The sequence below is a fragment of the Enoplosus armatus genome, chromosome 12, assembly GCF_043641665.1.
Source record: "Enoplosus armatus isolate fEnoArm2 chromosome 12, fEnoArm2.hap1, whole genome shotgun sequence".
Lineage (NCBI taxonomy): Eukaryota > Metazoa > Chordata > Actinopteri > Centrarchiformes > Enoplosidae > Enoplosus > Enoplosus armatus.
Genome location: NC_092191.1, coordinates 13,373,992 through 13,442,932, shown reverse-complemented (window position 1 = coordinate 13,442,932; position 68,941 = coordinate 13,373,992). Strand labels below are relative to the sequence as shown.

Genomic DNA, 68,941 nt, shown 5'->3' with positions numbered 1-68,941 from the left:
TCTGATGCCAAGGCTCACGGAAGCAGAGCAAAAAACATGCACACGTTTTTGCAAGAAGCTAGGGACTGTTTCATCTCTCTTGAACATAAATTTTCCGTTTTGTCATAGAAATTGCATAAATCACTTGCAAACAGACAGAAAGTCACAGTGTGTAACACATCTGCATGCACACGCACACACCTAAACATACAGATACACAGCAGGGTGACATCGCTCACTTCTTCTGCAGATATTTATATAATGATGCAGCTGGATCAAAAACCACACACACACGCACACAAACACACTCGAGATGCAATTACAGTGAGATGATGACATCAGTCTCTTGCTGCTGCGCCGGTGAAAGTCGGCTAATAGACTTTCTGGCTCCAGAGACTGGAGGAGGCAGCCATCATGCAGCGCGTTCAAACAACACAGATTCACCTACAGAACACGGACATCCAACCAGTCTGCTTTTCACGTCAGATTTTACAGAACATTTTACAATTATAAACATTTATGCTCCTATTCTGGTCATACACTGTGGTAAGATATAGCAAGAAAACCGATTTGCATCAGAGTTATGCTGCGCTATTTCGTGCTACATCAATAATTAACGTCATTATCAGTGGTTGTGTTTCTATGAACCATAGAAACAAGAAATCTAGTCACCATCAGTGATTTCATTTGTGTGTAGCTAATGTTCAACACACAATAACTCTTACTTTGAAGGGACCAGTCAAGCTCAAGTTTTTAAGCATGAACTTGAACTAAACACCAGGAATCTGACTGCAACAAAGACACTGACAACATGCAGTGATAGTACTGAGAGAATGAGCTTTTTACACATATATAAGATGTATTTCATCATCATTCTACGCTTTCTAAATTAAAAGTGTACTCTGGGCATCCTGCTATAGTCACCTTGTCCATCTTTTTAAATGAATTTAGACATAATACTATATGTCTGGTAATGAATGTTCACAAACACAGCAAAATTGTCTTAAGGGTTACGATTAAAATACTGAGGGCTTGAATCTTAAATTTCCTTGTTTATAAAACGCAGGGAGATTCCCAACTCTAAAATGTGAGGAATGCAGCTCTACAAGTAGACCTGATGAAACCCTGACGAACGAACTGACCGAGTCACATCAGGTGACCAAAGAGCTGCGTGAGCTCCAGAGTTTCCTGTAAGCAGCAGCGCTTGGCATCGATTATTAATACATAATTAATGCACCGTTAAGTGGTTTTCTGGACATACTGACGGTGCAGTGTGTGAGTATGGTTGTACAGCACGAAAGGAGTGATTGTTTCAGCAGGAAACAGACAGCTGTCAATCAGAGGTGACACAATACAATTAGCCTGGTCTTATCACACATCCACAGGCATCAGCTCTGATGTGAGAACAGCTTTCATGCCCTCTTTTTATCAGCTCATTGTTTTGGGTTTCATATTACATGGGATCTAACAGTCCAGTCCAAACAAAGAATGATGGCAAAGCTCCTAAAAGTAATGATTAATAATTATTTAATTATAGCATATCTTGGTGCCTACAGTTCAGTGACAATAACCGCGTAAACACAATGTCTAAGGTTTACAGTCAGCTGGTGCATGCCGTCCCTCCTCTGTCTTGTCTCATTTCCTGTCCCCTCTCTACTGTCTATTGCTGTCAAATCAAGGAAGAAATACCCCCCTCAAAGCTACTTTAAAAATCATAATAATCCTGTGATGATTTTTAATACTAACCATTTATAACATGTATGTCAAGTATCAAAATTGCTTTTACCAGCAGCCAAAAAATGTAAGTATTCAGAATTCATAATGTTAAGAAAATTGAGAAATGCAAGCAAATCTGCATTTATGACTGTACTCAAAGCAAATGTTATCTTAACGGTATCTTAAAGTTGACATATTATGGTCTTGTAAAGTTGTAACCAACGTGTTAGCTAACAGTTTCCTATGCTGGGCTGAAAGATGCTAAAACCCTCTGTGAGGCTGAGAGGAACTGCAGAGTTGGGGGATGATACTCTGTTGGTTCATCACTAAAAGTGACACCTTTCACGTTACACATGTCATTTGATCCATTATTCATACAGACATTTGTAAATTACATGATTGATGAGCATGATGAAATTAATCAAAATTCTGTCAGTCAACCAACCAATTTGTCACCAATTCAGCACTTGCAAACACAATAAAAAGTTTTTAAAAATGATATAATTCTGCAATATACTATAAGCCAGGAGTAGATTTAAGGCAGACTGAGAAGCAGAGGGGATGTGTGGACACACAGCCGGAAACTAAGACTAATCATCCTGGGTCTGCCAACGAACAAGAAGAGATGGCTCATATTTACATGATGGAGCAGGCTGAGAACAGTTGGTGTGTGTGTGTGAGTGTGTAGGGGGGTGGAAGTGGGAGGGTGGACTATGAGGCTTGGCAGAGTCTGGTCAGAAGACGCCACGGACACTTTCCCTCCCTTGCAGGGTGCCGGCGTCCGACTGAGAGCGGCAATTTCTCCTCCTCTCCCCATCCCTCCTCTTTTTTCCTCATTCTGCATCACGCTGTACGACAGTTGTTTTAGTCGACAGTCTCACTCCTTGCATCCCTCCTCTCCCTCTCCCTCTCTTTCTCTGCTCTGTTCTGTCAGTGTGTGGTTACTTCACTCAACGGTAAATCTATTTATTCCTTCCTCCCCCTCCCCCAGACATACTCAGGATCTATGTTGACTCCTTCAGGAGCAGACACTTCACAAACACCACTGAGAGGCAGCTCTGTCATCAGCACAACTTCAACCAAATACACCAACAGCATCTTTCAGATCTTTACTCGAATCAGCGCCTACCCACGCACAACCTCTGACAGATTGAGACTGACACCATCTTGTGAGTGTGTGCATGTGTGTCTAAGTGTCTCAGTGACCTAGATTTGAAGTACCCCCCACAGCCAGCCCACCCTGGATGGGGTTAACAGTGTAATTGTATCAGTGTGCAGTGGGGCTCTTGTGGTGATGGTGGCATGTTGCTGTATACTGTGTTATATCTCAGCTCAAATGAATCAGCTTTCTAAAATAAAGTAGGTGTGTATTTGAGCTTTTGGTGTCCTTTACATCCAATTAAGTCTATCTACCCAGCAACCAACCGCTGCTGATTTTACAAGCGCTGTTGTCAAGCACCTTTTGTGCTCTCTTTCAGCACCTTCTTGTCACCCACTTAACTCTCGCTCCTCTATCAGTGAACTACACAACTACTCATCTTCAGCTGCAGATGTAGGCATTTAGCTGTGCTGTTATCCACTGAGTGTCGGAGAGTACAATAAGCCTCAAAGCTTACATCCCCAAAAATACAACAGTAAATGCTGGAAAAAGACAGCAGCTTTTTATTGCATCCTACTTTTCCTCGGTTCATTTTTCATGCCTCTGCCTTATACTGGAGTCCCTCCCATCCTAACAGCATTTCTTCTGTCCAACACCTTCCAGTGTCACTGTGTCCTCAGTCCTTATCTCTCCCTGTAGCCTCACATCTCCATCATCTGAGATCCAGCGACATGCCCCAGGCTGCCATTAGCCTCCTTCTGCTCACTGTCTGGATGGATCAGCTGAATGGATCAATGAGGACAAGCAGAGGAAGGAGGTGTGCCTGGTAGCTATGGGATATCAAGGACTCCGGACTACAGCTGGATTGAATCGTATAAAGGGCTTTTCTTTTTCATTAAAACACGCCATGGTGTGTGAGTTCAAACTGAGTGGCCCTTTTCATTATCAGTTAATGAGGTATTTATCAAAATGATCTTGTGTGTCCTTGCACAGGGACGCAGCAGAACCATTCAAAACTTTGGAAACGATTCGAAGAAAAAAAAACCCGATGCCTTATTCACTGTGAGCTATTTTAAAGGAAAAATCACTCAGCAAACACTATAAAACTTATTTTTTCCTCTTACAGAGTGCAGAGTTTCCATCCACATAGTTTCAATGTGACATCTGTAAATCACCCCAGAACTATCTGAATGGATAGATCACAGTAGGAGAAAAACTATGTTTGTGTGTTTGGATGAACTGTACCTTTAAAATTCATGACTAATAATTTAAATTTAGTGTGCAGTTTGTACTCAAATGTTTTGCAGAGTAACACTTAATATCATAGAAATGTAATAATTTTAAGTTAAATGGCTTGATTTAATCTGAAGTATAGCTTTACTTTTGGACTCACTCCTTTCCACAGAGGAACTCATACAACTCTACATCCCAGTATCATATCAAATAACAATCTCAAACTTCAAAATTTCACAAAGGGCAGCCCTGGTGAAAACAAGGACTTTGTTTAGTGCAGAGGAGCCATGGCCAGAAGAGCAGCACTAAGGTGTGCTTCAGCAACAAAAGGAAAATACAATACAATTTTGTGGCATCATGATCGAGTCTGCTACATCAAGTGTGGCCTCCCACACTCTGAGATACATTTAGGCTCAAATTAACATGGAACTATAGCTTCCTTTCTCCCTATCAGACTCAATAATTAAAGCGTAAGCAAGTGATGTTTGCTTCTGTCTGCTGAGTGAGTGAAGCCCGGTCGCCCCTGCATCAATAACAACGACCTTGGATCAGCATTAATGATGTGGCCCTTATTGATTTTTCCAGTCAGTGCATACAGAGGAGACACAAGTGTCTGAAACTTGCTTCTTTCTGTACAAGATGACCATTTAGACTCAAGATGACAGAGAAGAAATGAGGCAGAGGAGGTGAGATGGGATGGTTAAGTGTAGGGGTCATAGAAGCTGAGAAAGGAGAGAGCAGGGAGAAAAGAGTAGGAGTTACTAGATGAAGGGAAGAGGTGGGAGTCTGATAAATGAGTGTATCTATTCTCTATGGAAGGTATTACTATAAAAAAAAGCTTTGCTTCTTAAATCCATTGTTCTATAAACTGTAAATTCTGCAATAATCTAACTCCGTTTAATGAAGCTGAGAGCACAGAAACCTACAGTACACCTCAAGTGACATTTCCCTCTTAAAGCAGTGTGTGTGTGTGTGTGTGTGTGTGTGTGTGTGTGTGTGTGTGTGTGTGTGTGTGAGAAACATGCATCCTGTTAATTCAATCAGCACTCGTTTCTTCCGCCCCACAAACTCCATTAAGCTCAGCGGTCATCTGACAATCAATCGGGGGCAAAGTTTGACACGCTGTTGTGTTGCTGTGTTGTGTGCGCACTGACGCGCACTGACGCGCACAGACGCGCACATAAAACTACTGCAGGAGCTCGTGAAACACGCATGAGCGTCAGCTGGGTGTATGGCAGCTTTATATCATTTTAATGGCGAGCAAAGATCAAGACTGGGGTTGCCATAAATCTCTCTGGAAACCACATAGAAAATAAATTATAACTGCTCCATGTGCAGAGCAGGGCAGCCTGGCGACCTGCTGTTCTAATAAATTATGACATTGATTAAATAAAAGCAATACTGTCAGATCAGTCGTTGCACCAGTTTGTCTCCAGAGACGTCGGTTTCAGCGGGTTTTGGAAGTTTGGATGACAGATGCCTCTGGATGAAGACACTTGCTGGTGAGGTCTCAATGAATTGACGCCCTGGTTAGAACTCGGAACTCACCCGCACAAGGTTGCTGACTGCCGCCTGCACCGCCGCCACCGGCACCGTCAGATCTGGGATGGCTTTCCCGTCCACCTCCCCTTCCTCGTGCATGATGACCAGGTGGGAGATCTGCTGGGCCACCGGCTCCAGGATACTCTCGATGGTCTTGGTGTGAAACACCGGCATCGTGGACGACTTTTACCGCAGCCTCGACAGAAGAAAGGCGGCTGGTCGCTCCAGCACCGAAGATCCCCCCTCTCTCCTCTCCTTCCCTCTCCTCTCCTCACCGACACCGACAGGAGGATGAATCCCGAGTTGTCAGTTCAGCCCCTGAGACGAACCCCTCGTGCGTCTCTCCTCTCGGTGAGCACCGTCTCCTCTGGAGAGCTCCTCGGTAAAGGCAGAACTCAGACGGTCGGTGTCCTCCGGTGGGAGCGACCCAAATCGTGACAGAAGGAATCACCGCCCTCCGCCCAATCACAGCGAAGGAATACAGCTGCCAAGCCGGTTGGTGTTGGTGCGCACTGACGCTTTCCCTGCACGCACTCACAGACGCACACACACACACACACACACACACACACATATATACACTGCAAGTGAGAGCGCTTCCCAAATTACGTCATGCATGCCAGTAGCCCCAAAAAGGAAAGTGTTGGGGAAACTTAATGGGAAGAGATTGTGATCCCAAGACATGAGAGAAGAGGTGAGTGCAGAGGAGGGGCTCACATCTACAACGAGGAGATTGTAAACATAATTGTGTTTGGAATCTGCTCCATGCGGCCTGATAAAGGTCAGCTTCACATCTGTGAAATCATAGAGGACACTGGAGATGAGGAGCTGCACCAGTGACTGTAATGTTGAAGAAAACCGGTGGTGTGTTGTGTTTTTTTTTATGATGCTTCAAACCTGCATCTGACATATGATCTGTGTTCATTAAAAGGTGGGTCAGGAGTTCACGTCTCCAGGCCTAAATGTCCACGTCTAAATAAAGACCAAGGATTCAGCTTGCTGCTGGCTGCAGCTGAACGAAGGAGTCTCTCCTGCAGACGGAGACTTACAGATCCTGCAAACACTCCAACTTCTTTACTTTGACACAGAGGATCCTGGATGAACAGCTGTCCCACTGGTCTAACACCCACCTGACAGGTTACACTTGAAATTGTGTGTGCATTAAAGAGAAAGCAATACCTTAACTGTAGTAATTAATGCATTAAAGGCAAATAATCAGGCGTATCCCATACTGTTGTGTGTGTCTGAATCTGTTTTGGGGAAACCAGAGACCTCAGCAGCAAAAACAGCAGTATTTTTATCCCTGAGACCCGGTGTTGACCAAAGAGCCTACTGCCAAGAGACCCCCCCTGTGTGTATGTGTGTCCCTAATGTGGGAGTAGACAAGCAGCTGCGATCCAAACCAAACCAGAGAGACTGGACACTCTGGTCCACCTGGTTAGAACAGACCCTGTTCTTCTCCTCTCCTCTTCTCTTCCTCTTCCTCTTCCTTAGGAATTGTCCTTAAAGAGGAGTAAGACTCATACTCACAGCATCGCGAACCCATATATGGATTGAGGCAGAGTAGAGGAGCAGTAAAGTAAACTGGTCTCTGTGAATAATTGAGGGGGAATGGGACAGACTGGGATTGGCTCCAGTAGCCCTGCTGAGAACTATCTGTATATGTGGACTTGTCCAAACAGACTTTGATGGAAAACATTGCAGCAGGTTGCTTAGAGAGGTTCTGAAGTACGCTTTCAATAATGATGCGATGACCAGTTGGACTGTGGCTGTTCAATGTACTCAGATGATGACACCACACATTATCTGGGATCTCTCTGTGTTGCTGTTGTAAATATATTTGCGTTGATTGATTGTTTGTCATAATTGGAGTAGTGGTGCTTAGCGTTCCTTGCGACATGTTTCTTTTTTTGGGAGAGGAGTGGGTGCTGGAGGTGTGAGTCAGAGGACAACCGAACATATAAACACTCGCTGCTCCACACTGAGACTTTCCTGGGAATCGTAAGCTGTCTGACAATGTGACGCTCGGCCTCCACTCTGCAGCAGAACCATGTTTAGTAGAACTGCAATAAGTCATACAATAAATATTTTTTCTTAAAACTGCATGGAAGCAAAAGCATGCTTTGCTTTCATTACACATTACTTTCTGGGACACAAACTATGTGCTCACAGCTGGTGTTTGTAGCTACACCCAAAGTCAGTGGTAGGCATTGGTTGTACTTGGTTATATACTAATACAGTCACCCCTACAAAATGCTTCCTTTGTGCCAATACAATAAAACAGCAATTATTGATGACGATTCATGAACTGCCTTATGGATCTTTAGCCATGTAGCGGAGTGCCTCTATAGGCACTGCAATGTCGGTCTGTTGGTCAGTCTACCGCTGTGGTCCAGACTGAAATATCTTAACAACTATTTGATGGATTGATATGAAATTTAGTACAAACATTCATGGTCCCCAGAGGATGAATCCTAATGACTTTGGGGATCCCCTGACATTTCTTCTTTAGCACCATCATCAAGTAAAGTTGTCCAATACTTTATGTTTATGACTAAATACCGGCAAAACAAATGACATTCCCATCATCCTTAGGTGTACTTTGTCTTTAGGGCTAATTAGGAAATCTTAACATGCTAACACGCAAAACTAAGGACATGGCAAACGTTATACCTGCTTAACATCAGCATGTTAGCATTTAGCACAAAGAGCTGCTAACGTGGCTGTAGATTCCTACTCCTGTTTCCTGATCATGAACGATGTTAAACCTCATCTTTAATTTATCTTTCTTTTAACTCTGTTTTTGTCCCAATCTACTTTATTCTTAGTTTTTGCTTACTATGTTTTTTATGACATAAAAATTTTATGACCTGTTACTATCTTGGCACAAGAAACAGGAGATACAAATTACAAAATTCCTGAAGTTTGACTGCACCAACATTTCTTTTTCTTTGTAGAGGAGCTTCACTCTGTAGGTTTTAAACAATAGGGAGAATTATTTGCTGTGCCTATGAAATGCAAATATAGACTGGAAGGCAAGTTAGGCTCGAAAAAAAGCCAGATTGCTTATGTGTCATTTACAGCTGGAATCACCAGCCATCGTGCTCAACCATCATTAGTATCTTTAGAGAGTTACAAGAACAAATCCCCAAAGCAAAACAAAGCAGTTCGTAAGTAATCAAAATTAAATAGGAATTGCTACACATCTGAATGATTCACTGTCTCTAAAAGGTTTTACAAGTGTGGATTTAACCTACAACTGTCTAATATATATGTATAAATATAACTAATATATGTATGTATGTATGTACACTAAAATACTTTATATGATCTTCTCAGTATGTTTGAGAGTAGTGAGCTGCCTGTATGTAATGTTTACACAACAGTGCCCTCCAGTGTTTTGACTTAGGGACACCACACAAACTGTCTTTTCACTGTGTTTCTACAGTTAATTTCATAAAAAGTACATTTCACTTGTTCAGCAAACATTTATGTTCTCAAGCAGATGCTGGCTGCTGCTCTTCTGATAAACAGCATGAACACAGGAACAGAAATATGTGAGCCTACAGTAAGAAAGCAAGTGGGTGTGCACATTTTTACATCTTTTTGTGAGAGCTCGCAAGAGACAGATACACTTGGGGTTTAGAGCTTAATGAGCACAACGTATATGTAAAACAAATATTTTATTTATGGCAAAAAAACAGCAGGGCCAGCCTTCTAGAAGGGGAAATGCTTATTAAATTAAATTAAATTAAATTAGATAAATAGAAAGTATGAAAAGTTCATGCAAAAGCAATAAAAAAGTACAATAAAAAAATAAAATACATTTCAATAAACATTCACTTTGAACTGTTACATCTTGCATCTCTTCACTGTGCAAAACAATTTTCACTGCCTATCAGCTTCTCTTGAGAGTCCGCAAAACTGCTGCCAAATGTTCCTTTAAGAAATGAAATGCCCAACAGGTGACTTTCTGCCACAGCTTCATTTCTGGGGATACATTAATCCTTCGGTGTATTTGGAGAGGCCTGTTTTGGCTGTGATCCACTTGTTGTAGTTGGTGACCCGCGTGTAAACCCCTGGTTTGTTCTTCTGGGCACAACCGTCACCCCAGCTCACCACCCCGAACAGAAACATCCGACCTGACACTTCACACACCAGTGGACCACCAGAGTCATTCTGTGAGGAGAGGACACATCAGTCAGTCAACCAGTGCTCACAGCGTGAAGAAAGGCTCCAACATCTTCAGATTTGAACAATTTTATGAAACTAAATTTCTCCAGTTGAAGCCCAGAATAAGAATACTTATTGGTGGTTATTTCACAAAAATATATAAAATGCAACAAAAACTGAAACAGATTAGAAACTCCTCAATGCAAAGGCTGACAGATAAACACAGCTACTTGAGAGCAGAAGACAGATATAATCAATCTAACATCTAAATCTAAGGATATGCAACACTTCACAAACTCAGTGCTTCTCCTCAGGAAGAAAGAGTGCAGATAATTGAATGCTGCTGAAGCTTGAACCTTGTTGCATAACTAAATATTAGATTACAACTTCTTTATACACTTTGCTTTTGTACACACATTTAAAGCAAGACGAAATACATTCACTGTTTGCAAGAAGCCTTCAGGCCTTTCACATCCTCCACATACACACATATTCACACTCTTAGTTCTGCTCACCTTGCAGGCATCAGTGCTCCAGTCAGGGCTCCCAGCACAGAACATGTTCTGAGTGATGAGATCTCCGTAGTACGATTCGCTTTTACATTCAGTCTGGGAGATCAGTTTCACCTCGGCCTGTTTCAGGTACTGGGAGTTATACCACGCAGCTGCAGACAAAACAGCTGTAAGAATCACTGAAATGGCTGAGAGATCAGTCATGAATCTGTAGGTTAGAGGTTCTGCACTACATACCGTATTCCTCCCTCCCATATCCTGCGATGCTGCACTGAAATCCGACAGGAAGCTGAGTGAGAGGTGGAGGAAGACACACTGCCCGTGCAGCCGCTGACCTCACTGCACATCCTCCATTTCTGCTTTTGATCTTCAACAGTGCTGAAATGCAAAGACAAACACAGCCATGAGTCATGCAGCTCTTTATCTTTCTCACTCATATACATACACATGGTACAATTGTGCGCACCTATGTCATTGTTGAAGTTGGACTCATTGTAATTTTGGTGGATGATCAGTTTTTCCACAGTGAAGCTCTGTTCCCTGTCAGCATCTGTGTCGTTGATGGCAGTCTTCCCCAGGTACACAGACAGATGCTGGATTTTAGTGTTATCACTGAACACAAAGCAAACACAAGTGTGAAAACATATTACATACCCATATGAGTCACATTGCCATTATAGTATGAGAACTACAGTGGAGGAAATGATAGTGTGCGTGTGTTTTGCCTCACCCATCAGAGAAGCAGTGTGCAGCCGTGACAACCCAGCACGGTGCGATGAGAGAGCCACCACAGAGGAAACCGCTGCGTTGATGAAAGATAGCAGCGACCCATGGGTGCGACTCTATAGGTGTGAAAGAACCGCCCACAATCTTATGCATCCTCCGCTCAGACCTCTCCCCACACGTCAGCTCTGCAGGGACACACAGGACGAGTCAGTGAGCGCTGATGAAGAGAATCACAGGATGACATTGAGAAAGAAAATTTTTAAGATACAACAAACAACAACTACCTGTGTCCACAGCAGGTGGGGGCTGTACTGTTGGTGTAGAACCTGTATGAGAGCAGAAAACAGAGATCATTAGATAACTCCAAATCAAACATTTTAACAAGATTTTTTTAATTCCCACTCTCTGCCTTACATCTGGGAATATCGCAGAATTCCCTCGCAGTCCTCCTTCCTCTTCGGACACGGCACCACGGCATCAAGCTCTGGTTAGGATTCCTGGCATTCAAGTGGAATAATGTTAAACACATGATACCTCTCCCTATAACATATCTAGGTGCCAGAGTGGTGACTTAAGGCATACCTGCAGTAATTATGGTCCCCGAGTCCCTCTGAAGCTCCCCCAGGGTTTCTGAACATGTTCCAGTTGAGGCACCTTCTGCCGTATGCGGACTCGGAAACAGATCCCCTGTAACTGCCCCCATCCCCAGACCGACACATCACTGCAGATCACAATACAAAGGGAGACGAGAACATTTAATGTCTGTCACCGGATGCAACAAATGCAGAATATTAAGAATATGTGTTGCCTTGACAGATGACTTACCTTGGGGTTTAGGTAACCAACTCTTTTGAGGCCGTCTTCGTGAAAAAGCCTGAGAGGAGCACAGACAAACTCGGTTGATACAGATTTATAAATTCTTAGGAACCCCCTGGGTATGACAATTAAACCAAAAGTTACTTCCTCTTGTTGTTGCTTACCGCATCAACGCTGAATGCTGCAAGGATGGCGAGGATGACGAACAGGTTCATCTTCACTTCTGGTTTCACTTCTCCTTTTTGGGGATATTTTTGTGTGAAGACAGACTGAAAAAGAATAAATACAGAAATGGAACAAACAAAAACTGGACGACTGTATTTAAAGCCCCTGTGCCCTTACATGGAGTTTATCTTTAAGCACATGACAGGACAGAAACAAGTGTGACTATTGAACGGACATGTGGTCTCCTTGTCTGAGTTTAAGTGTGCCCATCTTCAGTTCACACAGTGTTATATTTCTGCTGATTGCATATCCACATTTATTGCAGAGGGACAACTGTGCTGTGGAGGTTTTAATGTGAGAGATAGAGCATGCTCACTGTGTGCGCTCTGTACTGTAAACATAATCTCTATCTGTACAGCGAGTGCAATATCAATTTAGGTTAGTTGATTACTAGCATGCACACACCATTGCATCACATTAGTTTTGCAGTGCGTACAGTACAAACATTGAATTTCTAGATATTTCTGGGACACAGTATCAACTCAATAATGAACATAAAGAAAATGGTTGCATGGTTAAACACGTTCTCAGCATTTAAATATTAGTCCCTCCTTGTGTTTGTGTCCTTTCTCCTATCTGTGTGAATGGTGTGTTTGAGGTTTGCCTCTGGTGTGTTTGTGTAGTCTGTCCTCTCTCCAGGTCTCCAATATCTACAATCTATCTATAATTTTGTCGTCATGATTGTCCATACTGTAATTCTACTATGTCGGTCTATTCTGTACACACGACATCTATTGCATGTCTGTCTGTCCTGGGAGAGGGACCCCTCCTCTGTTGCTCTTCCTGACATTTTTTCCACTTTTCCCCGTTTAAAAGGGGGTGAATCGAGGGTCTAAGGACAGAAGGTGTTGTACGCTGTACAGACTATAAAGTGATATTAGGCTATATGAATAAAATTGACTTGACTTAAACTAAAACAACTTCTTACATTTTGCTGAATGCCACAGACTAGGAAGCTTTGTTTCAAGATATGTTTACCTTTCTGTCCAAACTTGCAATCCCGATGAAGCTCTTTGTTATTCCTTCCAGCTGAGTGACTGTTGTCTCCACTCTGTATCCTCTGATATGTACCTGAGTTGTGGCAGGACTCAGACTCACGCTGTTGGTTGTTCTGGTGTTGCAGTGCTGATCCTCCCTGCCTTCCCTCCCATTTAAAAACACACAGGCTACAGGTGGGAGGGGTTTAGGAGGCCATATGAAAACATTATGGGCACTCAATTGCTGATCTTCAAGGAATTTGTCATGTCCTGTGACACATACACACTTAACACCCCCTACTTCCGCTTAAACCATAGTAACACAGTTCAATATCATATCCATAATTGGTCATATGTATAATAAACAGCTGCAGCTGTGGGTGCAGAGGAGCACAACCCATTCCAAGGTAAAAAAGGTTTGAGATTCATAAGTAATACCAATGAACTGGAATCAATGAATGGTCGTGGGGGCATCAGCTCAAACTGGTGTTTAATCCCTTGAAGCTGTGAAATTAGATAAATGGTCCTTATGTGCTATTTTGTATGGCTACATTATTTCCAGGTTATTCACACTAATTTATTTAGAATCTGCGATGGTGGATTCCAACAAATATTTGGTCATGGGTTGAGATATTTCCTCTATTACATTTGCAGTAAAAGTACCTCTGCATTTGGTCACATTTTTAAACATCATGATGACTCAATCCTGAAAACCTGAAATCGTCATCCATTAAGTAGTAGTAAATTCTTTATATTAGTCTTGTCAGTGCATTATATTCCAGTCTCAACCAAAATAGCATGCACCATTTAAAACCGATACAAAATCCAGCTACTCTGCTTTCAACCAGATCAAAACAAAATGAACACATTGCTCCTATTTAAGTTGCCCTTACTTAATTGGGTTTAAAACATTATTCTATATAAAGCTATTCATAGTCTTGCTCCATCTCACATTAGTGACCTCTTCTGAAAGCCTAAAATAGCTTTTATTGGGTGATCTTTTTCATGTGCTTAAGTGTATTTTTCCGGCAATTGTTTTATTTATTATTTTATTTATTATATATTTATCTTGTGTTATCTGTTGATTTTATGCATGCTTACTCTTTTATTTGGTTATTGTTTTTAATGTGTATTGCTGTCACTTGTGCAGCACCCTGTGAGCTTGTTAAGAAAGGTGCTACATGAAAATAAGTATCATAATTCTTAAACATATAACAAGCAAGACACTCATCACTCGAAGGTTGCTTAGAGACATTAAGACCACAAAACACAAATATAAGACCACTTGATGCACTTATTTGAAGCGTTACTAAGATAAAATGATCTCACTTCTTTCGTCAGTACACCTTGCACTGCATCTAAACCGACTTGTACATCCTGTTGAATCATCTGCCTGTTGCCTCATGCCAGCTGCACCACTTAAAAGCATGTATTCCTGAAACTTTAAAGAATTATACATTTTTACCAGATGAGTGACTTAGACCAACTTCTTTACTCCTAAATCTGGTTTTTATAACAGAGCAGTGATTTTTCAAGACAACATTTTTTGCACATCTTCTACTAGTCATGTAACACAACTTCCCTTTAAACAATAGGCATTGTTATGGACAGGGGATTTCTAGACTATGCTCTCTGAGGCCTGTGTTACTCACATTTCCCCCTCTTTGACGTGACAATAGCCAGCTATGACAACCTTGTGAACCAGGGGGCTTTAAGAGATGAGATAAACACATACACTTTGCCAAGTCAGGAAGCATGAAACAGCTGAACAGCACACATTAATTAATTCATTTATTGACTCCAGTAGCTGTCTGTCTTCTTGAAGCCCCACACAGGTGTTTTACCAAAGGAAGAACTATGTATTACACAGACATTAACCAACCCGGGGAAACAGAATATTTGGTGGTTGAAGCCAGCTGCAACCTGAAGTGTTAGATTTTGTCATTTTGACTCAAGAATTCTGCCTCCCCCAATCCACTCTGGACACCAGACACCCTCCATATACTGTCCTAAAGGCTCAAAACTCACCTCTTTGAGTTCCTGGTATCTTCCTCAACTTGCTCTAATGGCTCCTCTAGATTTTTAACTTTGTTTAATCTGTACAGTTGCACCAGAGGGGTTGGAAGTGATAGGGACCCACAGTTGGGAAGTGTTACAAGCCTTAAGCGTGAGTTACCAGTGAACAGATGATGTGTCCTGTTTTATACAGGAAAAAGATACAGGACACATTTATAGTCAGCTGGCTTTTCTCTGTCGTTGTTAAACAAAATCATCTTCCTTCTTCTTTTTGATCTGAACTATCTTTGCTTTTCCTTAAAAATAAGTCTCATTGAAATAAAGCTTAAAAACATAAAAGTACCATCACATATGGCCTTTTCAAATAAAACACATAAAACAGAAATTCCAACAAACCAAATATGACCATACATTTGCAGTTGTCACAAAAAGAAGATGCTCAGAGATGAGCTCAGAATACTTACACCTGTTTAACTGCTGTCTGGCCCTGCATGAAGTTGTGTGTTACCATGGTTTTTAAGTGTGCTATAAGTGTGTTATTCCCCTGTAATGTCAGGGTCACATCCAGTACTGTAATGTAAGAGCTTACACACACTGACATCAGTGCAGACAAAATGAGGAAGTAGTAAACAAGAAATACAAGCGAGTATGATTCACACCCTATTTCTTAGCCTAATCAGAAATTAAATTAGCATAGACGTCACAGAATTGATTGACTATCTTGATTAAAGTGTGGTTACCCAATTTTAGGCCAGAATGAACATTACATTTGTGTATGTCACACCTACAAAAATTACAGTTGCATAGTTTAACTCCAAGAAGGGAAATCAATTCTTATTATTTTCTATTTTCTTAATTCTGATCATTAGAACTTGTGGACAAAAATGCCAGCCATTTTAACTGTCCTCTTGCTCCTGTTTCTAACGGGAGAACACAAAACCTGAGGAACTGCAATAAAGGCCAACTTAAACCATTCTTGTCACACTCCAAACTACTCCGCTCACGTGTTTTCAGCTTCTCTATTCAATCATATGACACCTACCTGCTTCTGCTTTCCACTACGCTAAAATTCCTTAAAATGAAACAAATAATCGTGTACTGAGAAACAACTTAGGGTGGGTTTGCATGCATACATATCACTTGTTTAATTTTCACACTATTAATTGTAACCTATTTGTAAGCTACTTTCAGTCTAAATATGAATATAGATATCAAAATTATTCTCAGAATGCTTCTTTGCCTTCAGCAGCCTATTCAGATTCACCTGGACATCTTGATATTCTGCAGACAACAAACTGAATTTACTTTTTATTTTTGCAACTTGTGGGGAAGTGAAGTGCTATCAAATAAAATAAATAAATGATAAAATAAATACCACTAATGGTTGAATAAGTGCTAAGCAAAGAACCAATTTTGTTAATAATTCTTTAATTGGATCAGTACAAAGACACAGACAGTTGCAGAGCATTTTATTTCATTGTTACCAGGACTGGCCCTCATTGCGTCAGCCCTTACTCATCGTTTTAAGCATGTTGTCACATTTTTTTTTTGATTTTTGAACATTACATCTATAATGCAGAATCTAATCATATTGACCACAAAAACAAACAAACAAAAAAAACATTGTATTGTAATGGTCCAAAGTTTATTCTCTGTGAAAGATTTTTTTAAATGCTTCAGATAAAGTGCCCCTTTTTTAATGGCAATATAATGCCATTTTTTGATTATTGAAAGACCAAAACTCAAAGATCTCAAATTTGCTGAATGTCACAAATATTTGGGAATCTGGCTGGATAACAGACACACTTTTAAGAACCATGTGACCTGACCTGGATTGTTATACAAAAACTTAGTCAAGTTTATCTTCTGCTAGTTGGAAGACCATTTTTCAGTCTACAATTATGCTTGCACTTGATTCTGGTGATAGTGTATATTGTATTTGCGCGCCTCTCCCGTCACCTTAAAGCCTCTTGACTGTGATGACAGTGCACTACACTTAAGCACAGGTGATAAAGTCTTGACTCACCATTGTATCTTATGTGAAGAGAGAGGGATGTCAGAAGGAGGTTGCATTGGACATTATTTATCTATAAGACTCTACAGGAAAAACAGCCTCATTACCTCTGCTTTCTGATCACATCGAAACACAGTAATTTTGATGTAAAGTCATAAGACATTTAGCTACACAGCATGTTTAAACTGAGCTTGGAAAACTGGTTTTAAATAGATACTATGCTCCTTGCAAATGTAATGACTTACAATGGGAGTGAATCTGTCATTCTTTCAAAAAAACATCATACTCAGGCATTTTAAACGAGCCTAATTGTTCTCTTTGATATGGACCAAATATATATTGTGTTTGCTGTGAATTTCTGTCTGTTTATTTATGTTTTTTTGCATGTGCGCAGGTCTCTCTTGAAAATGAGATCTTGATCTTAATGTTGAGTACCTGTTTAAACAAAAGATAACTAACTAACTAAAACACACAGCTTCTGAGGCAGCCAATTTCATATCTGTCCCTTTCAGTCTGTGTACTGTACTGTGACAGTCATTCCCAGTCACAGTACATGACTGAAGCTGTGCATATGGCACCATCTACTGAACAAATGAAGACCTTGTCAAAGTTTGGGGAATATTTGTTCTGAACTGCTACTGATGGGGCCGGTTGCTTTTATGGTAAAAAAGGGGGAGGAAACGAGTAGGCTTATTTAACACCCCTGTTGATATTAAACCCATCAGTTGACGGGTTTGGCTGTGGGTGGGATGGGAAATCCCCCAACAGAGGGAGTAGCTCCTGCAGAAAGCCTCATGTATCCTGTCCGCTGCTGTTCAACCAGACACGCATGCGCAGAAACGCCTGCCTGTCAGTCTACACTTTCACTTTGCGCAGATTTCGAGCTGCCCGTCTCTCGTTACAGCTTTCCACCCAAAACTACAACAGAAACGTTAACTTTAAAGGCGCGTTTGATGGGCTGCAAAGAGCGAAGGTAAAATCGCGCCGGTTCAGCCTTCTTGCTTAAACACTAAATTAGAAAACGAAACGTAAACAACACGGTTAGCTAACTCCGAGGCAACAATGTTCTGACATCTAAAGTAAGCTAATTGTCATCTGACAACGCTGACCTCCTGGACAGGTGAGTTGATACTGTTTGTGGAGAGAGGTCTTGCTTTTTTTAGACTTTTTATTCAACATAGTCCAGCTGCCTTTGAGTTACGTGACTTCATTGAATGTAACATTGGAAATCCAATAACAACAAATGGCTCTTAACCTTGGGTTTACTGGGACAGCTAACGCTAAATTACAGTATGAGCGAAGTGCAACACCAAGAGGAGTAAAGCAGATTAAAGATTAAGTAAAACAGCTGATTCCCATGGGAAAATCAGGTCACTGAGGAAGCAAAAAGTTATAGTCGGCAAACATGACAAAAAGAGTGAAAATATACATTTGGCTTTAATGTGTGGCTGATGTTTTAGCATGTTAAGTAAAGTACTAACATTTGTGTTATTCTCTCATGAAGAAAATATATTATAATACATATTAATAAGTAGGAAAGAACATTTAACTGTTAAAAGTTATCAGCAGATGCATAGAGGACAGATGTGTAAATGCACATAAAAAAGCAACAGACATGACGATGAAGAACTACAGTGCAGGCCATAATGTTTCTGGACAGTGACGGATTTTTTATTTTGGCTCTTTTCAGCCGAGGTCTCTAGCAGACTACCTCGATTGCCCAGCGGCTCCAGGAGACCTCACACTATGGAGCGGACTGCACTGAAACAGAGCCAGCTGTGTGGCTCCTGGGAGATGAAGGAGAGGCTTGGGATGGGAGGCTTTGGGCATGTCTACCTGTACCAGCACCTTGTAAGTAATGTCATCCACCTGTATGCAGAGGAGAACATAAATCCCAGACCCAGATGTGTTTTGGGCTTGGTTTTATTCCCTGTCTGTGTTTGGAGCAGGAGTTGGGAGAGAAGATTGCTGTGAAACTTTGCCGCCTGGAGCTGAACTCCAAGAACAAAGACCGCTGGAGCAGAGAGATTCAGATCATGAAGAAGTGAGTGTAAATCATCTGCTTGTGTTCACAAAGTACCCCATGAATAAACGTCCCCGTACATTTTCTTCTTGACAAACCATTGCTGTATGTTTGGCTCTCTTTCTGTTACAGGCTGAACCATGTGAACGTTGTTCAGGCCAGAGACGTTCCAGAAGAGTTGAGCTCCATTGCTTTAAATGACTTACCTCTGTTGGCCATGGAGTACTGCTCAAAAGGAGACCTACGCAAGGTACCAAGTGGGTACTTTAAGACCCCAGACAGTTTGTTGTCTTTTCAAACACTGCACTATTAATCTCTGTACCTCTTTATTTAGGTATTGAATAAGCCAGAAAACTGTTGTGGACTAAAGGAGAGTGAAGTCCTCTCACTGCTCAGTGAGATTGGTAATGTTTTCCTCAGCTTTTACTTTGTCAAAAAGGTCACTGTTATCACGCGTTGACGCATAATGTATATGGAATGATTTTTTCTTTTTTACAAACACAGGTTCTGGTATCCAGTATCTCCATGAAAATAAGATCATTCACAGAGACCTAAAGCCAGAGAACATAGTTCTGCAGGAGGTTGGTGGGAAGGTGAGCTCATTTCCTTTTGTACATGCATGCAGCCTGGGTAATCTAGAATTTCACGTATGGTTTTCTGTGCCTTGCTCTCATTATGAAACTGTGTTTTACTCCAGCTTGTCCATAAAATCATAGATCTGGGTTATGCAAAAGACCTAGATCAGGGCAGTCTCTGCACATCCTTTGTTGGAACTCTCCAGTATCTGGTAAGTGTTACACCAGTAATGCATTGCTCTGCAGGAAATTATTTTTATTCTATAGATGTCAACAATGAAGCACTGTTTTATAAATCTATCTGTATGTGTGCCAGGCTCCTGAGCTGTTTGAGATTAAACCCTACACTGTAACTGTGGACTACTGGAGCTTTGGGACAGTGATCTTTGAATGCACTTGTGGCTTTCGCCCCTTTTTACACCACATGCAGCCCGTGCAGTGGTGAGTCAACATAACAGCAATACATTTCTTGTCTGTATTCGGAAGAACCTGAGCATACACGTGACATTAACACACACATTAGGAGGATCTTAAATAATTTGATGAATGTCTATACAGTATATATACACTATATATCACAACAAAATGTTACACACATTTTGATATTAGTGTTACCATAGTATAGAAAGATATTTAACTTGGTTACAATTAATTCAATATTGAGCACAGTGGACTCACTATAAGTCAGGATTATACAGGATACAAACATGTACACATGATATACACTTTTTATTACTGATGTGATGGTGACTACAACATTTTAAGAGTGTAAACATATTTTTTTGGAGACGTTTTTTGGAACATTTTGTGGATCTAGCTTTTGAATTTGTTGGCTTTAATTTCAGTCATCTCTCTGGTTGCATGTTTGCCTGCTTTTGTAGGACAAGTAAAGTCAAGAACAAAGGTCCTAAAGACATCATGGCGGTAGAGGACATGAATGGAGAAGTCAGATTCTCCACCCATCTCCCATATCCCAACAATCTCAGCAGGTATAAACAAAAAGCTTTTTTGTATCTACCAGTCAAGCGTCCCTTATTCTAACTGGCATCTAACCTGTGTGTGTGTGTATGTATGTGTGTGTGTGTGTGTGTATGTGTGTGTGTGTTCATTCATAGGCCCCTACTGGAACCAGTCGAGTCTCTTCTGCAGATGCTGTTACTGTGGGACCCTGTGGCACGTGGTGGAGGGCTGGATCCTGACACAAACAAGCTGTGCTGCTACACAGCTCTACAGAATATTCTCAACATGACGGTTAATAACATGAACCTTACCCGTGTTTAGACTCATAAACCAGATGTTATTTGAGTGCATTTATGGTTTTATATATCCCAGCTGAGGTCAGCATGCAAGGCAAGCCTCCCTGCTTTGTGCCTTTCTTCCTCCAGGTGATTCATGTGTTGGACATGACATCAGCACAGCTGCACTCGCTGGTTTTGGGTGCTGAGGAGAGCTTACACTCCCTGCAGCTTCGTCTGGAGACACACACTCAGACAAACATCTCCCCGCTGAGTCAAGAGCTGCTGCTGGAGACGGGAATCTCCCTCGACCCACGCAGACCGCCCGCACACTGTCTGCCAGATGGATTGGTATGTGACACACACGCACATAAATAAAAATATCTAATGTCAAACAGGCCCAGCCACAAGTACATACGCAGCAGAGCACCTACTGTTCTTTATCAGCATATTTTCAAAATATTGTTTTGAAATTTTGGGTAGTTCTGCATTACACCATACTTGTTATTTCTGGCAATAGGAATGGGTTTTTTTGCCATTTTATTGCCTTCATATTTCAACAGTGCAGTTAATTTAACATTTAGTTTTGTGGAGTAGAAATAAATAAGCCAGATAAATCGGTTTGTAATAACTGACAAATTGTTTGATAATGTGTTGAATGAATGCATGAAGATTGTTTGCTTCCAGCCTTTCTGGCTCCTCTGGCAGAAAATGTATCTGCAAATCTAAACGTCAGCATAGACTTTCACTGGAGTTTATGTTTTTACCAGTGAACGAACCTCCACTAACACACACGATAGTATCCACTGTGATATCTGTTCTCTGCTTTCAGCGAGGCTGGGACACCTCCATTGTCTTCCTGTTCGATAAGAGCCTCACCAAGTACTCTGGACCGCTGACTGCCAGACCTCTGCCAGACAGTGTCAACTTTATAGGTGAGACATATAACTGTGAATGATGTTCTAAAAGTTACCCGTTAATCTCTCTGCTTGCTGCTGATCTCTGGAGGGCTTACTTTGGCTTTTTTTTTTTTTTTTGAATGAATGAAAAAAAATGAATGAATCACTTGTATTGATTAAGTTTGATTTTTAAAATGAAAGGATAATAGGATAGGACTTCACCATTGTTTCTTGACCTGACCTGACATGACTTATAAAACCAATGAAGCTAGAAATTGGTAGATCTTCAACTGGTAAGAGTCTTACACATTTGTCATTAAGATTTTTGTTGATGTTTTTACCCCTAAACACTTTGAAAGTTATAGCGAAGTCTTTGAATTTGTCTTAATGTGGGAATCATGTGTCTTTTGTGAACTATGTGTTGTCTCAGTCAGGGAGACTAAGACACAGCTACCACTGTCTGCACTGAGAAAGGTGTGGGGGGAAGCAGTCAGCTACATCTGCGGACTGAAAGAGGACTACATTCGCCTGTACCAGGGACAGAGGGCTGCCATGTAAGTGCGTAAGCACACACACGTATACATACACCCACACACTGAAACATCCTTACCTTGTCTTTGTGTATGTGTAGGTTGAGTCTGCTGCGTTACAACACCAACTTAACACGGTACAAGAACATGTTGTTCTCCCAGTCACAGCAGCTCCAAGCCAAACTGGCCTTTTTTAAGACCAGCATCCAGCACGACCTTGAGCAATACACCAAGCAGAGAAACACTGGCATCTGTGAGTGGATGTTAATCTCCTGCTGTGATACATCATTTAAAGTCACCACTGAAGCTTTAAGTGAGCTATCTGCTGTTGTGTGTTTTTCTGAAGCTTCTGAAAAATTGCTGAAGACCTGGCAGGAAAATGAAGAGAAGGCTGATGGGTTTACAAAGGTAGGACAGTTATTCGTAGCAGTATAGTAATTCAAAGTAATTCTACACACACTTGCCTGTAGTATTTCAAGTGTGTTTTCTGCTGTAGGTTGCAGATGTGGGATATCTGGACGAAGAGATAGTGGCTCTACATTCTGAGATTGTGGAGTTGCAGAGGAGTCCATTTGCGAGGAGACAGGGGGATGTAATGGAACAGCTGTCAGTATTTCTTTTATTTACACTATGATCACTTTCTTAAAGGACACGTTCACATTTTTTCAAGTCTGTGTTAAAACACTGGTCAGGTGCCCATATCTACATTGAAACAGTGTTTGATGGCTATAATCATTCCTCCTTGTTCATACTGGCCGTTAAGAAATCCATTCCTAAAGTCTCAGAAAGGAAGCAGACTAAACTTTGGAAGATATCCACTTGATTCGATTAAATCTGAAGCCGCATATTAACTTCAGATAAACTTTAGAACATGTTTAAATGGAATGTCGATTGAGGATTTTGGCCCCCATCACTTCCATTGGAAGTAAAATCTGTTTCAATGTACATGTGAGCACCTGACTATTGTTTTAAGACAGGCTTGGAAAAAGTGTGAATCTCTGCTTTAAAAATAACTGTGGTATGCACAAGTTAACTCTCTCTCTGTCTTTTTTTCAGTGAGGAAAAGGCTATTGAACTATACAAGCAACTGAAGGCTAAATGCAAAAGTTAGTACAATTCATTACACATTTCTAATAGTAGACGTGTTATAGGGGCTCCTGTGTTTTTTTGTTCACAATCAATTACAGTGCTGTGCAATCTGATAATGCTTGTTGCTATGGATACAGTTCAGTTATATAACAAATAAATAAGTAATAAATGGCTGGCAAGATTTTCAGAAGCATTGACTGAACAAATGTGTGACAGTGTGGCATGTAGTCTGTGTTTAAGTCACTGTGTCAGATGATAGTACATGGATGATCATTAGAGTGTGTGTTCATACAGGTCCTGACCCTCCACACGGCTACAGTGACAGCTCAGACATGGTGAAGACCATTCTCCAAACAGTTCAGAACCAGGACAGAGTGCTGAAAGACATGTACACTCACCTGAGGTGATCTATCTACAAGTGTCTATACAAACAGATACACACACACACACACTCAACCATGCAAACTTCAACGAAGGTATCATTTTACAGTTCCCCTTTCTCTTTTTCTGTAGTACAATTCTGGTGTGTAAGCGGCGCATCCTTGATTTATTCCCTAAGTTGGAAATGGCGGTAGAAAACATAAAAACTGCAGAGGCAGCAGTGATTCAGATGCAAATGAAGAGACAAAAAGAGTTCTGGTACCTCCTCAAGATTGCCTGTGTGAGTATTTAACAAATGGCACTACAGAAAATATTCTTAGCTATCAGTGATGTTTTAGGAGCTTAAAAAAATACAGTTTAAAATGTATAAGTCAAATAATACTGTAGCTAATACAGTGTGTGGTTGTGTGTTTAGGCCCAGAGCAATTCTCCATCACAGTCACTTACGCAGCGACCCACTGACAGGTAAGATCTGTATAAGTCACAATTCTCTGCTACAAGTTTCACAGATTCTCAGTATATATTACAATTGTATCTGAACTCTGGTTAACGGAACAACCGCACTAAAACTTCATATGGCTGTTTCTCTGCCATTAGCTTATCTTTAGAATATGAGTTTAAATACACACTGAAGAACGAGCTGAATGATCTCTAAAAAACCAGCTGCTGGGTTTTATGCAAATCACAAAGCTGCCACAAGAGGTCACCCCATGAACCTCACAGTCTAGTAGCTTGTAGATGCAGGACTCATAATCTCTGCAATTCCTATTGACTTGAAGACAATAATGTGGAGCCCGAAACATAATCACAAGGCTAACACACACCTGAAAAATCATTCATACAGAGTCTTTTGTCTCTTTCAGTGAAACTGTTCATCAATTACTGGATGAGAATCAGCGTTATCTGAGTCAGCTAACTTCTCTGCTGCAAGACGCCACCCAGGAGATGGAGCACAGTGTCATGGTATGGTATACAGGTGTGAGGGAGTGTGTTTGTGCATGCAAACAGATCCCTAAATATGTATGTGTAATATGTAATATATAAACTCACTGGTGACAATTTTTGATTGACTTGGTAGAAGGCATTTGTAAAAAATAATATTATTAGTCACAGCCACACATATGTTCATGGTGTGTATGTAGTTTATTGTATATTGACTTTTTCCTTCTTCAAATCGTAAATTTGCATTCAGTCCTCAAGGTTAAGTTTCAAGATTTTGGATGGGAACAGTATGTTAAGTCGTCCAGTATTCATGTGTTTGTTTTCTCTCCAGGAGCAGGACTGGAGCTGGACTGAGTACGGAGCGGTGAAGGGCCGACCTCAGAAGCTGTAGAAACTGACCAAAGACTCAGCGTTATGAGTCAAAGATAAATACTGTAACCAAGTGCCTTATCAGAGTTACACTATCTGAAAGCGTGATTCCATACTGTGTCTTCTACATACATGTAATGCTGTAAGACAATGTGTGAAACAGCATGTTGTGCGAAGCTAATAATGTTTTAATTTAAATGTATGTTATTGAATTTAAAAGCTATTTCCAGCTCTTACCAAGACTTATTTATTTTAATGGTAATATTGATTAGAGTAACTCATTGCTGCTGACAAACTGCATGATGGATTGTGAATTTGTTGTCTTTGTTCAAGCAGTTGAACTGTGGATTTTGTTAGAATCAGTTTGTCTTTTCTCTGAAAGTGTTAAACTGTATAAGAAAGTAAGTATCTGGTTATTTACATTCACACAGTGGACTAGACAACTGTCTGCACACATACAGGAAATTGCTTGTTTATAAGACCCTGGGTTCAAAAATCTCATGGGAGCTGCTGAAATACAAAAAGCATGGAGTGAAAAACAAGAGTAACATACATAAAATAATAATGAATACTACAAAAATGAATGAAGTAACAGGCATTGTTAAAGGCAGTATAGTCAGGAGATCTCACTGTGTGATTTCAACAGAATATTATCTTTTCTTTTTGTTTAATTGTTCAGTTGAGGAAGTATCGTGTCTTCTGGAAGATTTCTTTGTAATTGCAAAATTAACACAGTATGCAAAGTATGCATCTCCACCTATTGTTTTACTCATACTGACAGTTTAGTGTTTGAGGTGAACACCAGATACGGGAATAATAATACATTTGACTGAAATATGTTAGATAATGTGCAGCATGCCCATGTTTAGTTCCTGTCAGTTCTCTTTTTACATGTATTGTGTTTATTTTCGTTTTATTTAATTGTGCAATAAGAAATAAAATACAGCAATGTAAAAGATAATAATAAATACAAAGAAGAAGCATTCACATACATATTGCACTTACACCTACATAAGTCACACATATACAGTAGATAAGAGGCTGGATCAAAACATTTCTTCGTTTTCTAAAAATGTAAAGGTACATATCAAAGAGGCTACTGCTGTAAACGACAATGATATGAGCTGTCAGTGAGGACACTGCTTAGTATTAAATAAAACGGTGCACAAAGCTTTTCTTTTTGAAATTCAACTTCAAAGTGGCCTTAAGTGTATGTAAGGCGGATGTAAAGCGTGTATGACAAATGTGGGAGGAACATTTGTGTAGAGAGACATCTGATGGCTGTGATTGGTAGGTTCTGGCCAATAGAATCATGGCTCAATAAACTATTGTCGCTAAACATCATGGGGAAAAATTAAATAACTAACGGATTCTCAACCGAAGGAGTGTAATTCGCCGTGTAGACAAAGGCGTTATCGTGTTTCAGGCTTTATAAACATTACAGACGAAGTATATACGTTGCAGCGAATATTGTTAAAGTCGACACCGTGATAGTAAACGGTTGTTGTGTTCATGGCTTTATATTTGCCCCCTGCACTCCGATGTAGTTGGATGTGAGGGCGATCTGGCTGCGACATCTGTCACCCCATTGATCGCTAGGGTTGATTCGGCTGATCTGGCTGGCTAGGCGGGTGTCCCCTTCCTCCCTCACCGCTCCATGTGTGTTCCTCCCGAAGCCCCGCGCTCGGTGGCAGCGAACGAAGTCCCCCCCCGGCGGACGACCATCCATCGGTGTACCAGTAGCTGCGCTCCCCTGCTAGAACCTCCAAACAAGCTCAAGGCCCATTTGTAGGAGAAACGTAGGGAAGTTAAGCTCCAAGCGTCAGACACATCCAAATGAGGCACTGCACGTGGCAGTCTGCCTTCCTTTTCAGTTTATTGTATGTAAGTTTTACCATATGTACTATTTAAGCACATTCAGCCACAACCACATAATTAAGTAGTAAAATGAACCAACACTAAGGAGACAATTCCCCATTTACCATCAACATTTGTCTCATTCTCTCATACACATTAATTTAAGTTCACATCCAATATTCATATGCAGCATGTCGTCAATAATTTAACAACATAAGATTGTGTAACTAAAATAAATAAAAGAAAGCGATATTACACTGGGAATTTTCTGTCAGGACAACAATATAACTATTCAAAGGATTTCAACGGACCAGTACTCATTTTATTTCATATTAAAAATAATTACATATATAATATATTTATCCATAAAATACTACATTGGAGTGAAAATAACTTGGATCTGCGTAAAGACAGACTTTTTTTTTTGACAGATTTTGATCATTTGGTGGTCGTATATGTTCATCGAAATGTTATGGCATCATCGACCTAATGATGCCATAACGGCCATATTTCCAACAGCACCTGAAGGCAGCATAATGTAACAAGTAAAAACGAGAGCGAAATCTGTGGGAGGCGGGGTGAGGGGGATGGGTCGTTGAATGGTATGACCAGAAGGGAAGACGGCTCGATACAGTGGTAATTTTATTCATCATTAACCAACGATTACATATTGATATGGCTAATTCTATTACTGCGTAGTGCCAGGTGAGTTAACTCTTTTGCTTTACGCTAGCAGCCTAGCAAGCTAATGTTAGCAATAAGCTACAAGAAACTGACGGAGTGGCTGACTTCCGAACCCACCCGATAATGAGAGGTAGCTAGCTAGCTAACCCGGTTAGCTGCATTAACGTTACCAAGCGAATGGTGTGTCAGCATTTGCTGGATTAAATTAATTCAGACGTTCGGTGTGATTGTTATATTGAGGGAGACATTGCTGTGGTGAAAATACGTTGCTTCATGTGTTGATAGAGGAATTACACGCTAGTTGTCTTCTTACAAGTCATTTGTAAGCTAATCGCGCAGGTTAGCGCTAGCTGTTTAACGTCAACATTCTGGTCACTTGTGAAGTGCACTACGCGAGGTAGCTAATTATAACATACTGCTCTGTGTCATTATTATGACTATATACTATACATACCAACTGTTAAAGCAGTCACCTTAGGGTTAAACCTTTCAGTCACACTCGCTTAAACTTGTTGTAGAAGCGCTTAAAAGTGAACTAGCTAGCTGCTTTGAATGACTTTGGGTTGCGTTCAATAAACCTGAGTGCACCTGTGTTAAAGTCTGGATAAATTACATTTACTGAACATAACTGACACAGTCCCCTAAATATGCCAAGCTGTATATATGGCAAGCTGTGTAACGTATGTATAATGCTTTATTTGTATTTCATTAACTGTTAGTTTTAAAAGGAACTAAACAATAACAAAGAACCCACAGAGTAACCATCCAGCCCAGAGGAAGAGGCTACAATTTCAGGGCATTTACTAAATCTTGCTTTGTTAGAAATGTTACATTTCATTACATTGTCTCTCTGCAGATTTTGTAAAACAGTGTTTAGTGCAAATGCTTTTAAAATACGTTTTTACCCCTTATATATCTTGTTGGATTATTGACAGATAAGATTTTGTAAGATTTTGTCCTCTCCGTTTGAGGGTTAACTGAATATTAGAAACACCTCTCAGGATAATGCAATACAATTCAACATCCTCCAAAACCAAAAAGTTTAAACCAAAAAGTTGAATCAACACCTCGCTGAAATAGTTTCAACAAAGCCAGAAATGAAAACCTTCATGAAGGTAAACTTGTAACTGACCGTATGCACTGCTGCTTACAATTTACAACTACAGTAAAGGTCTGATAATATGCTTCACAGTGCCCTGACTACATAATGTTGTACAAATATTTCAGAATGTTTATGCTTCTTTCTCTGCCTGTAGGTAAGTGCTAGTGATGATGACGATGGCGCATGTAGGGGCAGTATTTGCAGCAATAGCAGGAGTGACGGCCATCATTTTGCACTCCTCCATTCACAAGATAGAAGAAGGACACCTTGCTGTGTACTACAGGTACCACAGCACTGACCCTTAACATCTGTGCATGATCCATACACATCTAGCCTGGATATGGAAATATTATCTGGTATACTGAGGTGTGTATACTCTCCAGATGGCCTCTCTTTTGTCAAACAGGTTTGTCAAAAGAGAGGCCATCACTGCACTCTTGCGAGCTTGTTTTCCAGTCCAGATGTGAGCATGGTATTACAAGTGTCCGCATTTGTACAAATGTAACATGGACTGATCCACAACAGTGATTAAGATTAAACTTTACGGCCCTTGCAGAGGGAGAAATTAAATTGAATAGAAGTTCACAACTACAATATGAAATGTGGGACATAACCTATATATTAAACCTTATTTGTTGACGGTGTTCACCAGATGGACAAAATAGCAAGAACACCCTGTAATATAATGCAACATTATTCAACAACAAAAACATAACTGCACCCTCCATAAATCACCTGAATAAACATCTTTCTGTCCTTTTCTTTTTTCCACCCTCTTTAAATATAATCAGTAGATAATCTGCTGCTGAGAGGTCACACCAAATTATTTGTTTGTATTTGTTTCAGGGGTGGGGCATTGCTGACTTCTCCCAATGGTCCTGGATATCACATTATGCTGCCTTTCATTACCACCTACAGATCAGTGCAGGTAAACTCACCTTTCAGCCCTGACACTTGGACTTTTAGCAGAGGCACGTGGAATGTAAGAGGCAACCATAAGCTGCTGCACATGAAAACCAGAAGGGGTCTTCTATAAATACATCAGCTACAGTATGCAAACAGTTGTCATTCAACCATGGCTGCAGTGGCTTTATTTTACACCAATTTTATGCACCGTTTGTTGTGCTACTAAATACGCCTAGAATAGAATGATTTGAATTTGTCTTGAAAATATACAATGTTCTCTATCCCTATTAAGAAAACTCTTCTAATAATATATAATAGTAATAATTGATAAGTAGAGTGTGTAAAACTAAATACACCCCTCATTAATGTAGGGCTTATATCACAGAGATAATTTTGATCATGTAGCATGCATATTGTATGTATTCTTGACACAGGTTAACATAAAACAAGCATGCACTACTTCATCTAGTCTTGCATACTTTTACTTATTTATCTTTACTTACACATGTTCATAAAAGGACCATTGTAGAAGAATAATCTTGATCATTGTCAGATCATGTTTTGAATTTTTGTGTTTCAGACGACACTCCAAACTGATGAGATCAAGAATGTGCCTTGTGGAACGAGGTGAGACTAAGCTTTTTGATGTAGCTGCTGCAAAAAATGTATCCATTCATGAAAATTGTGTATTTAACAGGTTTTTTTTTTCCTCCACAGCGGAGGTGTGATGATCTATTTTGACAGGATAGAAGTTGTTAACATGCTGGTCTCTTCAGCAGGTACAAAATGTTCTAACTTCCTTCATTGCACAAGTTCCTTATTTGGTTTGACTCAATAACTTGCCAGCTGCTTGGCATTTCAATCACTGTTGCTTTTGTTCATTTATTTGCAGTGGTGGACATTGTGAGGAACTACACTGCTGATTATGACAAAACTCTAATTTTCAACAAGATTCACCATGAACTCAACCAGTTCTGCAGTGTACACACACTACAGGAGGTCTACATTGAGTTGTTTGGTGAGTACACTTTTGTAATTTAAGTAGATTCAACTTTATTGTCACTGCACAGAGTACAATTACTGATACCACAAAATCCAGTTTAGCATCTAATGCCTGGTGCACACCAGAGGATTTTCAAATTGTAACAGATTTTAAAAACTTGGGAGACCGCAGACAACAGATTTAACAGATTTTTAATATTTTAATTGTAAGAACGCCCACACCAGTCGATTCAGTCAAGACGCAGGACCACATATACTAAACAATTTGGCGATTCCAGAGACTTGGGATCTCACAAAGTCTAAGTATGAGTAATGCCAGTAGTAGACATTACATACAGAGTAAACAGCTGGATATGAATACGGTTTGTATACTATAGGTCACGTGTAGGAAAACAGATAGTGTTTTTTTGTTTGAATGCAATACATAGAAGGCAACTTGTGCTGTGTGTTCATTCCTGAAATTCCTGAAATGTGATACACAGCATGTTGTATACTCAAACAACAACTGTTACTTTTGTCTTGCAGACATAATAGATGAGAACCTGAAGACTGCGTTGCAGAAAGATCTTACTGTTATGGCACCTGGACTTACTATACAGGTATTTAATCACATACACACATAGTAGAATTGGACTTGCTCAAGGCTGCAATATAATGGTTAAGAAATATAATAAGGCGTGTTTGGAAAGGAAGAAGCCAGATTTATAGTTGTGCATACTGGGGTTATAGTGTAGCTACAGAGCCTAAGCACGTATAAGCTGTAGTTTTGCTTTAGACTGCACATTAGCCGACATGCACCTCCTCAAAAATTACAAGGCCAGAGTGAAGTAAGAGTCCTCTCCTTTTCAGTAAGACACAACTAGTAAAGTACACTGCAAACCTTCTACTACATGGTCGCTGCTCTCTATCACAGTGAATGAAAGCGGGACCGCCATTAACCCCAAGCGGCAACTATAAATCCAGCTTGAGCTGTGAGCAAGCACAGCAATTTACTCTCTGCTACTGTTGTTTAATGACACCTGCTCCTGAAGAAGGGCCGTTAATGTACTGCTGTGAGGAAATCCAGTCACCCACTTTCTGTAGAATTAATTGTCATTTTGATTGTGAGAAAAGGATCTTATTTCTTTTTCTCTCTTTTTATTTGCACTGTTTCAACATCCTGATGAAGGCAGTCCGTGTTACGAAGCCAAAGATCCCTGAGTCTATCAGGAGGAACTTTGAACTCATGTGAGTTTGTAATTCTCGACTTCCTATCGCAGTCTTTGTGCATGTTTCAAATTCTCTCCAGTTGTCCACCCACTCGGTTCAAGTAAGACCACACAGAAAGGAAAATATTTGCGAGAGCCTTTTTTTTGTGTATGCAGGGAAGCAGAAAAGACTCGTCTTTTAATAACAGCTCAGACTCAGAAGGTGGTGGAAAAGGAAGCAGAGACTGAAAGGAAGAAGGCCATTATTGGTAAATCTGATGGTGTTTTACTGTAAATCAGCCTTGCTAGCTTTATTTGCATGACCGTCATTACAATTTTAGCAGTTTCCCCTCTCAGTCACTCATGTGTATCCCTATTATTGACCTCCTCCTTCAGTGCAGTTGTTGAAACATGGTTCTCTGTCCCACAGAGGCTCAGAAAATGGCTCAGGTAGCAGAGATCCAGTTCCAACAGAAGGTGATGGAGAAAGAGACGGAAAAGAGGATCTCTGAAATCGAGGGTTAGCCTCACTGCTTTCTCTTCTGTGAGATGGATTTGTGCATTCCTTTATGTGGTCATGTCATGTGTCTCATTCAACACTGTCTCTTTGTTTCAGACGCTGCCTTCCTGGCGAGGGAGAGGGCTAAGGCTGATGCAGAATATTACACTGCTGCCAAGTTTGCAGAAGCAAACAGGGTAAAAAATTGTTTTGATACAGCATCTAATCTAATGGCCTTCAGATAATGTCATAATATTGCGAGGTATTCTGTGATCACAGTCGTTAATGCAAACAGAGGGGGCAAATAAAATGTCACCTTAAAATATTTGCAGGAGACGCATGACTAACATTGTCAGGTCATATTAACATTCACCAGTATTGTCATGAACAATGATAATGACCCAGCATTAATCTAATCCTCACATACTGTCGTCTTTCTGCTAATCTTTCCAGTTGAAGTTAACCCCGGAGTACCTGGAGCTGATGAAATACCAGGCCATAGCTGCTAACAGTAAGATCTACTTTGGCCAGGAGATCCCTAACATGTTTGTAGAGGGAAACAACAGCCCCCCAAAGTCTGTGCGCTCCGCTAATCTGCCCAACGCTCAACCCGACGTGCTTAAAGCGGAGGGGCAGTGAGTCCACAGCTCTGCCTCTGCACAGGACAGGAGACCCTGATGAGAACTTGTCTTGTCTGGGAGGTGGAGAACTCTGAACCGGAGATAATGGGTGGGATAGCTTTGCAGCTAGTGTGGTGAACAACACACTTGAGTCTTAAATCTAAATGGCGAAGAAAGAGTGGGAAAATTTCAGGACAAGCAGAAGTGAGACCTCGGAAAGGAAAGATAAAAGGGAAAGTTGTTTTTTTTACCTTCCACTCTTTGCAAGTTTTAGGAATGAGAATGATGCCATAGTTAAAAATTAAAAGCATAATAAATGCTTATGCCTGGGAAGGCGACAGCAAGTAGTCGCCCTAATTTACATGTGCTTGCAACCAGTGCAGTGTTTAACTTGCATTAATTTTGTTTGTTGTATGCAAGAGGAGTGATTTGTGATGAAAATTAATGATTTTTTGAGAATTAATTTCTGGTTTAGCTGAACTGGAATCTTGACAGGTGACACTAATTAAAAGCGGGATGGTTTGTGTAAGTGTGTAACGTGGGTAGGTCATCTCTGTGCCATCTTCTCTTACACTAAATCACTGGTTGGCTCTTCTCTCTCAACACGAGTCGGTGTGAGGACTGTTTTATTTGCACCTCATATCAAGTGCTGTTTGTGGATGAACTGAAAATGGTAATGACGGGTTATATACAGCAGTTTGAGCATCATACATGTGGTTATTTCAGCAGAGCCGTTAACCACATGGAGCCCACCTACATGTTCATTTGGCTGAAATCATACAGGCATGAAAAATGAGCTGTGAAAGTTTTTCACACTTTCACCTGCATTAAGTTCTATATTATTCTACAGATACTCAAGTCTTTGATGTTGGAGGGCTGTCGTCGTGTGTTCAGTAGTTAATATACAGTGGTGTCAGATTGGTAATAATGTTGTTTATCTTCTGTTAGCTTGGTGGTAGTTTGCTGTGATAAGTTGTGGTTGAGTGCAGCCACCACCGAAAGACTTGAGATGCTGCACTAAGACCTGCTGTGGCATTTACTGTGAAGCCAACTGAGAAAAAAGGTTCTAGTGCTGCTAATAGAAATTCAGATTTTCTTTTCTAAAATCAAATTCAAGTTGAGTAATGAAGGTTATTGATATGGGAGCGTAACAATAAAGCAGCTGAATAATAGTGCCACAGGATGGAGTTGTGATTTTTATTCCTTGTCAAGAAGTCATTACATCTTTCTGTCCTCCATCTGGTTTTGATTGTCAGGGCCGTGCATGTGTTAATCTGTAGTGGCTTGATTCAGATGATTATTAGTGCCTGCGGTTGTCTGCCAACTCTGTTGTTATACAGCTTACTCAGACGTGGTTGCAATGTAAATTCTCAGGAGACTTATTTTAATAAAACAGCTGCTCAATGTTGGACAGAACTTACTCTCTTAAAAAGTCAAAATCGACAATTGTGCCAGAAAAATGTAAAAAAAAAAAAAAATACTTAGCATGTATGTTACAATCTGTTAATTGAATCTGGTGACACACAAGTCGGAACTGTGAAGTTGTGAAACAAGAGACTATTTAATTTGAGGGTAAACAAAGCTCTGATTTAATGTCACATGAAAGTCCTTTGTCTGAAAAAACACCACCTTCAACTAGAATGTGTGTCTTCCGGTGACATTTTTATTGCACCATCACCATTTTACCGTCACCGTCTATTTACAGTAGGTGTCTGTGGTATTGAATATTATTGTCAAAGTAAAAATAATATAAATAAAAGCACCTTTCCACTCTCAATGTTAACATTTTTCTGTAATCCAAGAATAGATGGATTGCAAAGTTTTTCAGTCTTTGCTAAACAAGATAATTTAAAGGGTTTTAAAAGGCAACACAAGCAACATACAGCTCCTAATTTCAACAGTAACATGCACTTAGTGAGAATTTGTTTAACCGTCGATCAGTTTTGTGTGACGACATGAGTTCCCGTACTACACAAAAACAAGCTTTGTTCAATTTAAAGATGAATGTTGATAAAGCTTGGGCTTAAACGAGACGCAAGTTGGTGCTAGTTTTTATTGTGCGTTTAAGCTTTTGGATTTTGTTTATCTCAGTTTCAGAAACATGGAAGTACTTCCACTATTCAGAATTCAAGCCTTAAATAATAATGAACTAAAAAGCTTAACCTCTTCATAGACTCTAGCTGAGAAAGACGGAACTAGCAGTGGGCACTACTAGTGTTTGGAAGATGTCATGACGTTTACTTGACCTCCGAATGGCAGTTAAAGGCTGCACTCTGCATTTGCTTTGGTGGTGGGTTCAAATAAAGATGCAAGAGGGGTAAGAATCACTCATGAAAATAATTTTTTTGTCAATATTTTGTACAATCTGTGAAATTCAAACATTGTCTCCTTGTTTTAAAAGGTTTATATGCAAAAATGTTTTCAAGTTTTGACAATGTTCTTATGTAAAATAAAACCTATTTTGGTACCTTTCTTCTCCCTGTGCTGATTTGTGTGTGGACAGTGTGTAGTACACCTGGATGCCAACAGGAGGAGAGCTAACACCATGTCTAAATACTCAACCACCGAGTGGTGATTGAAAGACAAATAAGATCAGTCTAACAAAGCAAGACAGAAGAATAAAGACAGAATTATGGGCCCAAATAAGGTTAAATAAGGCCATGCAAAATGATGTTTAGAGGAATAGTCTGCATGGGAAAGGCAAGTTTGTGAATAAGAAGAGAAAAAGATCTGTAGTGGTTGAAAAAATTGTCAAAATAAACCAGGCACAAATGAAAAATGTGAGGTTATATAAAGACTTAGAAAAAAGCAGCATGTTTAATCATGTTTCATGATTAACATCAGTAAAGATTTAGAGAAGAAAATTTGAAACTTGAAGTTCCCACACTCAAACTACACATGCACACATACTGAAATTTGGACAAGAATTCTTACTCACTGTTGGTCTAATTTGTTCCCACATTTTATTTAGACATTTTCTACTACTGCAAATGTTTTTTATACATTCACAAACTTCTATTTCTCATGTAGAAGTTATTTCACAGGGTTACAGATGGTGATTGATTCAGATTGATTTAGATTCCACCAAACATTTTAGTCAAAAAACGTGATAATTCATACAATGTGCATGTGTTGGCTAGTCACTCATTTGGACGGCTGGGTGTTTGTGGCAGCACGAGGATGATTCAGTGAACATTTACTGAATATACATACACAATCCATCACAGTCCCTGTTGTTCTAACCCACATGCTGTGTTGTGAGCATTACAAAAACAGAGTTGTGTTTGTCTGTTGAGTTTGTAAAATGGTCATCCCAAGAGACTGACTCTAAACCTCAAGTCCTGCTCTCAGGAAGGCCAGTCAGCTGTTCCCAAAGGCTTTCCAGGAAGCACACAAATTGTGTGTGTGTGTGTGTGTGTGTGTGTGTGAGTGTGAGTGAGTGTGTGTGACCACTGCCTGAATGACCAGATGAAGGATAGCTTCCTCTTATGACCTCTCAGTCCTAACAGAGATCTCTGGTATCCTTTCACAGCCAAACCATAACTCTTTGCTTTCTGAGGGAGGGTGTTTAGTTTTAGTCCGACCCCAGATCTGTTTTTTTCCTTCTGTCAGGATTTGTGAGAAATTCGATCATAAAGCGTGTTTGTGAGTGCAAATAAACTTCACTCACCCTCAGCTTGTTTATTTAACTGAGGAGGGGTTTTTTGTGCATGTCTGGTGGTTTTATGCTCATTCTAATGGGTGGTCTGATTTGGTGTCAGGGGTACAGAGCCAGCAACTTTAAAGCCCTCCCTCTCAGGAAGTGAGGTCAAGGTCAGGTTTGCTGTTTCCTGGATGAGCCAGCGCTTCTCTTTCCTCCCTTTCGTCCCCGATCATCATATTCTGCATGATCCGTCTAGCCTTGACTCTTCCCTGGATCTGTCCCTCCCCAGAGACACAAGGGTGTGGTCCCTCATCTCTGAGTGTAGAGCTTTAAATCCAGTCATCCTAAACAGCAGTGTGATACTGAATATGATTCATCAGCGGCAGTCAGCATCAATGGCTGCTCTGTTCTGCAGTTTTCTCCCACATTCCTAACCTGTGTGTGTGTATGTTGGTGCAACAACACACCCATACAAAGAGCATTAGCTTTGCTATTTCTTTGCTTTGACCTCCTTGGGATGGATATTGTAGTCATTACTCAGGTCAGCAGTATGATTTAGGCTCTAAACCTGTGTTGCATATGTGTCATTCATTTATTGCTGTTTTGATCAACCTATTTGTGCTTTGTTCTTCTTCAGCCTTTAAAGGAGCACTCCATCAATTGTATACTTAAAAGTCAGTTTGCTCATCATGAGGAGCACTACTGGGCCTGTGAAAACACTTGTATTATGTCTTCTGTAGCTCTGAAGGGAGCTTTCTTCTGGGAAGATAACCCTGATGATGTCATGAGGGTTACCTCAAGGTAAGGCCTGGTCACACCGTGTAAAACTTTGCGGTAAATTTCACATGGGTTAAGTGGATCCAGCTGATTAGCTGTGTGTCGCCATCCAGTTTTATTCAACCCACTCTGTTAGAGTATAAACTGCTCCACAAATGAGGACTGCCTTGCAGACAGTTATATACACTGTATACTGTGTGATACATGCATTACAGTGCTCATTTGTAATTATCTACAAGAGTGTGACAAAAGTCTAAAAGCTGTCAACGTGGAGTGATAAAAGATGTTTCAAGTGTCAATACTAAAAAATGTAATGTAATATGATTTGTACCTCAGTGTTACATTGCTTCAAGCTTGATAATGGTGATTGATTAGGTGGCATGAAGGTGATCAACACACACAACAGATCAGTTATAGGTCAGCAAGATCAAAGACAGCAGGGCTTTACTATATTTGGTCATCTGTCAGCTTCATCATACACTAATTCTGAAGCACGCTTGAAACTGGAAAATTAAGTAATGAATAGGTACTTCCGATCTTTGACTAATCTTCACACTTAAACAGGAACTAGAGTTTCCTAGAAAATGAATGATGTCATTTTAGACATGGAAGGAAGTGACATAGTCACAGTGTATAAAACACTGCATATGATTTTGTTTGCAGAAGTTGGTTAATTTCAGTACTTCAGATCTCTGCTTTGCTTATTTAGTACACTCATATTCAGAAAGACAATTTGGAAAGTCAAAGAGGTTAGTTGATTTATTGAGGCAGTCAGAAGTCAAAGGCTGTGTAAAGGCACAGAGTGTATACACATAAACACTATGAAAAACACGTTCTACACCCCTCACAAAGAAGCGACTATTAAACTAACAAACAACTCAAGCTCTCACAACACAGGCTGATAAACCATTTACAATAGAGTCTCCTTAGATAAGATTTAAACACAAGGACATAATAAGCAATATCACATGTTAACTGGAAAGAAATTAACAAACGCCTGCTTTACTTTCATCACAGAAACACACTTTACTTAGAAAACAAGACGATATTAAAACATAACACATCTGTAATCCCACTGGTGCGAACATTTCTAATGGAGTAGGAGCTTATTGGAGTTGATGTTACAGGGTTCTATCTCACAGCTACTAAAACAAATTCTCTGTGTATGAACGTGTGTTACATATTGTTGGTGTACATGTTTGTATCAGGGTGTATTGCCTCTCGCTTTGTACGTCTCCAGATGCCGCATCAGATCTTCAATACGCATGTCCTTCAGGTGAACCAGATGCTCTAACCGGTTCACTTTCATCTGCAGTATCTACACACATACACACACAAGGATGCAAAAGGATGTGGTAAAACTAGGTGAGGTTGATTTCTAAAAGTGTGAATTAACTAACTGATGAAAACTTCCTAAAGTCGTGAAAGGAGATGTTGCACATTTGTGTCAGTATTCTGCCTCTTTCTTGTGTGAAGCGTGCAGATGTGGACACAAAAAAAATGTTATATCCGCTGAGCAGATACTGACTCACTGACCACTGCTGACACAGCTTATGACACATATGTATCACACACACCTAAATGTCTCTCTCTCTCCCCACACACACACACACACACACACACACATCTGTAACAATATTACAGGTGGTATGTCTGTATGACAAAGCTCTTCCCCTACAGGACATCAAAATGGAAGACCATTTTGTTTGTTCTACCAGTCAGCCGAGTGTTTCCCGGATTCAAGTGTGTGTGTGTGTGTGTGTGTGTGTGTGTGTGTGTACCTCCACAGTCTCCTGCAAAGCCATGACAGCTTGCTCTTTTTCCTGGAGGATTAGTCGGAAAGTAGGGTCCATGTCTGAGTAAAACTGCGCAGTGTGCTGTGGTTTACTACTGGTTTTTATATAATAAAAAAACAAAAGACACATTATTATAACTATTATAAACACTGCTACTGATTCATTTATTTCACATTAAAAACAACATTTTGATCATACCTGTTTTTTTGTTTGCTTTTTTCATCTTTTTTCACCTCCTCTCGTGCCAGCTGAGCCAGAGGTTTTGCTTCCTTCTGACAAATTTCTGAATAACACAAAACAAAACTATAACATTTCTCCAACTATAATGTGAACATGATAAATAAAAACTCTGCGGTTGTTAGAAACCTGCAGGGATTCATCGAATAAATCTTATGGACACAACTAGGGTAAAGAGAGGAGGATAGGAGGCAGATAGGCGATGGCTGTAAGCAGAAAGAGGGAGGTACAGGGAAGTAAGATTAGAAGAAAGAGAAAAACGAGGAGGCCTTTAAGTCCAGCAGTGCTGAGCTCAGGCCAGCGATAACGGCCATCTGGTGATGTTGGGAGCTGATATGAGGACCTTAGCTGTGTGTCCAATAGTGGATGGGGTGTAGATGGAAGAGGAAAGAGCAGAGGGAGGAGGCGCTTGCCCGAGGTCAGCTTTACAGGGTGGTTTCAGGGACAGATGAGGTGTGGGAAACGGAAGAGAGACACGTCACCAAGTCACTCCCTAAAGGTCATGGTCTCTAATCAGTCCTGTCTGATGCCGTTGAATGTAGGTACTTTGTGTCTCTGTGTGGTCACTGCTATCTCTGGGACAGATTAGCATTAACCGAGAGTTGTTAACAGGGCTCAAACGCTGACAATATTAGGACAGGCAAAAGAAGGCAGGAAGCAGATCTTAGAAAAATATAATTCCACAGCAGTCAGCAAACAGCCCTCTCAGACACAAAAGACACCTCAGTGTGTCTTTAATATGCTGATTTTGTTTTTGTCAGCTGATCAGTAGATAAAACACTGTTAAAACTAGTCTAAAATTACACCCACTTCCCTCCCTGTGCTAAAAAAAGAGGCATATTTTGGACTGTGCAGCTTCAGTCAGGATTATAGATTGACTGTGTCAGCTAATACACTCCACACATGACACCAACATAAGGTTATATCCTGCACAAGGCATACAGTCAAAACATAGTCATCACATTCTTGTTAATTCAGCAGTTTCTGTAATGCAGTTGATTTCCCTATTTCACCAACTTCTTGTTGTAAATTTTCCCAAAACAAAAAAACACTTCCCACATCTATTTCATGAGGCAGGTGCGTGGGAGAGGGAAGAGTGGATCAAAAGTTGCAAATAAACTCCTGCACACTGTCTTATTTGCAAAAATACATTCATTTGCGATGTTTCGGTGCTAGAAATTTTGCCTGATGAAGGTCTAGCACCGAAACGTCGCAAATGAAAGTATTTTTGGGTGTGGGAGTTGTTTGGAACTGTTGTGCAGAAATCTTCATCACATCCTGTATGCTGTAATGTGATGTGATGTAAGGTCAAATATGACAACAGACATGTCGGTCAGAGAATAAAGTTTTTACAAATGTGTAAATTGTGTTGGTTGGTAAAAAAATAAAAGGTATGTTAGGGTTTGTGTAAAGGCAATAACAGAATAGCTACTGTACCTGTGTGAGGTTTATCCTGCTCCCTGGTGTCGTAGTACTCCAAATCCTGAGTTCAAAAGAAAAATCTTTCAAAATGTTTTTCCTGCTCCAATGTTTTGCTGACATAAACTGAGGACAGATTTATGATTCACACGGAAGAGAGAGGACCACAGTTATTAGTATTTTGTAATTAGCATTTAAACAGACAAGAAAAAGTATGTCTCTAAGCACACACATGCATGAACATACAGTACACACCAGTATATTATCTGTAGTGTGCTCCAGTTTCTTGTCTATCTTCTCCCTGAGGGTGCTCAGCACAGGCTCTATCACTCCTGCCGTGCTCAGTACAATCCTCTTCACTGTCTCCTCAGGCACAAGAAAGTTCAGCTTGGAAAACACCTTCCTGTCCACAGACAAATGAATAAATAAATAAATAAAAAACGCAGATGTTTCTAATTGACAAAACCAATGACAATAGGAACAGCAGATTGAAAGTGATTTAACTGATGATGCACGGTGATGATAAACACCACTGGGGCCAATGTGTTCACGGTGAAGACCCATAAATCTGTAGCTGGCTATGTGCCATGTCAGTGGCCAGGGAGAGGATGAGTGGGTGTGTGTTGGATTGTTTCTCACGACCAGATGCAGAGGCCCATGGCGGTGCTCAACAAATGTTCTGCCTCAGTGTCTGTAGCAACATTTTATTGATATGGAAAACCTTAAGCAGTTACTGTCATTTGGATTAAGAGGTATAATTTGGGATTGTACCTTTTGTTGCATGTGTGTAAGAATGTTCTGGGAAATGTGGACATATTAGTCAGATTGTGAAAATGTAAATCTTTCCACCTGGGGAAGGGGGGGGGGCATTTTGTGTTCTTCATGCAGCCTCTCACTTCTCCAGTGCACTCACCTTCCTTAGATCCATACATGCACAAATACATTTAAAAAAGTGACTGGTGTCTTGCCTGTTGAGAAGGTTCCAGTTACTGAGCTTCTGCTGTGTGGAGTTTGCAGGAATATAGTTGTGCAGGTCAACAAGTTTTGGGAAGAAACATTTTACAACCTCTGCAGCCATCACTACAGAGGGTCCAGCAGCAGAGAGAGGCAGAGTCAGTTCACAAGTAGATAAACAAACAAACAAACAAACAAACAAACAGACAGACTGACAGACATATGAGCTGCTTAACTACAGCCAAATAAGACGACTGTGGCTGGAGATAGTAGTTACGTGACACATTTATACGAGGTCATATTACTCCTGCTGCTTGTTTTAGTTACCGCCCCCCTGTGGATTGCTAGTAAAGTAAGCTACCTCCGTCGCTGAAGTCTCTCGTGATGTGTCTTTTGGGCCGGGACAGAGGTATTTTGTCTATCCATGCGTAGAAATCCTGCAGTTCCTCTTCGTTCAGTTCTCGCTCCATTATTCATAAAGCAACATCTGTTTCTGAGCAGTTTGTAAAGATCCAACCTGTTTCACGGAGCTAGCCGGTTAGCTTCTCTCGACCACAGGTTGTTTAAGGCGTTGCTAGGCGACCGCTGGTTAACTATGGCAACACAGATTGTGGCGTCTGGATAAAAAGACTGAGAGGAAACGGACTGAAACATTTGTGGCGATTTACTTTTATTGTAAGCTCCATTTTACAGACAACAAGACCTCAATAAATAGGTTCAAACAAGTTTTCTGTTCAAAGTTTGCAGGTTAAATCAAGGTAGAATCCTCATTGGCATTATGAGTGTGTGTGATCATGTCTTCTGCATAGAATATACAATATAAAATCCCTTGAAGAATTACAATCAACATGTATCAAGTCGACATGCAAAACAGCTGCATGTAATAATTCAGTCCCACAAAGTCAAGCATACCTCTGTTAGTACAAAACAATTCAAGAAAAAAATCAGAACTTTTCTGGTAGGCTATGTCCTTAATAATAAAAATATGTAAAGTGCCTACGTTGGTGCAACATTTTAAAATCCCTTAACAACATTATTTCTTAGAAAAGCAGTACCAAAACCATGTGAGGGAATAATAACAGTTACAGCATCTATAGTGCAATTGCCTCATGAAGTGTTCACATATCCAAGGATGAAGGCAGAGAGACATTTCCCTTTAAAACAAAAAAAACAAAAAAAACCCCATCATGGCAGCGTAGCCATTTGTCATTTATAAAGCACAGACGTTGAGTCTGTCAATCACGGCTTCAGGTTTTCATTAACATACTGAAGGCTTACATAAGCAAGACACAGACGGCGGTGATCCTCAGGGAGACCATAATTAACAGAAAAGCTCTGTCACTTATTTTTGCTGATCCTTCGGTGGATCTTATTTCCACTTTAAAACAGACAAGCGTCTCCTCAGAGGATTTCTTGGTCCTTCCTGACAATGTCCTCTGTCAGAGGATCTCAGTGTTTACACCAGGCTCACTTATTCCCTCTGTCATCTGGGCCTGCTGGGGGGCATCAGGGCAGCTCTCCCGGCAAGCTAGAAAAACAAGTACTGTTAACAAACATGCTGCTGATGAGCTTCTCTCAGTACAATTCACAAAACTCTTATATTATCTGTCTCTTGGATATTCAGTGGTGGCCAGGACAATCTTCTTTATGTGCTTATTCACTAACACTGAGCCACTGCTCGTTCATTACGCTGCTATGTTGGGACAATGTCCAAAACCACAGACGTCTTTATAAATGTGAATGCCTTGTATAACATTAGGAATGTTTGAATACCCACTGCCAGGATTTAGAAGATTTAGGAAAGTCTGGTTGACTCTGGCAGCCGTCTGAATACATACCAGCTGAGTGTGTGGCAGTGGAGACTGGACTGCAGAGGGCTTCGGCTTCACTGGAGGCATCGGAGGCTTTGGCTTCATGATCTTAGAGAGCAGATGTTAACATTTTAAAACAAGTGGCAATGGCAAGAACAGTTAAACGTGTGATGAAAACATATGGAAATTGTTAATAAAATGGCTTGTAAAGTAATTTACCGGTTTTGTTGCAAGTGGTGGCAGAGGTCTGGATGGAGGTCGTGGCTTATCCTGACAAAAAAAAAGAAACAGACCAAAACGATGTCAGATGTACATCATTTAACAAAGCAAACACTCAGTATCCTTAAAAAGAAAATAAGAAATATTCCAATTTCTGCATGCAGTTTTACCTCAGTGTAGATGGGCTTGCTTGAAACAGTTGGTGGGTGCATGAACGTCCTCACAACCTAAGGAAAAACATTCATTTACTGGTAAATTTACAGTAGACACCTGGACTGCAATTCTACATATAAATAATGCTACATTTACACATAAAGACAAAAGAGTAGATCATATTACCTGTTGAATCTTTGATGCCTGAGGTACAGCTGGTAATTTCTTAGGTGGCTGTGAGGGACAAGAACAGAGATGAGTGAAAGCAAAAGCTTGATTAGTCTTTTTTTAACCATAATGTTTACAGTTTTTTGCAGCTTAATTACAATTATGGTCTGTTTAGGATTTAGGGTACACATACAGCATTAGTGTCAGTGTATCTCTACACTCTGGTGCTAAAATGGAGGCTCACCTCTGGAGCTGCTCTGCTGGGCTTCAGTCCTTCTGTATGTGGTCTGGCAGTAGCAGAGCACAGAGGTTTACAGGCTTGAGTGGCTGAAGACTCCACAAATATAGGCCGGCTGATGTGCGTGGACCCGAGGTGAGGGTTGCCTCGTGAACTGCTTGACTGAAACAACGGGTTGGATTGTCCTGAGGTAGATTGGAAGCATCTATAAAGAAATACACACAGAAGCTAAAAGTAAAGATGGACACAATTATGAAGTTTTGTCTATATGACTTAATGTACAATAACGTCTTTCTGTACCTCTTTGCAGGTCGTCTTTTTTTGATGCAGCACATCAAACTCCCAATAACCAGGACCAACAGCAGAAGTAAGCCAACTACCAGTGACACAATAAAGCTGACCAGACCTGCATCTGCACACACACAAACACACACATCGATTGTGAAAATGTTCTTTTATTGCTCAAGGATGTGCATGTCAGCATATGTCACCCACTCAGGAAACAAAATGCACTGTAACATCATTACTGCATTTGTACAGACTAACAAGGGGAATTCCATTAAATCAGTCTCTGTTTGTGCTCATCAGAACAGAGCACAGTTGTTTGAGAGGCCATGAGAAATCTATTTCAAGTATTAAATCTTGGTGAAAAACAGACACAAACAGTCATGTGTGGTGGTCATTAAAAGGTCAAGCATATAAAGAGGCAGATACACAGATGCTGACTGTCAGTGCTTACATTATGTGGACAGACAAGCGTAACATGTACGATACCTTCAGGCAGCTCCGACTGCTGCACATCACAGAACGGCGGGGCCCAGCCGGGGTCGCAGTGACACTTGCTCTCGTGATTACACACCTGCCGCAGATCACACTCACAGTCAGTTGTGCTGTCATGGCTGTACAGTGCTCCAAAGTGTTGCAAGGTTAATTAATTTCTTACCCCGTGGTTGTTGCATTTGGCAGAGCAGTCATTTGTTCCGTACGCTTTTACGTTTTTGATGTCTTCACAGCGCTGATTGAAGCATACCTGAAAGACAGATAAAGAAAATTGTGAGGAGGGCATTGAGACAGTTCACAGATTTGGAGTTTTTGTTGATATAAAAAGGCTAAATATGGGCAGTTTTCTTACCATGTTGTTGCCACACTTGGTACCAGTAGGCACCATGCCCAGATCTGCAGGGTAGTTATCTTCGGGGTTCATAGTGGCCTCGTTGCATATGTCTCCATTTCTTACTTTGTAGAAGGATTTCCTGGATGTCACTGGAAACTCCCAGCCCCTGGAGCAGAAAAGTGTCCCACAGGATTGATCTCTGTAACCAAAAACCACAACGCAATGACCCCACAAATCGACAATACCACACTGTTAATATGTGCTATTATAATGCTGTGCTGGCTTTTGATTCCATACCGGCTCGAACATCTCTGTTTAAACAGTGTCTTTCTGCAGTTTCCGTGCTGGAAGAAACAATCATCTGCAGCTACTTCAGCATCTAAACAGAATCATAAGATGGCTGCAGACATTAAGAGTCTTGATGTATCAGAATCAATGCACATCTAAACCAAAATGTAATTCTCTGGTTATTTACCTGGCCCCCACAGTCTCTTGCAGTGTTCCGGCCGAGAAGGACACTGTCCATTGTAGCAGTATCCTTTTCCGCGGTTGCAGGGCAGGCCGTTTTGGGTGTAGGCGTCAGTTGGGCAGGAGGCGGAGAAGCCAGTGCAGTATTCTGCCAGGTCACAGTCTCCTGTCTTTTGTCGGCAGACGCTGCCTGTCGGCTTCAGCTGCAGAGCCGAGAGAAACACAGATGGTGATGTACCGACTACTGAAATACGTACACTCACACATAACCGGCCAGACGGCACAGTCAGACAGTGTCTAGCTATATGGTAACACAATTAGCATCAGTGTGACTTCACGCATCTAGAGAGGACATAGTGAGTATTACTTACTTGGCAGTTGTGGCAGCACTCTCCCTCTGCACACTGGGCTCCTGCAGTAAGTTTGCAGGTAGTGGCATTGCAGCAGGGATTCTTGCATTCCTATGAGACAGACGGAGGGGGGCAGAATATTAAGATCCAGTCTCCTTTGTGTGCTTCGGTTATGTGATTATGTGTATGCACATACTCTTATGCGAGCACATCATGCACAAACCTCTACGGTGCCGCAGTCACACTCCTCTCCAGGCTCCAGGAAGGCATTCCCACACACAGGCCCTCCGTAGACACGATCAGTAGCGGGAGTATCCAGCAGACAGGCAGGGTTGACCTCCTCCAAGAACCGGCTGAGCTGCTGCTGACTGCAGCTGCTGAACAGTGATGGATACACAATGCTAGAAGAAGAAGAAGAAAAGAGAAGGTACACATGAGCTTTACTTTGGGTTAAAGAACAGATTTGGGGGAATGTATGTGCAGGTGAGAAACTGAGCTTACCCAACACTCTCAGCCATGATGCAGCCTCTTTTCGTTGTTAAGGAGCCACAGACACAGTTTTCAGTATCATGGGACAAGCCCAAGTTATGACCCATCTCATGTGCAATAGTAGAGGCCACTCCTATTGAGTTAGTGTTATGGTCCTGTGTGTACAGTAGACAAAAAGCTGAAATCAACATCACACAATTCCCATTTATTTCCGCAGAAATGTAACATTTATTAAACAAAGAAATATATTTACCTCATTGACAGCTCCAGAGTTAGAGGTGCACATTGCATTGGTGTTTGCTAAGCCGACAGTAGAACCATCAAAATCCACACCTCTGAATGAAGAAGAGGAAAACATGTTTAGACAGCAGCTCTGACAGCTCATCACATCATCTTGGCATTGTCTACACTAAAAACAAAAAAAACCAGCTGCGTCTCACGTGATGAACTGTGCGTTGTCGTGTTTGGTCCTCAGCAGCAGGCTCCGCTGACGCCACTCAAGGAAGCGACCGAGGGTGATCTCGGGGTTAGTGCTGACCTCTATCTGATCTGCGTACGACCAGATATCCAGACCCACCAGCATCACACGAACACCCATGGGGCGATACAGCTGAAACAGAGCAGTGTGTTAGTACAAATTGGAAAGTGGAAATTACTCAAAAAATATGAATGAATTGTCAGGTAAGTTGTTCAAATCACTATTTTTGAGTCAAACGTAATGCTGCCAATGGCCTCATCTATAATGCTGTTACAGGAATCCATTGTTGGGTCTAGTGCTGCAGTCTGATGATGCATTCATGTTGGCCCTGCTCTTTCAGAGTATGCAAAGAGGATTGTGTGATACGTGTGAAAATTTTCAGCTTAGGTGTGAAGATTCACAGTTAAAGTTAGATTTTCACAGTGTGAGAACTTTTCCTTCCTTTTATTGGTCAGATTCCAGTCAGTAAAGAACAAATAGTATCAGGACTGATTTCTTACAGAGAGAAAAATGTAAGTCTTATTTGCCGCCAATGAAAATACACTAAATTACTAAATTACTGGTAGAAATAGATGCAATACTTAATTAGTCCAGAAGGGAAATAGCACAAAATTACATCAAATTAAGCTTTTACACTTTAGAGCTTCTTATTTTACAGCCCTCACTATTTTTTTTTTCATTTTTAACAGGGTTGAATCATTTAACTGAGAGCGAAACAGCGAAACAAACATACCTTGTCCACATGGTTTGCTATTTCAAGCACTCTGGCTTCTATTTTCTTCTTACTGCCAAAATTCTTATACTAAAAAGAAATAAATATTTTCATTAGTGATACAATCAACAGCATCTCAGATATAAAAGATAATCAATCTACTTCTTAAAGGAAACATTTATCACCCATAAGATCACTATCATTAATAGGCTACATCTGCAATAACAGACTCAGTCAGAGAAAGGAAGATCTGGAATCAAACCTCCGTGTGGTCGACCACCACAACTAGCTCCACTGTCCTTGGTTTTCCTGTATGGTCTTTGGTCTGGGCTCTGCTTTTCTGAATGACACAAAAGGTGGACAAAATCAACAATACTGTTGTAGTCCATAAAATATAGGGGAAATGGAAAAATAAAAGTTTGGTTTAAGGACATTTAATATAGCCCAATAATCAGAGTCCAGCTTCATCTTTCATGACTTTATCTATTAAAAATATGCTATACTATTGAAGCTAACAGTCACGTCCAGTAATAATTTCAAAATAAATGTATTAATTACACTGGGGAACAATTTGAAAAAAAATTTCTGTTGAGTTAGATTTTTATGCTGATTAAAACTAAAATTGGCATGCTGATTCCAAAATTGCAGTCAGTTTTTTTCTAGCACGTCAAGTTTTTTCTCCACAGCTTACCCTCCAGATAAGCAAAATTCCACTGATTAGCTGTAGTAAGACTTGCCAGCTGATTATGATTGGACTCATCTACAGCTACGTGGCAACTTGTTTGTGCAGTCACAATTGAGACAGTGCGGTGAGAGGTCTGTGCAGCTCCCAATAGGTCAGTACTATCACACACATATATCTGTTAAGTACAGTATTTTTCATATTTTTTAAGAAAACGGGGATCCTATAGTTCAAAAACTTGACGTGATAGAGAAAAACTGAGATCAGTTTTGGATTCCGCACCCAAAAATTAGTTAAAAACAGCTGTCAGACCTAACTCAACAAAAACTGTGTTCCCCAGTGTTATCTATTATGTCTCTCTTCCTCCTATCTATCTTTGTACCATGTTCCCCTTTGGTCATTTAGCTCTCATATTGTTAAATTGTTCAAATATCAGGGGAAAGTGTTTGTTTTTTATCATAAATTTGATGCAGATACAGAATGATTTTGATACACAACTGTGTATCGTAATACTTTACAGAGCTAATAGTTAATAGGTATATTGTACTATTTTACTGCACATCACTTTTCTTGATTTTTGTAATAAAATCGTCAAATGTAAGCACAAAATACTGGCTATCAGATATCAGCTGTAGGCTTCAAACCCTGGTGTATATATCTGTATGTGTCCATGCTGTGTGTCTTTACCAGACTGCTGAGCTGGAACAGTCCAGACGGACGAGCTCCATGATCGTAGAAAGTGGTCGTGTTTCCATGGGAACAGGAGCTCCTCTTCCGCCTCAGGTGTTTGTAGTTGTAAACAGCATGAAGACCCCCATCACTGTGAGCTTCAGAGCCCTGCCTGTCATCCTGCTGTCCCGCCTCCACCAGAGGTTCTATTAGGTATATTTGGTCCTGGAGACTCACAAACCCCCTGTAGTGCAAAACAGTAATTTCAGAGTGGACAGAGGTAGAAACGTTTTCTTTTTCTTCAGCAAATCTAATTTTCAAACATCAAAATTTAACTCATCCAAGACTTGCCTTTGTTTATTATGCTTTCCAAAGCTACTGACACTAACAGAAATGTCTTTTATAGCAGACAGAAGGCAGCTTTAATCAGAGAAGTTTGCATGGCCTTTGTTGATTGGGTTACAGGTTTTCAGACACACAGCTACATGAAGGCTTAATAGTCTTTATGATGCAGGAAATGGATGCTGAGGGACTGATCCTCTCTTTGGATTCGACACACAGTCTCAAATCATCATGGATTTAATTAAATTTGGCACTCTACTTTGGAAAACAATCATCTTTTTGTAATTAGAGATACAGGATGGAAAAAAGATTGTACATCGAACATTACTCACTTTATTCCTGAGCACAGTCCCACGCTGGCAGAGGAGTCCTCCACTCCCACGATGTGTCCATGGTAGTAGCAGTGAACCTGAACAGACATCCATTATTTGTCATAGAATCAAAGGAGAGATTTCAACTCACACTTTGTTTTTTTCCTTCAGCACAGTAGAAAACTGTGGCCTAATTTGAAGAAGATAATGTGTCATAGTCTGATGAAATGACTGTCTTAATCTAATATGTCAATTCCTCTTCCACATTATACTCAAGAATTGCAGTGTGAGGTATCACCTCTCATAATGCGGAACTTGGTTGTAGAGAAACTTTGTTTTTTAAGAAGAAAATACTGGCGTGTATTGCATAAAATGTCCGTCACAGGACTTTTGTAAATGACAATGATGAAGATGACTTGGATCTACAGGAATGGAGTAATGGTAAAATATGAATTTATTTACTTTTGTGCCATTTATTTGTAGTGTACAGCCTTAAAAAGCGTGACTGGTAAGAATATAAAGGTACAAAGGTACTTTGAACCTTGAATATAAAACTTGCTGTATTTTGGATACTATAACCATAAGTGCAGGTCACATTTCAAGATTAAACTTCTCAACGGAAGATATGCATTTTACAAACCCTCTTTTCTTTTATTTAACAGTTCAGAGCTGTGATTTACATTTTAGACTGACGACAAAGTAATCACACCAGCGTTTTACAAAAACTACAAAAAAGACATAGCACAGGAAAGAAAATGTAACAAAACCACTGAAACTGGGCGTGCAGGTGGCACAGGATATCATGTAGACTTGATTCAAGCCTGTATAGTAAGATAAATCTCCGGTAATATACGCAAGCCTGGTTCCAGACCTCTGCATCGCCCACATCTCCGCTTTATTCAGCGATTAAAATAGGATGAATGAAGTGGAACAAAATGACAATTCAGTCTGATTTTCAGGCCAAATATACTGCACTCTCCAATATCACAGATAAGTGTTTGTATCTTGCAATTGAGCATCCATTTATATCTACAAATAATAATAGATATATCACACACATATATATGATCATGATCATGCATACAGATTATGTTAATGTTAGCGAAATAGTAGTGAAAGAATGAAAAAGCTACATACCCCAAGATCAGGAGTAGTTGTGACTTGGGTGCCCTGATCAGAATAGTGTGTCACAGAAAAGTTTTTCCCGACAAGATCTCTGAAAAAAGTTTTTTTTTAATGTCAATCTTATTGACAGGTCAAGAAGCAAAGCACAGTATGTGTAAAAATATAGCATACACTAAAAACACTGTTCAAATTCTAAAAGGACATCAAGTTTTCTCACTTGTTCTTTTCCAGATGCAGCGTGTAGTTTTGCCCTGCAATCGTCAAAGAGTACTGGAGTACATCAGAGTATGTCTACACACACATACACAGCAGAAAAGACTTTAGTGCATTATTCAAAAGATCAAAAACTATTTTCAAAATAAACTGAGTAGTGTGTGTGTGTGTGTGTGTGCGTGTGTGTGCGTGTGTGTGTGTGTGTTACCTGATGTGGAGCAGGATCATTAATGAGAGATGAATCCTTCAGCCTCTGAGGTATAACTGTTTGGTACTTCATCACATGAGGTAGAGTCCCCGCACTGCCCGCAATTGTTCCTGCAAGTATCAGGAATATCTTATGAGACAAAGAAAGAAAGAAAGAAAGAAAGAAAGAAAGAAAGAAAGAAAAGTCGTACCCCATGAGGAGAAGAAAATCCATATAAAATATCCAGAATATGTCATGTTGCTCTACCGGACGGACTCTGTCATTGTGTGCTTGGCAATCTGAGTGAAATAGCGAGGATCCTCAGCTCTCCGCCCCTCTCTGCTGTGTAATATCCTGAAAATTACCATTTGAGGCTGAGAAACCACATGAGTCACAACCCTATCCTGTAAAAACTTTAACGTTGCTCTTCAAGAAATGAATTGTGTGAGGTGCTGAGCGAGCCGACATTGGGTTACAGACATGATTTTACGGAGATCAAAAACGCTAGGCCTATAATAAACCTAGCTTAGAAAATGTGTAAAAGTTCATTTTGCAGTGTATTTAAAAAAGAAAGTCGGCTCTGCCCTGAATTTTCCCTCCATCGTAATTATTCTCACAAGTTGTTATGAGCCTATTTAAAACTTTTACTTTTTCTTTAAGACATTGTTTTCCACTGACTAACAATAGGCTCTAGTCTATTTTTCCCATTACCACTCATAGGTCACACAGACGTTTCTATAAGAGATGTAAGCGATATTAACACTGAAGTACAGCTGCATGAAGACATATTTTACTGGGCAGATGAATAGTAGGCTATTCAATTATGGGAAAGTGCTTATTTAGGCTATTAAAACATGTCCAATACCCAATATCAAACATCCACCAGAGATGACAGCAGATCCGGCAAAGCCCCTTAGAGGCCTTTGTCGCCATCTACTGGTGAAATGGCTCAAAGGCTGGTGTTTTCATATTACAAAAAGTCAATTTAACGTTTCACATTAATTGCCATTGTTGGGACCCCCTAGTTGAGTTGTCCACAATAAGATATTAACTCATAGTTTGTGGCTGCCTGGAGTGGATATAACTTTTTCTATGTTGAATCCGGTCAGTTGGTGGCAGCAACGCACAAAAATCACAGTAGATGACGTCGTCATTCCGCGACAACTAAAACCAAAACAGAAAACTCGCCGCGACGCGGCAGTTAGAGCTCATTACTTGGATAACATTACAGTCAAAAGAGTATGAAAACGTCTGGAAGCGATGCTGCAGCCAGACTTGGTCCGACTTCTGACAGAGGGGCATGTGTTAGTGAAAAGCTGCGATGAAGACTGTCCGACAGGAGACACACAGGAGCTGAGGCAAAGTGAGGCAGAGGAGGGAAACCCGTTCAACTTCACCCCGCAGCTCATCCACCTGCACAAGGACCACGAGCTGTTTGAGGTATTCTCGCATAGTCAGACCTGTCTCTTTGAGGTAACGTAGCAACAACATTAGCTAAACTACCCGCCATAACATAACGTTAACGCTCCTGCATGTTAATGCTGTTTACAGGATGGGGATATTCATAGACACATGTATCTGCAAGACTTCTACATCTCAGAGGCAGACGACAAGCCAACACTCAGGTATGAAAGACAAGTTATAGCCTACCCGTGCTTCATTGAAGCTTTTGTAGTGGTTTGTGTGTGGCCATGGGCTGCATTCAGTTAGCTAGCTAGCAAACAACAAACAAAACTTTACGTAGTCCATTTACTTCCAGGAGAAGAAGAAAGAACATTAAAAGTATATACACACGTAGACATGGTTTACTAACAAATAAACGCCTTAAACAAATGCAGTTAAAACACAAATACAACAAAACATTTAAGTGATATAATTTTCTGAACTTATTCAGTTGTTTTAACTAAGTGAAACAAACACATTACTGTTGACTGTGTTATGGTTTGCATTATTTGGGCTACTGTTTGTTGACAAATTGATATCTCTTGAGTTTTCCACATTAAATCCCTCCATGAATATGATTGTTGTGTAGTTGAAAATGGTTAGTCTAAAGAAGCCCTTATTTTCCATCATAGCTGTGCTCGACATATGCAGTTGTGGCAACCCAACGTCTATATTCGATCAGTTATCTCCACCAAACCAAAAAGATTGGCCCCAGAAATGATAATTCCTTGGCAACTGTGGATTTTTCCTTTTAAACTGTAGCCCATTGTAATGTCAGTGTTGATCAGGCTGTCAGTCACCTTCCTCCTCCTCTTTTCTTAGTGTGTCAGAGTTTGCCTGTCACATCTCTGGCTGCAGCGCAGTCTTCAGCACTTTGGAGGAGTATGAGCACCACTACAACTCCCTGCACAGACATGTGTGCTGCTCCTGCCGTCGCTCCCTGCCAAGTGCCCGTCTCCTAGACATTCACATTCAAGAGTGGCACGACTCTCTCTTCACTATCCTCGCCCAGAGGCAAGATATGGTAAGTCAAAGAGAAGAAAAAAGCCCTCCAAGGTTGTGTCCTTGGTCCCTATGACCTCTTTATTGTGTGATACTCACCCTCTTAAGCAAAAAGGTGTACATAAAATGAAATATTGTAAACATTATTTGAATATGAATACTAAAGCTTTCCCTGACATTTTTCAGTACCAGTGTTTGGTGGAGGGCTGTGGACTGAAGTTCAGGACTAGTAAACACAGGAAGGACCATCTTATAAAAATTCACAAGTATCCTCCAGACTTCAGATTTGACAAAACCAAAAAGGACAGAGGGTAAGACTGGCCTTACTAGATTTTGTCCACTAGATGGCAGCAAAATGTCAGTAGAAATATTACTCTATGCAAGGTTTCAGTCCACCATGTTATAGTAAACGAGTTTGACAGATTCTTGCTGAAGCAATGTTTCTATTTTCACTTCACTATATCATATTATTTTGCAAGTTATAGAGTGAGATTCTCTTTGCTGCATTATTGAAACCAGTGTGTAACTTTTGGTGCACTTTCCTTTTAAAAAGCTCAAATACTTACATTTTCCTTAAATATCCTTGCATGTGTATTCCTGAAATCATATCTTTGTTTATAGAACCCGAGAGACGAAGAGACCGCAGCAAAGAGACACAGCCATGGAGGTGGTGGACGATGTGTGTGAGTCCGAGGGTGTGTGTGAGGTTATGTGTGATGTGCTGTCTGACCAACCCGAGCACAGGGAATCCATGGAGACGCATGTGTCCGAGGAAGAAGCTACTCGCATGGCAAAGTCTGCCTCCACTGAGGGGCACGCAGATCTTTGTGCTGTAGCTCACAGCACCGGGAATACAAGCACAGAGCCGCTAAAACCACGATACTCCTACAGGTTAGTCTTTGCACAGTTTAGTCTACTGCAAAGCACTGGATATTCTCCGGTGTTTTAGCCCTCTACTCAGAGAGACGAAGTCAGCCATTTTGAGATTTTTTAAGGTTAAATCTGGGAATGTAGGGCAAATTCTTAGACATAAGATAATATTCCAGTCTTCTTTAGGTAAAACTTGTGCAATTATGTAGTTAAGTCTGGGTTAAGCAAACCGTAGGAAGGGTTCTCTCTATCATTTATGCTCAATATTGTATATTTAAAATATGTGAGTTGACAGCTTCATAATATTTACTTCAGTTTTTCTTATTTAAACAATAAACAATCTGAGATAAAAAACAAGAGCCGTGCTTTTGTCTCTCAGGGTCCCTACAACCGTGTGCTTTGGTCAGGGCTCCGTCCGAGGCTTCAGAGGGCGGCGGGGAAGGAGGAAGTGAAACACCAGTTGGAAGACCTTTTAAAATCTATAACTTTAAAACCTTGTCTTGTAACATATTTACTTAACTTGAAATAAAATGTTTTTTGCACCAAAAAAGTGATGTGTGTAGATGTTTGTTCAGGTGATCAAGAATACCTTTTGTTGTTGTGTGTAGTGTTTTTTTATTTCTGCTACAAGGCTCCCATCTCACTTCTCTTCCTTGCGGTGACATTCAGCCTGTCAGCGGACAGAGCTGACTACTGAGTGTTTCAGTTAATGCATCAATGTTGTCTGTCTTTATGATAAAATCTATTTTTCTTTCAATTCCAAAGTACACCACATGGGATGGGCGGTTGTCCTGTGTTACACTGGTGGAAGATTTGACAAAAAAAAATCTAAAGAATGATACAGTGCAGATCAAGGCCATGTTTAAATTACAGTGGATGTGGACATTTATGGAGTCCATTTTGTGAAGAGAAAAACAGGAATGTCAGAATTTACATAATAGATTTTAATAATTGTACAAAACACCCTTTCACCCATCAGATATAAAATACACTGTACATTAATGACTATCAGTCATATTTAGCATTTTGAATGTTTGCAAAAATAGTTGATGCCTTTTATTTACATTTAATAATGAAACTGACAGGTCTTGGACTTTTAAGAGCTCTTTGAACATCTGTGCAAAAAAAGTTCTCATTTTGAGATAATGTAAATAAAAAGAAAAAACAATTTTAAAATGACAAAAGCGAAGCAGATTTTATAGTTCATTTGTATTTTTGAAACCGAGAACAGTATTAAGAAGCTTGACACAAACAGAAATTGTGAAGTTTAGATATTATTGTAATTGTAAATTCACTTGAAACCTTGAAAACAATGGACACTTGATTCCAATACAACAGTAACTGAAAGGCACTTGTGAGCACTTCATAGTCTGTTCCATGATGGTTCTTGTTATTGATTATGAGCTATTAAAAATGACCGACTTATTTTGATTATAAAATATAGGCTATACTTTTACCTCTTTATAGCTTCATAGTTTCAGGTTGAATATACGCCAGACTTTGCTTCCAACTTCAGTTTTTAAAAAGAGAGTCTGACTGCGAGTCTACAATTAACTAACTTCTTCAGATTAAACTAAAAGTGTGTTTTTGAATATGGATGATTACATGTCGATGCACCTCGGAGTTTTCTAACCCCCCCCCCCCCCCCCAAAAAAGTAAAACTGTAGGTGAGAAATGTTTAAAGGCCTCTGCAATGGAAATAAAAGATTCATGTGGACACTTTAGGGAGTCACGAGTTACCCAAAACTACAGGCCTTTAAATAATCAGCCATCCTCTCTCGGGAAATTAAAAATACTTTAATACTATTTACTGAATACTTGGAATAGAAAAGCTCACAATAGGCCAACCGAAAAATGAGCTCAGCGAGAGTCCGTCATTAAAAAAGGGTTTTACTGAATACACTGCAAAAATAACCATGTTAACAAATAATTAACCGTAAAGTTCATTTTAAATTATTGTTCAGAGAAAATGTATGAAAAATGAGAATCGAGTGAAAATATTTCACTTGTTTCTGTTGCACGTGTTCCTTGAATGAACCGATTATTTATTTTATGCCAGATTGTTCTGCCAACATGTTTGTGTGAAAGTTATTCTTCTCACACGATTTAGATTTTTCACTAAAACGGAAAATATTTTTAGATTTAATAAAAGATTTCAGACAGACTCTTAAAATTGACATTTTTGCAGTGTTGGTTATTTGCTGTATGAAGGCATTTTTTAAAGGCGTGCTTTCCCAACGATGCAGTTCAAAGTTAGTGAGGGTTAAGACAAGTAGTACATCCCATATGGTCCACTGAATAGTCCTGGGACAGGTAAGGCAGGCCGCGGTCCGTTCAGGGCCCCGTACAGTGACGGTGCGCCCATGGGTGCGCTCAGGGGAAAGGGAAAGGCGAAGGCCGGCAGCAGCGGCTTCGCTGCCAGCTTGAACTTCTCCAGCTCGGCCTCCTGCAGTCTCTTGGCCTTGGCCCTGCGGTTTTGAAACCAGATCTTGACCTGGGTCTCTGTGAGGCTGAGAGAGTTGGAGAACTCCGCTCTCTCCGCGATGGAGAGGTACTGTTTCTGACGGAACTTCCTCTCCAGAGAGAGCAGCTGAGAGGTGGTAAAGGGAGTTCTGGGTTTCCTGTTGTTCTTGTGTTTCCGTAGATTGCACCCGGTCGGGCTTGGAAGTCCTGGAAGTACATTTAGAAAGTCACATCATTGGAATAAAAAAGATGTGGTTGATATGACTATGACCTAAATCTATAAAAGTAAAGCAAAGCCAGGGAAATATCAGAATATTACACAGAATAAACACAATATTTAGACAATATACTGTTGGAAAGTGAAAAAATAGCGTATGTTTCTGAGAATCAAGAAAGAGAGTCTCCTACACTCACTTGGAGGGGATGCGTTAGAAACCTGACACCAGGGGCTCGTCTCCTTGTCGCTCAGGTCCACCGGCTCTGGTTTGGACCGATAAAGTCCCCTCGGTGACGCACACTCGGTCTCCTCTGCCCGGGTGCAGCCTGAACCAGGCTCGGGTGAGTGGATGCCTCTGTCCGGCGTCCTGTCCGATATGAGGGATTCCACACTGAAAGGCAGATCTAAACATTTGGTTTTACATCTTCTGACAGATGACAGGCCCAGCTCGTCAGTTCCCATGCCACCAGCGGCTTGCTGCTCTGGTGAGGTCTCCCCCGGAGCAGCCGAGGGCGGTGATCCCTGCGCAGGATTCATTACGCACGACTGAGGTGCCATACAACCAATTTTCCTGCCGCTCTCTCCTTTGCTGTTTTTTGTTTTCGTGTTTTCACTCGAGGGAATCTATGTTAGTGCTCCGCTTCCTCCGATGTTGCGCAGCTGCGTGATAAACTTCAGTTTTTACGCACGACTTGCCTCTCCTTCAGTGAAGCGCCAGAAGTTCCTCTGTCATCTTGCCGCCTGCCTATCAGTCTGGCGATGTTTCCACGTGACTCGGCTAAAGCAGTTCCTGATAGGTCAGGCTTGTAATGACAGTGTTGTGGTCCATTTCATGTGCCATGACAGATGTAAACCTCCAATCAGGGGCGGAGTTCGGAATTCTCAGTACCCCCCCCCCCCCCTTCCACCACCCCCACCCCTGTGGACTCCTACATCATCATCATCTTCCTCCCCAGTACTGACTCACTCTGTAAAGCTGCACTAATCAGTTTATATTAACAGTGGATCAAATGACTAATTGTATTGTGAAATGTGTCGCTTGTAGTGAAGAATTATCACCCAACTCTGCAGCTCTACAGAGCATTTTAGCATCTTTCAGCTGATTGTTTTGGTTTTACGGCCTCAGCGTTAGTGTTTTGATTCACTCACACAGCTCTCATCAACTTTGTTTTCAGCAGCTGCTCTAAAAACCTGCTGTACATTAGCTGCCCAGCACCAAAATTAGCATCTAGCTGGTGAACATAGTGGAGCATTTAGCAGCTGAAGAGCCAGATATTTTCCTCAGGGGTTGATGGAGACCAAAACAGAGCAAAAGGGAGTGAATATTGGACTTCATCAGGTGGACACCCAAAGGACTCCAAATGAATGCTAATATTGCTTCACGTCTTGTGGAAGTGTTGCTAGCACGTTTACCATATCAACTATTATAAGGTGATAATATGTAAATGATGTGTTTATGGCTTGTTCTGCTGCCCCCTAGTGGCCAAAAAAATCAATTAATGCATGTTTAACAAAAAATGGACCTAAAACTTCAGTTCATAAGTTTACTATTACAAAATCTTTTTGTTGTGTTGCCAAAACTACAGTGCTGTTACTTGTTGTAGGGCCGTGTCTGAAAAGTTCATTTTGAGAATATGTTGACAGTACTTTATTGCCGCGTTTGATTAAAGCAGTAAACCAATCCAGGCTGTGATTTACAGTACTTTTTATACCCTTAGGAGTTATTGTCACTATAAATTTCTATCTTGTGGCCTGTAATCAAATTATCTATGGCTGTGTATTGCCCATATTTCAACCTATTGTGTACATTGTCTGTAATCCCCTTTAGAGACAGTAAAACCACAACTTATGTTGAAGAGGCCCATTGAAGAGGCCCATCCAAATTGGCCTTGTTTTGCAACTCTTCAAATCAAGTCAAATGATTTTCAGTGAAACCCAATATGTGAGAGTTTTTCTCTCTTATGGCAACTGTTGTTTGGCCTGCAGCAGCACACTGACTGTCTGTCTGTAGGACAATTGGTTAAATGGAGTTAACTGTTTTTCTCCCTGAGGTACATTTCGGCTTTGATCCTGCTGCGCCTGGCGCCTGTCTGCTCTCTCTCCCCCTCTCCCTCTCTGTGTGACAGTGATAGATCGCTGGGTAACCATACAAGCCTTCAATGACTGTAATTTAGTGCCCAACAACATTACATTCTCCTCTACTTACTGTGAATATTAGTGCTCTTACTCTCCTCCTGTGTGAGAGGGGATGTTGGGCTATCTAATGTTTTGTTTCTTTTCCATTGTTTTGTAATGAATAAGTAAATGATATTTCCTGCTTCTCCCTGAGTATCACGCACATGCCAGAAAAGTCAACAATGAGTATTTTGGTTTGAGAAATGAAAATCTATATATAGTGCAGTCACTGCACTACAGATAGATTTTGTATAACAAAGTATCTTTGTCATTTCTATCCTAGTATTACTTTTCAATGCATTTGGATAAATAGTGAAAACCAGATAGATTCTTGGCAATCTGGTTATTTTAGTTTATAGTATAGTTTTCATACAGACACCAACAAGCATTAATGTGGTCACAGACAGCTACGTTCATTTAATTCTGAAACACAGACCGGATGTTTTGGATGTTTGGGGCATTTCCTCCTGATACCGTTTAGAAATATCTGTACCAATCTATTTGTCTTTCATCGATTTAATTTATTTATCTATTTTCAAAAACGGGGACAGTCCAACCCTTACCTTTATGGTATTGTTTGATTGTTAGCATGCTAACATTTGATAATTAGCACTAAATGCAAAAGGCTGATGGGTATGTCATTAGTTTTGCAGGTATTTTGTCATAAACCAAAGTATCAGAAAAATGTTGAGTTTGTCCTGATGATGGCGCTAGATAAAAAGTCAGGCGATCACCAAAGTTATTAGGATTCAACGTTTGGAAACAACAGTTTTCTTTTATACAAAATCGTATGCCAATTCATCCTGTAGATGTTGAGATACTTCACTGGATAAAAACTGTGAAAGTGAAAACTTGTGAAGACCTGTTGGTGGCGCTAGATGAAAAGTCACCCAAGTCATTAGGATTCAACATTTGAGCATCATGGATAGCTGTGCCAATTTTCATGGCAATCCATCCAACAGTGGACGAGACATTCCAGAAAAACACAAAATGTCAACCTGCTGGTGGCGCTAGAGGAAAAGTCAGTGGGTCATAGAAAAATTTAACATATTCTGGGAAAATATTCTTACTGTATTCTTCAGTGTATTATTTTAGTTTCCCTCACTTCATCCGAGAAGCTTCAACTGCCATCAACCAATCAACTACCGTCATACACACACAAACGTACGCACACCTCTCTGAACCCTGCTGGCTTGCCAAAGTGGAGAATTGTTTAAGGAGGTAATTGTGGTTTCCAGAAGAGTTCTTCTTTCGAACCAAACATGTTGAAGCAGGCTGTATATATTTCATTTTTTAAATCTTTCTCTTTCATGAGAGTTGGCAGGGCTTACAGCTATCCTAAGCAAACTTTGGGGAGGGGTCTGGAGTCTTGTGGGATAAACATTTATAAAACGCACAGCGGGGAACTTTGTGGTGAAAGTGTATCGTCTTTAAAAGAGACGGGAGGCCTGCCTGGTGAAGCATAACAAAACATTATCCTGTGTCTGAGTGGACCTGTTAACATTGGTATGTCAAAAAGTCAATGGATGTGAGATCACAAACTTTGCTTCCCATGCTGACATTTACAATAAATCATACTCTATATGAATTCTCTTTCTCCTCACAGACAGAATAAAGTGTTGATTGCCACACACACAAGTATCATATTTATGATTCGGCATTTCATGCTGAGATGTGACCAAGTCAGATTTACTTGTGTCCTTAAGTTGGTCTCTCCTCTTGAAACACAAGGAACAAGTCAAGTCTTATATCCAAATGTAAATATCATTTGTGTCCAGTCACAACTCAAGTCTCAATTGTAATTATTCCAGAGTTTACTACCGCTTTAATGTCTGAAATAAAACACATTTTGAGTTTTTAATGGCATATTATGTTTTAAAAAGAATCAAAGCTATTCTGTCTCATCCTCATTTTATACACAATCTCTCTACAACTGGGACTTCAGTCAGACTTGAGTTCAAGACATGGGACTTAACCCCAGAACTAGTTCTGTTTGTGTATCTAGTTTGTGTATATCATTACACTATCATTGAGGAATATTAACTCTTTTTCTGTGACCAGTTAATTTCCTGCCATCATATGATGATTGTGTCGCATGGCAGAATAAAGGGGACATTAATACAACTTTAACATGAGCAAAGTGATTATTGATGTTCAGGACTATTTATTTTGTTAAAGTAAACTGCAAGGACTTTTTAACTGGTTATGAAACAATCTCAATTTAATACTGATGCCTCTAAATTACCTACATAAGCAAACAAGACCATCAGCGATAATTTCTATATAGTAATTCTTAATGCCTGTCACCAGGTGGTTTTACGTTTCTGTTTACATTGGTAACGTTAGCTTGGCTAGGTTAGGCTTTAGTTGGTAGGTAGTAGGTATTCGTTACAGTCACAATGATTGCATATTGCGTTTTTGTTGTTGCAAAGTAGACATACAGAGTCTATCGAAAGGGTTGCTTCTTTCTTTCACTCGCTTCAGTCAGATCACAATCTTTATGACGCAAGGTGTTGAAACACTACCACTTCTGTCCACAGGGGCTGCCAAAATCAAAACAAAATGAAAGTTCCTTGTAGTTGCTCTAAATCTACTTATTAAGCACCAATTATTGCTTGTACATGGCACCATGCTTGCAGCACTCACACTGTAATTTGTAATGATTGATACGGGCGTTACATTAATTACTAAAATAATAAAGTCAAGCATACAGGCTCACTTGGATCCAGCTCAATTTCACTCAGGCCCAGTCATGCCAATCATGCCAAAGAGGATGTGGAGGGCCTGAGGTCTTCCCAGGGATGTTTCTCCTTATCTGATCTGAGCTTGAAGGGAACTGCAACAACACATCAGCTTTGATTAGTTGTTTAATCTTTCCCACCGTCAGCACATTGTGACATGTGATCTGCTACTCTCTCTGCACCCACTCAAGGAAAAGGTCTAACCTGTCGACTGTGAAAAGGGTCAGATATGACCTGCTGACCGTATAATGTACTTAAATTTTCTCCTTCTAAGCTGCCTCAGGTGGAGTCGAGCCTCAGATCATGAGAACATTTCTCAGGGTGTCGCAGAGTAAAACGTGACAGAAAGCTTTACTGAGATTACAGGCCACTTAAGGCATCAGTATGCTTCGTTCTTCACACAATAACATCCGTCACTTTTTGTGTGTACAAGTGCAAGAATGCCTTTCAGGAAAGATTGTCAGAAAGTGTGTGGCATTAACCCCATTTGAATGATCATCACATCACACTTTTTGCCCTGCCTTAGAGTATGGCCTTTACAAACAACACTCTTAACTCTTAACACTTATACCTTCAGATGTGGTATGATGACATGTTTTACGGACCTGTTCGCTACAAGCATACACCTGCCTTTATTCATTACAGCCAATATGGGCATTAGCAGGGCGCTGTTTTAAGGCAGGAAGAAACTCTACAATATCAGCCCAAAATTCCCAAACAAAATACATGATAATTTGTCGATTTATCCTGTGTTGTGTGTCATGGTACAAGACAACCAAGTTTGAGGTGTGCTCAAAATGAAAATGACCACGTCTGAAGAAAATAAACAGTTCTGAATGGCCACACTCAAAGGCGGGGCATAAAGCCAGTCGTCATAGAGAGGGACGAGACCCAATAATCGTACAAATAGGAATACTCCATACTTTCAGACAGTCTCTCCTTGAAGGAATTCATGGTGTTGCACTTGTTTGTGCAGCTGAAAAGTAATGGAAGTACTTGTGTGAAGAATGAAAGAAGCGAGCTTGAGAGAGAAGTGCAAATTCTCTTTCTACCTCCGCACACCTGGTTCATCATTGCGTGAAGTGGGCGTGGTTGTCAGATTGTCGGTTTCAGAAAGTTACTAAAATTGTCAGAAGCAGGCTGTCCAATTCCAGCATCTGAAAAATGTGTGGCTAGGGGGTTTTCAGAAGCTTTGTTTTAAACATACTGACCTGTGTGCATGTCAGAATCTTCTGCAGCGCCCTGGTAGCCGAATAGTTACAGCGCATGCCACAAAAACCACAACGTCAACGGTTCAATTCCAGCTGGGGAAAAAGTAAAGTCCAATCCCAGAACCTCACAAATTCAGGCATTTGAAACTCGAAATACAGAATAGTAATGAGTATTTTTTTCGTAATCAGAGGTTGTCTGTTTCAAGCATTCATTGTGAGGATGATTTCTCAGTAATTTCTTTCTTGAGGAAGACATACTGGGGACTAAGATGGCGGATGATGCTTGAAACCTTTGTAATTACCTGATGGGTTGTCGATTGGTTAAGTGCTTTTCATTTATCCTGTATATGTTAGCATGACTCGGCTGCCAGGGGAAAGCGTTGACAGGCGAGCAGCGAGCGGGTTATTATGCCTCTGTGTGTTTTGTATGTAGGATATTGGGTTTGGTGACAGGAAGGCGCGTTCCACATGGCGTCTAACAGAGACGAGCAGAGTGGTTGGCTGATGGGGACTCAGCAGTGAGTCTTGCCCGCAGTGCCAGGTGCTAACAGGTGAACACAGAGATATTGTTGCTGTATTGTTGTGATCTGAGAGGAACGGAGGGGGACAAAGGGAACCGGATACCCTCACTGGACCTGGAGCGAGCCAGGGGTTAGGGTGAGCTCAGTGACGGTGCTGACAGAAGGGGGGGGACTCAGATGGTAGCCGGCATTTGGTGATGATAACGACGATGATGATGATGTTAGAGAATGACCCACTAACAGAAGCTAGGGATGTCAAATTATTATAGGCTCTTTATTGTCTGGCCATGATAGCAGATGTAGGTGCTGTTAGTATGAGAGTGATGACAGCAGAGGAGCAGGGGACATCACAGGACGAATGGAAGTAAGAGAAACCTGACACACAAACACACACTCGGAGGTACAGTTCTCCCCATGCAGTGTCTGAGTCTTGAAATATAGAGAAGCTCAACTATAAGCTACTGAAACAGTCTCTGAGTATAATGAGAGTAGCATCCCAGTGGTTCACAGTGGGACACAGATGTCTTGCAGTGTTTGAAAGACTGGAGAAAGTTACCACAACATATAATACAAATACATACAATATTATCTTCTTCACTCTTGTTTCTTATCTCTTTCAGTTCCCCTGTTTCCCCCGCAGTCTGTAGATTTTCTCAGAATTAAATCTCACAAATCTCTGCCACAGCATCAGTTTGCCACTTTGCCTCTCAATGAATTGCAGAATGAGGTCAGACCACAGCACAGTGGGAGACGGTATTGAACACAGTGAAAGCTGAAAATGGCGCACTGATTTGTGTCAACCAGCTGTTGCTGATTGACTATTTGCAAATTAGGTTAAACATTTCCCAACAATATAAAAACGGACTTCTCTGAAACCACTCAAGTGATGGCAGCTGTGCTGCAACATGCTGTGACAATTTAAACTGTGACAAATCACACAGCAGCACCTGTTGGGAGATGACTGGTCCACTGAGACCCTCAGTTGAAAAAAAAAAAAGGAAACTTATCGTGCTTGTTTCTTAATTTTAAGACTCCTGTGTTATACCTCTTTGAGTTCAAAAGGAGAGTAATAGTAATAACAATGTAAAAGTATATCCTGGCACAATATGTTGAAATACGATGAAGTTTGCAGTCTGCTGTTTCAACTTGACGTGACTACATTAAATCATGCATTGTAACAAACAGTGAACTTACTACTAATCCTACTTATCATTATCAAAAAGAAAAACAAAAAGAAAATCATGATCAAAAAGAAAGTGCAGTTCGGGAAATGCGGTTATTCGCTTTCTTGCTGGGAGTTAGATGCAAAGATTGAAGATAAATATGTAACTGAGCCAGCAACTGGTTAGCTTAACTTAGCACAAAGAGTGGGAATGGAGGAAAACAGCTAGCCCGGCTCTGTCTGAAAGTAACAAAATCTGCCTACCACAACGTACAAACAACATCTAAGATGTTATGAGCTTCAGAGGTGCTGGTAGATGGATTTTGTTATCTTTGGACAGAGCCAGGCTACTGTAGCTGTTTCCCCCTGTTTGAGTTGTACTGATCTTATCTCATTCTTGGCAAGAAAGCAAATAAGTGTATTTCCCAAAAAGTCGAACTATGCCTTTGATGGATGAAAGCTAAAAGCACCATCTATTTAAGACTTTTTTTCCTTTTTTTGTAAATGTTATTATAACCATAACCCTACCAAAAAAGCCTTAATGGCGTAGTCCCCTTTAGCGCTGGTTTGCAAAACTAAACATCACTATACAAAATATTACAAGTACAAGATGGCTTATCTTGTTATCCACCAGAGCAAAACTGCACCAAAAACATTTCATTTGATATTTAAGTCTTGCTGTGTGTTTTAAGTCATATTTAGTGTCTAAATACTCCTGTAATGTAGATGGATAATCAGTCCAAATGCCTTAATGTTGAGAGAGAGAGAGAGAGAGACTTGTCTGGGCCTAAAGCAGTATCACACAAAGTTCCAGAGGGGACTTTTCCATATTTCCGATGCATATTTCCTCAGAACTTGTGACTCATACTGACTTCAAAAGATGTTCTAGGAAAGTCGATAATGTCAATAAATTGTAGTATTATCATGTACTCGAGGCTCTGATAATGCTGACCACAGACGAGCCGAAGCTGGAACAAATTGGGGTTACATGCCTTGCTTAGGGGCATTTTTGCACTAGCTCTAGATGGTGGGAATAGCCCTTTCCATTTGCTTCCACCACATCAGATTTTTCAGGCCATCATTGGATTTGAGCCAGTATGATGTTCTGGTCACACACCTACCTCTCTAAGAAATGTTCATCTCTCATGTGAATACAGATGATTCTACAGAAAAAAAATTGTTTAATTAAAATATATTTAGGGCACTAACCTGCATCTGTGTGAGAATGTGAGTGTGCGCCTGTGATCTCAGTGCAGTGACAACCTGAACAAATATGCTGAGTTGATTCTTCTGAGATTACAATAGATTCCACGTCGTCTCATGAAGCCCTGAAAGAGATGGGAGGGCACAGCAGAGGCCCCTGAATAAACAACCATTAAATTCTCCCTACGCCTCCATGAGGAGAACCTTCAGACTTGGGGCCGAGCTTTACCAAACCGAGACAAAAAAACAGACAGAAACATAATTAAACGTAGGGAGAGGGACAATTGTTCGAATAAGGAAGCCCATTTTACCTTTACTACTTAATCTTTTTAGATTGGATGCTCGGAAAAAAAGAGGCAGATTAGTGGACAGCTGGATAAAGCGAGGAAGACGGGTGGAGGGAGAGAAGAGGGGGATGAAGTGGGTGAAGGAGAAGATGAAAGCTTTGTTGTGCTGATGCTTAATGAGCTGGAAAACACAATTGAACTTCTCTGACTGTGGAAATTGCTGTGAGGGCATCGTAAATTAGCGCCAGTGTGGGAGCTAGCCTGCTGACAGAAAAGGGGCTTTGTGTGGTGAAGGCTTCTTCACAGGCCTGCAGCCACTGAGATCCTCACAGCGGTGTCACAGCTCGAACTGTCGCACGACAAGGAGTTCGGCGGTTACTCTTGAACATGGGCGAGGGAATTGTTTGTTCGCTCTTTCACCGATGTAACTTTTGTTCTCCACTCTACCATCTTACCTGTTGATCTGCGTTTACCAAAAAACTTTCACCTTATTTACCTCCATCTTCATGGCCTACGGCTCTTTATATGTTGCAGTCCATTCTTCCTCTGTGTCCTGCTACCTGTGGATTAGTATTCCATAAACATGGAGGCCAAACAGACGAAGATGTGACATAGTGGATAAGGGAGAAAGGGAGCGAAGAGGAGATGGGTCTCACTCTTTTCTGATATTTAGTGAACTCCAAAGGGTGACTCTTCATTCTGGCTTTGCAGGCTTGGCACATGCCTTCTGTTACTAAGTGGCTTCATATTGAAAGGCTCTGCGGCCGCTATTCTCTCTCCCACTGGGTGCCAGCCTCTCTGCCCTGGCAGCTGCTGGGCTTTAGAATAGACCCATAGTTTCCCCTCTGCAGGTGAGCTGCACAGCCAAAACAGGGCCCCTCAAAGGCCCTTTCAGAGCCTCAATAGGAAACTGACTTGGGGAGAGAGGAACGGGCACACAATGGCCGCCTTCTCTGGACACAGAGAAGATGGAGATGAGCTATTGGGGTGCTGCTTTAGTGTTGCTTATAGCCATGTCGAGGAGAGGTGATGAGAGAAGAGAGGAGAGGATGAGTTCTCCCTGTTAAGTTTTTGAAGGCGTGGTTTTTTCCCCTCAGTGTTTCTTTTTTTTTGACTCTGCCACCGCAGTGCATGGATGTCCTGTCATCCTGCGTCTCTGATGTAATTGCTGTGCCTTTGAAACCTGACAAAACAAAATGTTTTTCCATGTCCTGGGGTTACGGGGGTGACACTCAGCTCCTATGCACACCTCCCCTCTCTCCACCCCCTCCCCTCCACTTCCATCCCCGACCACTGGAACTCCCTTTCGCCCGTCCCATGCAGGCAGGAAGGAATGCACCTCCCTCTGCTCCTTCTCACCTCCTTTTCATAGTTTGCTTTTTAACTTTTTTTAGCAACAGCTTTCACTGACAGATGAAGAGCTGGCAACGGAGAGATAGGGCGAGGGAGGGGATGAGAGATGGAGAGGGGGTTTAAAAGTGAGGAGAGGAGCGATGAAGGAAAGGAAAAGAGGGTTATCCTTTCTCTTTGTTGGTGTCCATGTCCACATCCTGTCGAACTAGAACAAAAAACAAAAAACAAATACAATTTGACATCCTGGATCTCTGCATCTCGGCCTTCAGATTATGATATGGGGGGCTAATTCACTATTGCGGTTTATTGTCTCACTAATCATATTGTGAGTAAATTCTTCCATTCACATATTTCTTATGGTTCTTTTGACCCATTTGAGACCTTAGCAGTCCACACGTTACTCTGTGATTTGGTCACATACTGCTCCCAACACAAATGTTGCTTTTTACCTGTTATCCAGTAGCAAGTTGTGTCTTCAAAGTTATTTTCTTAATCTCACAGATGTCTGCTGTTTGCCCGGAATGATAAAATGTTTGCCCGGAGCGAGACAAATGTTAAAAGCCAACATTTCCACAGACTGCGCTCTTCGTTGGAACATGTGTTATGTCTGTTCATTCCAGTCTGTGAAATAATGAATTTAAATGCATGTTTTTGCCCCAAACATTTTATCATTCCATGCAGAAAGTAGACAGCTTTGAGAGTACAAAAATACCTTTAAAGATACAATCTGCTGCTGGGTAACATTTTGACTTTTGCTTAGAAAACACTATATTACAGAATCACGGAGTAACGTCTGGAGTGCTGACGTCA

At 40.7% G+C, this 68,941-nt stretch overlaps 8 protein-coding genes across 10 annotated transcripts in view; 3 read left to right on the top strand and 5 right to left on the bottom strand.

The window, feature by feature from the left end:
* Positions 1 to 5,834, bottom strand: part of LOC139293865 (vinculin-like) — a 22,295-nt gene extending 16,461 nt beyond the window's left edge. For both annotated transcript variants that reach the window (XM_070915499.1, XM_070915500.1), the window contains exon 1: positions 5,576 to 5,834. In XM_070915499.1, the coding sequence (XP_070771600.1) occupies positions 5,576 to 5,743 (168 nt within the window). In that variant the 5' untranslated portion in view covers positions 5,744 to 5,834. The remainder of the gene's footprint in view (positions 1 to 5,575) is intronic.
* Positions 5,835 to 9,284: 3,450 nt separating this feature from the next.
* Positions 9,285 to 13,130, bottom strand: plaua (plasminogen activator, urokinase a). The gene is made up of 11 exons (XM_070916237.1): positions 13,000 to 13,130; positions 11,961 to 12,065; positions 11,827 to 11,854; positions 11,563 to 11,701; positions 11,395 to 11,477; positions 11,265 to 11,306; positions 10,985 to 11,165; positions 10,721 to 10,866; positions 10,492 to 10,632; positions 10,258 to 10,406; positions 9,285 to 9,748 (listed from the first exon to the last, which is right to left on the bottom strand). The coding sequence occupies exons 2-11, from the start codon at positions 12,009 to 12,011 to the stop codon at positions 9,554 to 9,556; spliced, it is 1,155 nt and encodes a 384-aa protein (XP_070772338.1). The 5' UTR covers positions 12,012 to 12,065; positions 13,000 to 13,130; the 3' UTR covers positions 9,285 to 9,553.
* A 4,776-nt stretch (positions 13,131 to 17,906) lies between these two features.
* LOC139293887 (inhibitor of nuclear factor kappa-B kinase subunit alpha-like) lies at positions 17,907 to 26,227 on the top strand. Its single transcript, XM_070915551.1, has 22 exons — positions 17,907 to 18,148; positions 18,719 to 18,879; positions 18,978 to 19,072; positions 19,184 to 19,301; positions 19,386 to 19,455; positions 19,556 to 19,644; positions 19,749 to 19,838; positions 19,943 to 20,067; positions 20,508 to 20,615; positions 20,742 to 20,877; positions 21,012 to 21,212; positions 21,694 to 21,796; positions 22,191 to 22,314; positions 22,392 to 22,543; positions 22,637 to 22,698; positions 22,787 to 22,896; positions 23,347 to 23,390; positions 23,674 to 23,782; positions 23,893 to 24,040; positions 24,176 to 24,225; positions 24,624 to 24,723; positions 25,034 to 26,227. The coding sequence occupies exons 2-22, from the start codon at positions 18,775 to 18,777 to the stop codon at positions 25,091 to 25,093; spliced, it is 2,199 nt and encodes a 732-aa protein (XP_070771652.1). The 5' UTR covers positions 17,907 to 18,148; positions 18,719 to 18,774; the 3' UTR covers positions 25,094 to 26,227.
* Positions 26,228 to 27,510: 1,283 nt separating this feature from the next.
* Positions 27,511 to 35,365, top strand: erlin1 (ER lipid raft associated 1). Of its 2 annotated transcripts, none has more exons than XM_070915733.1 (12): positions 27,511 to 27,564; positions 28,869 to 28,997; positions 29,561 to 29,642; positions 30,201 to 30,247; positions 30,338 to 30,399; positions 30,513 to 30,638; positions 31,148 to 31,221; positions 31,791 to 31,849; positions 31,987 to 32,078; positions 32,240 to 32,329; positions 32,426 to 32,505; positions 32,762 to 35,365. In XM_070915733.1, exons 2-12 carry the CDS (start codon positions 28,882 to 28,884, stop codon positions 32,945 to 32,947), a joined length of 1,014 nt encoding a protein of 337 aa, XP_070771834.1. In that variant the 5' UTR covers positions 27,511 to 27,564; positions 28,869 to 28,881; the 3' UTR covers positions 32,948 to 35,365. The 2 variants fall into 2 exon arrangements, with proteins under 2 accessions (XP_070771834.1, XP_070771836.1); XM_070915735.1 differs by having other exon boundaries at positions 27,544 to 27,633.
* A 3,187-nt stretch (positions 35,366 to 38,552) lies between these two features.
* Positions 38,553 to 42,224, bottom strand: spef1 (sperm flagellar 1). Its single transcript, XM_070916575.1, has 7 exons — positions 42,116 to 42,224; positions 41,769 to 41,880; positions 41,056 to 41,203; positions 40,819 to 40,864; positions 39,343 to 39,427; positions 39,130 to 39,235; positions 38,553 to 38,666 (listed from the first exon to the last, which is right to left on the bottom strand). The coding sequence occupies exons 1-7, from the start codon at positions 42,222 to 42,224 to the stop codon at positions 38,553 to 38,555; spliced, it is 720 nt and encodes a 239-aa protein (XP_070772676.1).
* Positions 42,225 to 43,237: 1,013 nt separating this feature from the next.
* adam8a (ADAM metallopeptidase domain 8a) lies at positions 43,238 to 51,767 on the bottom strand. Its single transcript, XM_070916106.1, is given in 25 exon segments — positions 43,238 to 43,282; positions 43,593 to 43,673; positions 43,785 to 43,835; positions 43,955 to 44,011; positions 44,124 to 44,171; positions 44,350 to 44,548; positions 44,644 to 44,755; positions 45,118 to 45,202; positions 45,287 to 45,373; positions 45,476 to 45,656; positions 45,755 to 45,836; positions 45,933 to 46,128; positions 46,297 to 46,386; positions 46,499 to 46,676; positions 46,777 to 46,919; positions 47,018 to 47,099; positions 47,205 to 47,374; positions 47,976 to 48,044; positions 48,217 to 48,294; positions 49,324 to 49,549; positions 49,980 to 50,056; positions 51,096 to 51,174; positions 51,301 to 51,374; positions 51,505 to 51,614; positions 51,695 to 51,767. Coding segments are annotated over 25 exon segments (2,673 nt in total).
* Positions 51,768 to 52,654: 887 nt separating this feature from the next.
* znf511 (zinc finger protein 511) lies at positions 52,655 to 55,334 on the top strand. Its single transcript, XM_070916393.1, has 6 exons — positions 52,655 to 52,923; positions 53,035 to 53,108; positions 53,749 to 53,950; positions 54,115 to 54,239; positions 54,550 to 54,819; positions 55,178 to 55,334. The coding sequence occupies exons 1-6, from the start codon at positions 52,744 to 52,746 to the stop codon at positions 55,248 to 55,250; spliced, it is 924 nt and encodes a 307-aa protein (XP_070772494.1). The 5' UTR covers positions 52,655 to 52,743; the 3' UTR covers positions 55,251 to 55,334.
* Positions 55,335 to 57,061: 1,727 nt separating this feature from the next.
* On the bottom strand, positions 57,062 to 58,036 carry msx3 (muscle segment homeobox 3). The gene is made up of 2 exons (XM_070916350.1): positions 57,676 to 58,036; positions 57,062 to 57,468 (listed from the first exon to the last, which is right to left on the bottom strand). Exons 1-2 carry the CDS (start codon positions 58,034 to 58,036, stop codon positions 57,062 to 57,064), a joined length of 768 nt encoding a protein of 255 aa, XP_070772451.1.
* Positions 58,037 to 68,941: the final 10,905 nt, after the last annotated feature.

What these genes read in the sequence shown, in the direction of transcription:
- znf511 (XM_070916393.1), top strand. Translation starts at nt 52,744, where the DNA reads ATGCTGCAGCCAGACTTGGTCCGACTTCTGACAGAGGGGCATGTGTTA. An exon ending in TCGCCCAGAGGCAAGATATG is followed by an intron (nt 53,951 to 54,114) that starts GTAAGTCAAAGA and finishes GACATTTTTCAG; the next exon opens with TACCAGTGTTTGGTGGAGGG. An exon ending in AAAACCAAAAAGGACAGAGG is followed by an intron (nt 54,240 to 54,549) that starts GTAAGACTGGCC and finishes CTTTGTTTATAG; the next exon opens with AACCCGAGAGACGAAGAGAC.
- msx3 (XM_070916350.1), bottom strand. Translation starts at nt 58,036, where the DNA reads ATGGCACCTCAGTCGTGCGTAATGAATCCTGCGCAGGGATCACCGCCC. An exon ending in TTCTAACGCATCCCCTCCAA is followed by an intron (nt 57,469 to 57,675) that starts GTGAGTGTAGGA and finishes ATGTACTTCCAG; the next exon opens with GACTTCCAAGCCCGACCGGG.
- plaua (XM_070916237.1), bottom strand. Translation starts at nt 12,011, where the DNA reads ATGAACCTGTTCGTCATCCTCGCCATCCTTGCAGCATTCAGCGTTGAT. An exon ending in ACGAAGACGGCCTCAAAAGA is followed by an intron (nt 11,702 to 11,826) that starts GTTGGTTACCTA and finishes TGTGATCTGCAG; the next exon opens with TGATGTGTCGGTCTGGGGAT. An exon ending in GGAGCACTGATGCCTGCAAG is followed by an intron (nt 9,749 to 10,257) that starts GTGAGCAGAACT and finishes CTCTCCTCACAG; the next exon opens with AATGACTCTGGTGGTCCACT.
- LOC139293887 (XM_070915551.1), top strand. Translation starts at nt 18,775, where the DNA reads ATGGAGCGGACTGCACTGAAACAGAGCCAGCTGTGTGGCTCCTGGGAG. An exon ending in TTGGAACTCTCCAGTATCTG is followed by an intron (nt 19,839 to 19,942) that starts GTAAGTGTTACA and finishes TATGTGTGCCAG; the next exon opens with GCTCCTGAGCTGTTTGAGAT. An exon ending in TATCCCAACAATCTCAGCAG is followed by an intron (nt 20,616 to 20,741) that starts GTATAAACAAAA and finishes GTTCATTCATAG; the next exon opens with GCCCCTACTGGAACCAGTCG.
- spef1 (XM_070916575.1), bottom strand. Translation starts at nt 42,224, where the DNA reads ATGGAGCGAGAACTGAACGAAGAGGAACTGCAGGATTTCTACGCATGG. An exon ending in ACACTACAGATAATATACTG is followed by an intron (nt 40,865 to 41,055) that starts GTGTGTACTGTA and finishes TTTTGAACTCAG; the next exon opens with GATTTGGAGTACTACGACAC. An exon ending in AAAAGCAAACAAAAAAACAG is followed by an intron (nt 39,236 to 39,342) that starts GTATGATCAAAA and finishes AAAAACCAGTAG; the next exon opens with TAAACCACAGCACACTGCGC.
- erlin1 (XM_070915733.1), top strand. Translation starts at nt 28,882, where the DNA reads ATGATGACGATGGCGCATGTAGGGGCAGTATTTGCAGCAATAGCAGGA. An exon ending in AATGTGCCTTGTGGAACGAG is followed by an intron (nt 30,248 to 30,337) that starts GTGAGACTAAGC and finishes TTTCCTCCACAG; the next exon opens with CGGAGGTGTGATGATCTATT. An exon ending in CACCTGGACTTACTATACAG is followed by an intron (nt 31,222 to 31,790) that starts GTATTTAATCAC and finishes ATCCTGATGAAG; the next exon opens with GCAGTCCGTGTTACGAAGCC.